The 71,093-nt window shown below is 48.3% G+C and overlaps 1 protein-coding gene and 2 pseudogenes across 1 annotated transcript; all 3 read right to left on the reverse strand.

The window, feature by feature from the left end:
* Positions 1 to 25,371: 25,371 nt before the first annotated feature.
* LOC149271505 (M-phase inducer phosphatase 1-like) lies at positions 25,372 to 30,831 on the reverse strand (annotated as a pseudogene).
* Positions 30,832 to 51,424: 20,593 nt separating this feature from the next.
* LOC149271506 (uncharacterized) lies at positions 51,425 to 52,462 on the reverse strand. Its single transcript, XM_089507387.1, has one exon. The coding sequence runs from the start codon at positions 52,460 to 52,462 to the stop codon at positions 51,425 to 51,427; it is 1,038 nt and encodes a 345-aa protein (XP_089363513.1).
* A 2,158-nt stretch (positions 52,463 to 54,620) lies between these two features.
* LOC149271507 (uncharacterized) lies at positions 54,621 to 58,650 on the reverse strand (annotated as a pseudogene).
* Positions 58,651 to 71,093: the final 12,443 nt, after the last annotated feature.

A 71,093-nucleotide genomic window follows, 5' to 3' on the forward strand; every position in this document is an offset into this window, starting at 1 on the left:
ATGGGGGTCTCCATGTATAACCCTGGAAAGGTGGGGTCTCGCAGGCGGGAACGCGGCGGCCACGGAGGTCTCACGGATTTACCGCAAACTGCAGGCCCCCATCATCAAACTCACAAAAAATGGGAGATGGAGAGAAGAAAAGAAAAAAGCCCCCCCGGGAGAGAGACGCGGAGCTGAAAGCGGGTAAAAGCGCACACATTCTATATCATCCGGTGGTCTGTGGCGGTACGGGGTGCTTACAGAGACGGGACGGGTCCGGCAAGCACCGGGGGCCACGGACAGCGAGGAAACCGTGCAGCCTTCAGCACAGGGGCCACAGCAGCTACGCTCGGCTTCTTCCATCCACTAAGTGGCACCGGGGTGGTGGAGGTGAAAGCGCCGGATTAGTACGGAAAGCAGACTGGTGGAGCGGCCGGCGCCGGTCCAAGCGAGAGGAGAAATATTCTAGTTTTCTAGAGGGAGAGAGGGAAGTGGCGAAGAAAGCGGGAAGGGAGAGGAAAGACAAGGAAGGAGAGAAGAAAAGGCAGAAAGCACGCGTGGTTAGTAAAAACATTAAGAAGCAACAAACACCAAGTTAGATTGGCCGGAAGCACCGTGTCCCCGTCTGTCCGTAATGTGCATGTTTAAACCCCCTCACTGTATTAGCCTGTAACACTTCTGCTGGGAGGCAGTTCCATTTATGCACTATTCTACATTTCCATCTAAAGCTTCTGACCCTTTAGTTTTATACTATGGGCTGTGGTGTGATGGGGGGCGCAGCGTGATGGGGGGCGCAGAGCGCCACACTTAAAAGTTAGTCTATAGGAAGTGGCGGCTGCCATTTTTAGCGTTAACCCTGCGGTTCCGCTCTTGTAATCGGTTCGGGGCCCTGAACAGCAACAGTAAACGGAAGCTCGAGGATTTATAACCCGATTTCCTAAGGGAAACGTTAACAGACGTTCTCCAAAAAGCCCAGCACGTTGTGTTTGCCGGCGGCGACCGCGGCCACGGCCCCCACACCTTCAACGTAACAAACAGCGGGGGCGGCTACATGAACCACAGCCGGACATGTGAGGCGGCAGGCAGTCATTTCACAGGACACACTACTCCTATCACTATGTGCACGGCTCATACACAGTGGCGGGAAGCCGATTATATACCCCGCCACACACCCTGCGGGCGACAGACTGAGCGGGGCTTTCAGACGCGTCGGAAGTCACCTCTAATGCTGTAGCGCCATCTGCAGGATGAAGCCATGCTTTACAGTCTGGAATATTCCTCAACAGAACCAAAGCGAGGGATTTTCCTTCTTAGCGATTGCCAAAAGCAGACATCAGGCCTCTGCACGTCCTAAAAATCCGCCGATTACCTTTAATTATTAATTAACTCACAGGAAGGTCGGCTTCCTCCTCTGATCTCTCTGCCTGCTGCCGACACGCAGTACAGACCCAGCGGGATCCCCCCAGTGCCGAGCACACTACAAGCGACTGCCCAGACATCAGTTTAACCCCTTTCACACTCCAGCCTCCATGTGCACATCACTGGCAGGCGTTGCATTTGGCGTGATGAGCGGGGAAGGCAGGCTGCCGGTAGACAGAGGGTTACTGGGACGAGGTGCATTCTGGCCCAGGCAGCTTCCCCTCCGGGTATAACCAGGGGCAGATGACACTACTGCAGGGTAACTATGTGAACGGAAGGGGTATCAGCACTGCACCCTCTGGGGTAAGCGGTTTGATGACCTCACAGCGGCTGCATATAACCGCTTTCCCCGCGGCGGGGAGCGGCTAATAAACCAATTTGGAGAAGTTTCCGTTTAGGGAAGGGCAAGCGAAATGCAACGGCAGAGAGAGGGGCATTCCCACGAACGAACCGGCCCCTCACAGCCACACGGACCGCGACTGTCAGCTTCTGAAAGACGGACGGCTGTAGCGAGGGGGTAACACAGGAGGTTTGGTGGGCTGCGTGCGCAGGAACGGGGGAGACAAACACACAAGCAACGACACCATGCTGACAGATGGGTGGAATTGGAAGCCGCGCATATAGTAGTAGCGACCGCACAGACCGGCACAGCCCGCGCACGCTTACCTCCATCTTGGCTCCCATCGGAAGGCTTGGTCTTTGGGTCGTTGGTTTCATCATCATCCAAGAGGGGAACGTAATCCGTCTTGTCACACGTCTCACCGATGACATCATCGAACGGCTCGGCCTCCAGCGAGCTGATAAAATCCTGCTTTATCTGCGGCTCGATCCGCAGCGGAGCGTCAGTCAGGGCGTCCTCCAGACTTAAATCGGGCTGAAGAGTCGCCATCCTGCGCCTCTGGAAACAGAACAGACCGGGTTACAGATAACACGGCGGCCTCGGGAGCGGAGCGGCGGATCGGTCGGTAATAGCCAGAATTTATACAAAGCAAGTTAAAGGAGAATTCAATCTCTTTGGAGAGGGAGGACGGATTTCTTTAGCTGCACAAAAAAACTAAAAATGACCCAAACCGAGCGCAAATCCAACGGAGCCGTAATTTAAAAACTAAACTAGAGGCTTCGAGGGAGAAGGAACTCTTACTTTACTCAGTAGTAGGCAAGTGTACAGGCGCTCAGCAGAAGAGGTAGAGGATAACAGAGTGAGTGAATGTAAACAAAAGGGACGGCCATTTGGCTCCCGAACAGAAGACCAAGGGCCACACAAGCCCCGCTATTATTGTCCGTGATGAGGAGCCGCGAGGGGCCTGGGCCATACGATGCCGCCCTGTCCTGGCTTCCGGACGCCAAATGAGTCACCAGCCGCGGCCACCGGAGCATTAAAGCCGGCACCGTCCCAAATCCCTTTTATTCCAGCCCAGCACGCGAGATCATTTTATCCCAATTATGCTGAATAAACAAGTTACTAGCAGTGACTTCAGCTGCATGGTTATTCCTCCCCATTACATCATCCGATTCCAGCAGCACAACCGCCCCCCCCCCCCCCATTACCAATCCACGAGCAGATTAACACCGCAGAATTTAAATGTCCGTATTCTGCATCACCGCCCCGGACTCCTGCCCATCGCCCCGCATCCCGGGGTAGGGAGGAATTATTAGCACAGCCATAGTCAGGGGTGGCAGAGGAGAGTAACTAGAGTGAAGCGGACGAGGCTTCCGCAGCACCCGGGCACACCGCCCATTAAACAGTGGGCTTTATTCACTAAACAGATACAGAGAGTGGCATTTCATCACGATACATTATGAAGGCTCAAGCCCAGTGCGATTCTGCCGGAGGAACAGCGGGTCGGCCCTGTATAATGTGTAGCTTAATCAGCAAGATTTAGTCAGTCTCTTCACCCATTGACTCATACATTATACGGGGCCAGCCCTGCCGGAGATGGCCGTCACGATGAATAGTGAAGTGCGGGAGGTAAAAATCACAGCTTTCCTGCCAATAAACCCCAAACCCATTCACTTCCACGCTTTCCTTCCCCACACGGCGCCGGGGCCCGGAGGAGGCGTTTATAGGGAATGAAACCCCGCTTGCACAGGGCAGATTATTAGATGCCGTGAAGCATTAGCGGGGCATTAACACAACATTAGGGACTCAAGAAGCCACTCTGTTTGACGCACACCCCGATAAAGCCTCCGGCTCGGCCACCGGATACAGACGGCCGGTAAACCGACCGGAATCTCATCCGTGTGCAGAGACGCGGCCAGAAAGGGGACTCTACAGAGCTATGGCGAGGGTTCACGTCTGTGCCCCAAAAACACACCGCAGCCACCTAACCCCCCCTTTATACCACAATTACACAAAACGTCCCCAAAATAACCCAGAGAAAAATAGCACAAAGAAACGCACCGGCTTTCTAACGAGGCCCTCGCTGGGACGCGCTTGGGGACATGAAAAGGCGCATCCGGTCACCGCGCCGAGACGCATTCGCCTCGTAGATCCCGAGGAATCCGCTCCGTAATCTGCAATTTACCAGCGTTATTACCAAGTCAGCTGTACTGGAGGCCGCCGAGGCTTCCTCTCGCTGGTGCGTCCACTCTCCCCCCTCCGGAATCTGACAAATTTTTTGGGTGTTACTGACGGCAGGTATGGGGAGGACTAACATCTACCGCCCAGTAAACCTCTCCTCGCTGCACCACCCGGAAAGTCACCGAGTGAACCCCGGAGACAGCGATGACCCCGTCGGCCATAAATACAGATATTGCCAGGACCAGCGGCCAGAGATCAAATCCTCCTTAATGACAACGTCTTCATCATCACGAGACGAGACCCGGTATACACGACACAAAATCTACGGCTTACTCCAGAAGTGTGCTGCCCCCCCGCGGGGTTACGAGGCACTCCCAGCACCTTTTACGTTTATTATAGACGTTTGCTTTCTGCTATTTAATTGCGGTAGAAGGCGATCTCCCCATACTTCCAGCTTTAAGTGCCAAGTTTGCAGGGGACACTACCACATCCCAAGGCATTAAGGGGTTAAACATAGTTTGGTGGGGTAGGTGTTTGGGGTGGTGGTTAGAGGCAGTTTCTCTGTGCCCCGCGAGGGAAGGGGCATTAACCTTTACAGCGCTGCACCCCAGACATGCTGCAAAACATTAAAAGGAAGAAACCTCGGTACATTAACCCCTTCATGTACAGGCTCACAATGCATTGTCATTAATGGGTTTAAGGACAATGCATTTATCCTTAGGATAAACCTGAAACCAAAGTATTCAGAGCTGGAACCGGTTCGGGTCTTTTATTCCGGAAAGTTCCGAGTGTAAGCGGCGCACACATCCATGGCGCTCTCCAGGAACGGTCGCCGGGAGAATCAGGAAGGGGAGGAAGGAAGCGCAACGGACCGGCGCGCCATTAACACCCCTTAGCCTGAGCGCTAAGGAGATCGATCTCACTCATACCGGCGTCTGACAGCCGATAACACGGATTTAGCCATTTTTATCTCATAACTCATTTAAAATTGCGCTGTGCGGCCCTGAACACCACACCAGTCCCGTGAAGGCCACAGTCTGAGGCGGCCATACTAACCCATCCGGCACGTTCACGGCGAGAAGCAACGCGAGGTAAGTTATAACACGCCTGGGGAACGGAGAACACAGAACTCAACACCTGGACTAGAGGTAAAGTGATAAAAAATACGCTACGTCAGCAAGAGTCAGACCGTAAAACACTTTATTATGCGGAAAATATACGAGGAGAGTCATTTTTTACTCATTTAAAAGTAACGAGGGGAAGGGCTGGGAATTCATACAGAATAGATCCGGGGGGGGGGTATTAGGGGGGCAGAACTTCCAGATTTGGAGATTTCACCTCCTGTCTGAACACAGTTTTTCTACAAAGCAAGAGTTTATTGCTACAAATTATTCTAACAATCCCTCAATGGCCGCAGAGCCCGGGATCTCGGCACGCCGGACACACGCCGGCGACACTTCTCTGCGGTGGGTGAAGCCCTGCAAGGGTTAATGTCCCTGGGCCTAGGAAAGAGCAACGGCATCATTTTAACAATGAAAACGCCAGAGATACAAATTAAACGACAAACCCATTTCCTGCATTATAGAAACAAAACCCTTTCCAGAAGGAAGGCCGGCTTCCTAAAATGGTTCGTCATGCGGGAGGTGGCAGCCGGCCAGAGAGTGACACGCGAGACTACTACTCCCAATCATTCCCAGCCGAGATTACCCAACACACCCGGCCCCAAGCCTGCACTCAGACACGGCGTCCAGCCCTCGCGTATCTGACGGAGAAAGAGCAAAGGATACAGAGCCGGGAAATCCCTGCAGGAGAGGAGTACCGAGGCGCGCTCACGTACCTGATCTCACGGCAACGTTCAGTCCGTGCTCCAGATCCGATACCTAGAAGAGAAAGGAGAGCGGGGCGGCTGCAGATTATTCATTCATCGCTGCAGAATTAACAGGTTTCCTTCCAGAAAAATGGCTGAACCATCATGGGGGGGGCACTGGGTATTACTCCGTACATGCACAGATTATACAGCGATCTAAACATACGCCAAAAAAGACACAGAGACAGACGACACACACAGACGACACACACAGACAGACGACACACAGAGACAGACACACAGAGACAGACGACACAGAGACAGACGACACACACAGACAGACGACACACACAGACAGACGACACACACAGACAGACGACACACACAGACAGACGACACACACAGACAGACGACACACACAGACAGACGACACACACAGACAGACGACACACACAGACGACACACAGAGACAGACAGGGGCTCATATTTCATCACAAAAGAAAACAATGGTTTGGGAGAAGTCACTTTTCCCCATATATACACCTGAGAGAAAACCCAAACCCTTCGACGATGAACAGCCGACACGGAAGCGATGATGCCGGGGAGATGGGGAGGGGTTGTCTGACACTAAGATTTATATATCCAGCAGGAGGGCGAGTGTTTGGTGCCCCGCTAGGCATTTGCCCCCCCACAAAAATATTTAAAGAAATGTCAAAAACATTAACGCTTCTTCACTTCATTTATAACGCGCAATTTGTACTCATTATGACACCTGTGCGTCTCACCGCGTGCGGGTAAAAGCGATCAATGATGCTAAACGAGGTGCTTGTAAACATGCGCAGAATACACAGATACACAAGTAGGAAAACCTGAAACTACAAGCGTTTAGTCTCTACCCCGCCTGCTATTTAAAGATAATAAATGCGTCCCACAGGAACTGCCCCTTTAGAGTCTGGCTTGGCACCTTTTATTCAGGTGGCAGCCGGGGACGCAGAATGCCAGGAATCAGCACCGAGCAAAGCCAAAGCACCTGAGTGTAAAGGCCTGGTACAAACTACAGACCCCCGGTCACCGGGAACCCGCTGCAAGACGTTACACCAGCATCGTTCCCTACAGCCAGACGTCCCGTGAAGCGATTCCAGCCCCAGTTTATGGGAAAGCCGTGTCCATGGCGCTGATGAAGTAGCATTCGAACACAAAAGGACATCTCTGTGCTCAGCATTCCCCGTCGCCGCGCACGCACACGGCTTTTGTCTGGAATATTTTCGGCATTGCGCAATGTGTGACTTCATCCCACTCCGGACCGGCTGCCAGCACAGAGAACACTGGAGGCTCCGGGGGAAACGGACAAGAGAAAGTTCTCTGTGCCGCTGGTGGGTGGGAAACGGAAGCGCGTTCGGCCCAAAGAATTTCATCGCAGCGCTGGATACAGAAACGTGCAATGAACAGATGGAGGGGGCTCCTCACCAATCCAGCCCGCGGCCCCCCAAACAGCCGAGTGCAGGAAGCTCGTGTCGTGTACGGGGTAAAGAATGACATATATTTATACGTTAATACGGGATGACAGCAGCGCCTGCACCGCAAGGCCCACCAGTAGAAGTTATACCGCAGAAAACTGTTCTCCAACAGCAGGCGGCACACGGCAGGTACCGGCAGCGACGGCACTGGAGCGGAACCTGGCGCAGCCGGCAGCTTTCTAGGAACGGGCACTGAACCAACTTAGTCTCGCTTTATTTAAACACAAGAGTGAGGCAGAGGGGCTATAATAATAATATAATAATTCACAATATAATGGCCCACTATTATAAGACAATACACAGAGCCAACAGCGGCTCAGCGCGTGAAGGGCGAGGAGACTTACGTGGGGAAGACACCGGCGGTTTGGTATCGGGGACCTCAGAGAGCCCCCCCACTCCAAACAGCAGGGGTCCGCCTCATTAATTACCCCCATCACAAAAGGGACTATACACCTCAGGGATGAGGCAACCAGTGTCAAAACCCGCGTGGACAATTACTGCTGTGCCTGGAATCGCACCCCCCCCCCCCCAGCTCACACTCGAGGGGTTAAAGTTGCGGGTAACTGTGCAAATCCTGGAGACATCATTTCAGTTAGGATGGCTCTCCCTAATATATATACACACACACACACACACACGTGTATATAAGATTGTAAGCTTGCGAGTCGAGCCTCTCCACCTAACGTATCGGTTTGTCTGTCAATTCTCGTCTTGTCAGATCCCTTGAATTTATGAATTGTATTAAGTGCTGCGTAAACTGTTGGCGCCAAATAAAAAATAGTAATAATAATAATAGTAATAATAGTAATAATAATAATATACATGCTCATTTTAACCCCTAAACACCATTAGGAATGTTCATTTGCTTCCGAGAACCGCAATGTAGTGCAACACACACGGAATATACGAGATCAGGCAGAGGCAATAAGGAATTCTTTACTCTTAGTCGTGGCCGGCGATTGAGATCTTTATTGCTGCGCCCTTCGTTACAAAGAGAAAAGTCCCTTTACCGCCTCTGCCTATTTCCAGGGCCGGCAGCGCCAGGGAAACACGCAACCCATTCCACCCCCCCCATACATCGCTGTCCCCAACAAGATGCGGGTTTATATGGCGGGGGTGTAAAATTAGCACCCCAATGCGCACACGCCAGGATCACGCTTCCCATCCCACCGAGCCACTGGCCGCTTGTCTGTAAACATTCATCTCCCGGCAACAGCGTATAACAGGAGGCTCTACTGAAGCTGCCGCGCATGAGCTTACAGCACGGACAGTGGAAATAGGGACACGCGCATTCCACACACAAAAGTCACGGCTAAGGGCAGAAGGCACGGATTGACATGTCTGTCATACATGTATATATTATACACACACACCAAGCAAATATTGCGGAGTGAGTTATAAAACATGCGCGCGGAGCCGCCGGGTTTCTCTGTGGTTTCAGCTTTTGCTCAGATCCAGACGGATCCTCCTCACAGGCAGAAGCGGCAGGCAGTCAAACGAGACGGAAGGTTCAACGTCCAACTTCAATACCTAAGGAAGGCGTTCGCCTGTTTACCAGCAGTAAGACGCGTTGGTTTCATTTTTAGTTCCGTTTTGTTAACGGGTAGAGTCAGAAATACGAAGTCCTCGCACGCGGCTGCAGAGGATTTAGTTAAAGGGACTTCCCGGCCATCGCGCGCACCGAAGCTTCACGGCCCCCCCTCGCAATCTGCGCAACGCACCGTATTACCGTATTTGCCCCTCAGACACGCGACTGACCACCGGCTCAGCTAATTCTCTGGGGGGTCCGAGACCCCGGTGTGCACGCGCAGAAAGTGCTCCCCATCATTTCAAAAGAAGTGCTTTCCCTAAGCAGATGGGGGGCTTCAGTTACATAAAATACCCCTTAAAAGCCTCTAATTCCCTCAGCCGCTGTCTGCGCAGCAAATAAAGCGATCAGAGCTGCCGGCAGATCGCAGGAGGGGCCCCCGGCAACCATCTCGGGTATAAAAGCCGCATGTAGTGACAAAGACAGCGGGAAAAAGACCCATTAAAGCTCCCGGTAATTACATGTATTTCAGCCCATTAGAGTAATCAGTAAGTTAATTGCGTGTCGTCCGTATAACGAGGGGTCAGAGCGACGCACAATAATCCCAACACCACCAAGCATTACAGAGACAGCCGGTGCAGACACTAAATCAGCACCCGAGTCTCTGCGAAACCACGAAGAGGACGCGGGCGCGGCAGCCGAGTGTGAGTTACCGCTAATACTATCCCATGCGCAGCCGGCCGACCCCCCTCAACCATGCCATGCGCAGCCGGCGTAGATTTCTCGTAGGCAGGCTCTTGCCTCAGATTTTCCTGGTAGATTTACCCAACATAATGTTCTGCATCAGCCCTGATGCCCCCCCCCCCCCTTCAGCATCAGGACTCCGGGGGGCAGCAGGTCGCAGAGAAAGATGGCTCCCCAGCATCAAGCTGGGGCCCTTACCGGTGCAAACGCAGCCATTTGAACAAGGCATGGGAATGGGGGGGCTGCAGTGAGCTGTAGACCTAAATAAATGCCTCGTTACCCTAATTCTGACAAGCGACACACATACAGAACTCGTATCAGACCTGATCATCCACAGCCGTCCTCTGCAACTCCCATCACACACAGCTGTCTACACCAGATTTCTGGCTAGATTTAAGCTTAACCCCCGCTGCGTTCAACCCCATCCTGGTGATAAACCGGGGGAGCTAAATCCCAACAATCTGAGCCAACACTGCGCTTATTCCGCCCTAACGCATCTCCGCACCCCTCCCCCTCCAGGCAGCCGACAGGATTAGCGTTGTATATATGTCGCATCTTCTGCGTTTCCTTTATTTATTCCAAGCCATCTCCCCACCGCACCGGCAGCGAGCGTCCCCCAGCCGGCCTCACACTAACCTACTTCCTACGGCGTGAATGAACCGCCGACATGGCAACGGGGACATTGGTTTATATAGCGCCATCATATTCCGTAGCGCTGTACAATGGGTAGACATTACTTGCCCCCTCACGCCAGACGGTTCCGAGTCACTAAAGACAGAAGCCAAAGCGAGTGACGGAAAAACAGGAGGAGAGCCAAGAGAGGAGAGACAAGAGAGGAGAGCCGATGCGAGACGTCTTTCCACCGGCAGGACCGGATCTTTACGGTATAAAATCCTCAAAAACCAACGTATGCCGGAGAAGCTTCAAGTGAGTCGGCCTAAACGGAGCATCCGCCGCAAACAACTCACAAGAAGAGGAGCAGAGAATTTGCGGGTGACGCGCACCGTGGCCGGTGTACACACGCTCCGTAACGGGGCGGCAGCGGCTTATACATGGTGCGTGTATCATGCAAAGGGCAGACATAACAAAAACATGGCATCTATTCCAATAACACTTTATACAAGCAAAACAATCACCAGACACGCGTGTAAACAACGTCACCGGGGGGGGGGTGCGCGTGACAGCTACCGGGGCAAATCCAAACATTTTAGCAACACAGTAAACACCCCGGGAGTACGGGCAATTCCTGCCGGCTCATGGGGCAAGCGCTCGTATGGACAGCAGGCGTGTGACAGCTGTCCTGCAATTAATCCAAATACACCCCCTCACACGGCGGCTTAGGCCTCCGATGGCCCCTGTCCCCAGCCCTGTATAACAGACACGGCCCAGAGCCGCACCGGGCATATCGGACAGTTTACATGCAATAGGCCAGCGCTAAAACGCACCCGCGCCCAGCACCGCCTCGCCCCGGGGCCTTCGGGCTGTCACTGCAGTACACAAGCAGAGGCTCATCGGCAGGGGTTCGTCTTACAGTACGGGGCATGAAGCCACTCTGACCCACCCGGGCTGGGGCCAGACTAAAAGAGATGGCAGAAGCCATCTGCTCACCTGGGTACCAGGCCTGTGTACTGACCCCACCCGCTGCATGTCACCCTACAGGGGCCGCCGAGCACCACATCACCTCCATTACCGCATTACATCACCCAGACGGAGGCACCGGCAGCATTAACCCATCACACCCCACCACAGCGAAGACATGTCGGATAACAACTCTCAGGGAGTCTGCAGCGGCCAATCACTGCCTGCAGATCGTTAACCCTTTGAAGTGCAGCATGCAGCGGCACATCCACTTTACTCAGAGCTGGACGGCGTAAGCATCAGCGCACTTAACCCTTTACACCTACACAGGCAGGGTCCATTGCTTTAACCCTTTGCTGTTGGTTTGTAAGCTGCTACCACCCCATTTCTGGCAGGCCGGTTTGATATGCGATGCGCTGCTTGCTAGGTGCTGTTGGCGCGTTGTACTGCGCTGTTGAATTTGCTGGCGCTATTCCAACGAAAATAATTGCCAAGTCAAAGTGGGCGAGCATTTAACCCCTTATCTAGAATGGTCCAGTGCTTAGAACAGCGGGTTAACCCCTTATGTGGAACAGCCTTGCGGGCCCCTGGATAGCCGTGTATTCCTTGTTAGGTGCCACCGAGCTGGCAGGACCCAGTAAACCACAGCATGTCAGGCTACTCCCCTCTCCATATTTCCAAGCCATGGGGCCGCAAGCTGTCAGGGTCCCCGCCGGGCAAACCGCTCCAAAGGTGCAGGATACTTGCAGACTACTTACCGGCGCTCAGTCCCCGGGAACACGCGGGTCAACACCCCAACCTTATCCCACAGCGCGATAGTCCGCACGTTCAATTCTTCGCCTCAGACTCTCCGCCCGACGGACAGCAAATCCCTCCGGACACCGGCCGCTCCCCCCCGAAATCACTGATAGATTACGCAGCAAGCCAATCCAAAGTGGTGATGAAAGATTGGGCAGGGTATACTAGCCAATCAGGATAGGAAATACAAAGAAAAAGGGAGGGGCAGCGCCGCGGCGGTTACTCAGCCAATAGGAGGGCGAGAACAGAACTCGCAGCTGGTCGCTGGGTGGGGCTACCAGACAGCAGCGTGAAGGGCAGAGTCATGAAGCCAATAAGGAGACGAAAGGAATGCACGTAAGCCAATAGTAATCAGGGGGAGCGGCTACTCATTGGCCGCGCTTGCGAGGAAACGTTGGCGGATTGCGCGGGTCCCACAGTGTCTGACGCTATAAATATCGCGTGATACCGTTAGGCTGCTAGTCAGCCAGCCCGCCCGCCCAGTCAGTCTCCGCGGTGTGATTGGTGGGGTTGTGGTTTATGGCGGGAATCGTCTGAAAGCGCAGCCTAACCCCTCATAACGGCTCGAGTGATGCCAGTCGCAGGCAGGGCGGGGCTTTGAGGGACAGGACGCCCAGTAGCCGGCTGTTGGTAGAAGAGATTGATTTGGGTGTGTGAGGAGCAGGAGAGCACTGGGTGGGCAGCCACCACAAGGCTGAGGGGGAAGAGAGCACTGGGTGGGCAGCCACCACAAGGCTGAGGGGCAGGAGTGCACTGCGGCGGGCAGCCACCACAAGGCTGAGGGGCAGGAGAGCACTGGGCGGGCAGCCACCACAAGGCTGAGGAGCAGGAGTGCACTGCGGCGGGTAGCCACCACAAGGCTGAGGGGCAGGAGGGTACTGTGGCGGGCAGACACCACAAGGCTGAGGGGTAGGAGGGCAATGTGGCGGGCAGCCACCCCGAAGCAAGGCCAGTGGGTTGACTTTGTGAATTGGTGGAAACGGGACATGCGCCGGCTGGGGGGACTACAGCGTTCCTGTTACTTTCTGTAACCATGTTATTCCTATCACTCCCAGCCAGCTTTCACAGCCTCCCCCCTGCTGCTCAGAAGCTGCATTGTGATGCTTTGGCCTCTGAACTGCCAAAAAACATAAATTACTTTCTTGTGTCAACAAACTAGAGCCTGATGTGACCTCTAAGCAAATACAATGAGCGGGTTTCCTGTTACCCTACCGACGCTTCATGCTTCTCCCGCTGTCGCAAACGTTTACCTTCCAGTCATCGTAATGCCGGTATCCTGGCCGCGGGGGCCGTTACCCTGCCATACCCGCAGCCCTTACAGTACTGTGTATCCTGACCGCGGGGGGCCGTTACCCTGCAGTACTGCGTGTCGGTATCCTGACCGTGGGTGCTGTTGCCCTGCAGTACTGTGCGGGTATCCGCGGGGGCCGTTACTGCCCTGTTACCCTGCGCGGTACTTCTTGTGGGATGTTTGGCTTCACAAACCATGTGATTCTTACTGCTTTGTGGCGGGATGTGGTTGAGCTTCTCCCCTGAGACCTGCTCCGATGGTGCTCCATGGGACTAAGACTCTACTAACAGCCTTAATCCCGTCGCGTTTACCCCGCAGCCCAGGGCAGATCCCGTAACCAGCAGGCAAAATATTTCACAGGACAGTCGCTGTTTTGGAATTTTGTTTGTTCCGGCTAGCGAGGAGCTGCCTATAACCCCGAGGCTGGATCCTTTATCGGTGCGTCCGCTCTGCCCGAGGCCCTCACTATAACTGCTTCCAGATCAGCAGATTATAAAGGACTGAGCATTGGGGTCACGCGATGGAAATTTTTATCCTGATCGAGGCCGTTCCGTTGTCCTTCACTTATTTAAGTCTCTGTGCGGCGGATGTTGTCCGGAATAATACTCTCATTCACAACGTGTCTTTATCTCTGTAGCAGAAACGACACAAACTTTACCGTAAGGTCAGATCTCGAGCGTCTTCGTATAATTTCGATACTGTGAAGGGGAGCAGATTGAACATTAACTCCCAAATTCCCGGAGTTTTTCTTTACTGAGAGGGTGGTAGCTAAGTGGAACAGTCTCCCAGCAGAAGTGGTAGAGAGTAATACAGTGAGGGTATTAAGCATGCATGGGATAGACATACATAAGACGAGGCTAATGACTAAGGTTTGAGTCTTTACAAACCATATTTGCCAAGCGGGTCGGTTCTGTGGCCCCTGGCCGTTTACATACGCGCCCCCCCCCCGTGTCCTGGAGCTGGTCTAGTCGTTTTGCTTATACAGCGTGCTGTGCCTGGCTGTCACTCGCTGGTGTTTTCTTGCTGTCTGTCCGCGAGATGAAGAATGAAAAGCCGGGAGTTGGCGCAGTGGAGGAATTACCCGCCGCCGGAAGCCAAGAGGACAGACGGTGACAATCCCAACCGTTCTGCTCACTCTGCTTGTGGGCTGCCGCCGGGCACACCACTGGCCACCCCAGGGCAAGTATCGGCAGCAACGTCAGAAGCATCCTTTATCTCGCTCGTTAGAGCAGTCTGCGTCATTGATGAGCCGGAACAAGGAGCGAAAACACCTTCCGGCTTCTGCTCCGGGTCCGGGATTTGCTCCTTTGCTGCCGGCCCTGACTTTAGACTCCGGCTCTGCGTTTTTTGCATAAATGTGAGAAACATTCCGGAAATTCAAGATATTTTTTTGTAATCGGCGATGACATCATTTTCTGTCCAAAGTTTTTGGCAGCAGAATCCTGTCCGGCCGTTGGGAGCTGAAAGCCGCCCCAAGGAGTAACGCGATTCTAAACACTCCGCGCTGCGCTTTATTTTCGGGGTCTCGTCCCCCTCTGAGCATTTTGTTTCTGTTATGATTTCCCCTGAAGATTCTGTCCTTTTCTGCAAACGATTTGACTTTCTTGTACTCGGTGACATAGAAACCCAGACTCTGCTGGCAGATCGGTCCCCATCCGGCCCCCGTCTAGTCACCCGTTTGTCCTCCTGTAAAGACTCAAACCTTAATCAGTCGTTGGTCTCATCTTAGATTTGTCTATCCTGTGCATGTTTAATACCCTCACTGTATTACCCTCTACCACTTCTGCTGGGAGGCTGTTCTACAAACATTTAGAGGACTCAAATACAAAATATGTGACAGGGTATTAAACCACGTGAACAATCCTACGCGTTAGTCATGTAGCACTCGATGTGCTGGGCTGCACCCGTCCGTCGCTTGGCGGTGATCTCATATCCCTGTAATAGAGAAGATTGTAATCCAGTTACTGGAACTGCCTGCGGTGTACTCGCTGCTGCTCATAATCAATGTCTTTATTACAGTCGGATGGGCGCGAGATCAGAGCCGTGGGCCCGGATGACGCGTGCGGCTGCGGCCCGGTTGGTGGCCGGCAGTATAATGTATACGATGTGTTGCCAGCGTTTGTCGTTTGAGGAGCGAGGAGTATAATCAGCATCTTAACAATTGTTCTTATTGTTACAGGGACTCGGTTCAGGCGATCTCCGGCGAAACAAACAAACGTGGATTCATTTAATTCCTGGACTGAAGAAAAAGTCCAAAGGAGAACAAAAGACCAGAATCTAACACTAGGGGCTGAGATGGGATGGAAGGAAGTTTTACTTTACTGAAAGGGTGGTGGATAAGTGGAACAGCCTCCCAGCAGAGGTGGTAGGTGGTAATACAGTGAGGGGATTAAACATGCATGGGATAGACATATGGCTCCTGAATCTAAGACAAGACCAACGACTGATTAAGGTTTGAGTCTTTACAACAGGAGACTAGACGGGAGCCAGATGGGGCCGACCTGGCGGCAGAGTCGATGTTCCTTTCCTCTGCCACGTCTCGTGTCTGTAGTAATTGTGTTTAAACCTCATCATCTGTGGCGCCGTCTGATCGATCTCCTGGGCGGTGAGAGACACTTCATAGTTTGTGACATCTCCTGACGCTGAGCTCGGCCACCCAAAGTGTGAATTCACAGGGAGCAGAAGAGAAAGTCAGCTGCGGGCGACCCTGGATCTTCAGCCCCGTTTGGAACGATTCACTTAGTATGCGAAAGAAAGCTTTGATCCAGATCCGCACCTTCGGGGCCACGTCACTGACCGGTCACGCCGGAGCAGGATCCCGTGCACGCGTGTATAGAAAATACCCCGTGCTGGGAATATGTGTTGTCTGAAGGCTGCATGTGACCCCACTGGCGGCATAATCCTTTGTCTCATACAGGCGTGTCTGTCCCTTTTGGGTGAAATCATCCGCTTATTTAGGGCTGTTTGGGGGTTAAGCGTGTTCATAGTGATGTAATACATGCTAAGGCATTAACAGCACACAGAGTAAACACGCTCTGTGCGAGCTGCGTGGCCCCAGAATGATTAGGAACAAGCAAGTGACGGCTTAATCCCCAGGGATGCAGAAACATTTTCTTGTCTCAATGAATTAATTTTCATAAGACAAGGGAGGCTTACGCTCCGCTATGGGGTCGGAGTCTGTGTGAATAAAACCCAAAGATACGGATTTCATGTGGGAGTCAGACAGGAAGTGGCCCCAGATGGCGTCAGCGGTTACTATGACAACTGCAGCAGCCGTGGCGGCGTTGTGGTGTTCGATCGTAGACGGTATGACCACATTATTTTAGCAAATGAACCGGTAAAGTGGTAACGCTGCTAGCAACCCAGGCAGAGAGTGCAGGTAGAGCTGTAACTGCCATGGGGTAAAAGGGTGCCACGGGTGAGGGGCGTACCTGAGACACCCGGGGGCAATTCTCCGGTGCTTCCCTCTGTTTGCTGGAATAAACCCTACAGGTCAGTTAACATCAAAACAGTTACTAAAAAAAATCTGCATCCCGAAGGAGTGTTTCCAGCTCTGTGTCCCACTCCGGCACCGGCAAATTTATGTTACAGGGTCTCCTCGACCCTTCCCGTTCAAGCAGTGGGAATTACAGAAACGTACCTACGGACTCGGCTGGGGAACCGGAGAGATATTTCAGCCGAGGGTTCCCTCTGCACTTTCTTCTGCTCCTGCCTGACAGGCATCAGGGACAGTATAACCAGAGAACATGCCTGAAGAAGAGACCTGGGTAGTCTGGAAAGCTTGCAATCTATTATACTTGTTAGCTAATGTACAGCTAGCATACCTATACCCAAATCGACACCATGACCCGCGCGTGGGGGGCACCGGCTCTTCTCGCTGCATTTTGGAAAATACCTTTTCTATGATTCCCGAGTTATTGGGATTCCCGCTCCTACCGGGTAATGTGACGGTGCCAGGCTTACCGGACCTTTTCACCTGTTCTGAAGCAGTGCTGTAATTTAAGCTTTTTTGCAAATAGAGAAAACGCACCCAAAAACTAGCTGGGTTAAGGGGGAATCTGCTGGGGGAGACCGGTTTATTGAGGAAAGCTGCAGATGTTTGCACCTCGCAGAACAATGTAATCTACAAAACAAACAAACATTCAAAGAGGGTTTCCACAACTGACCAATAAAAACAATGGATTCGGTTTATATTAACCAACAGCGTGTATGGGAAGGGCAGAACAAACATCACTTGTAACCAATAGGATGTTTGGAATGCACAACCAATCAGATAACCGCCTACTTTTCCTCATGTAACTTATGGGACGTCTCCTCACATGGACCTGGACATGGAGAAAAAGTGACCTCCTGGTGCGTCTGCTCCGGCCATCGCTGTTGTCCACAGATGGGACTCTCAACACATAAATGCTTGAAAACGGGAAAAATCGCAAAGTATTATTCCTGGTAAATACATCGCCGACCTTATTGAGATAAACGGTCATTACCGTAAGATGTCGGCTCATATTGAAGATCCTGTCTCCTCGACACCGAAATACGGGAGCTGCGGGAGGCAACATTTGTGCAGCTTGCACGGGGTGGATGTAGCGGTTACTGTTACACGGTCGCAGCGCGCCAGTTGGCACGTATACCACTTTTGGCAGGTTACATTCAAAATGTAGGCCTGATTGGTCGCTCTCACGGTTCCTCCCCCAACTATGTATCTATTGGTTGTTTTAGTTTAAGTGTCTCCGTCCCTCCCCAATGTGCCGCCGCATTCTGCGTCCTGATTGAGCCCCGACCTCAACCCCAGCGAACCCATTTAAGATGAACTGGGATGAAGATTGCGAGCTGGGCATTTCGTCCAACATCAGCGCCTGACCTCACAGACGGTCTGCTGGATGAACAAACAAAAACCCCACAGCAATGCCCCAAAATATTGTGGAAGCCGTTATATCTGCAAAGGGGGGGGGGGGCGACTTCATATTAATGTCTCTGTATTTAGAATGTGGTCATTAAAGCCCCCGTTGGTGTTATGGTCAGGCGTCCAAATACTTTTGTCCATATAGCGTATATGAAAACTGTGGCTCCCGGGGGGCCGCTGCTTCCTGCCTTCATTGCTGTTAATCTTTATGCGATGACCTGATGTCTGGACATTTTATACCGTATTTGCTCGATTATAAGACGAAGTTTTTTTCATAGCAAATGCTCTGAAAAATACCCGTCTTATAATCGGGGTCATCTTATAATCAGACCTCAAATAGGTCTGACTATGAGACGACTAAGATCCAGATCCCCCGCAGCTGCAGGGGACCTGGATCCTCCTGTCTCCCCCCCTCACTTACCGGTGCTTCTGAGTCCCCGCTGTGTAGCTGGGGCAGCGTGTAGATGTCTACGCGATTCGCGTAGACAACTTCCACTGCAGCAGGAAGGAGGCGTGGCTAGCAGCGGGGGTTGTCTGCGTCCATTGCGCAGACCTTCCCCGGCTGTCAGAGTGCTCGCACCGGTGCGGGGAACTCTGATCTCTGACAGTCGGGGAAGGTCTGCACGATAGACGCAGACAACCCCCGCTGCTAGCCACGCCTCCTTCCGCCTGCAGCGTAAGTGTGTGGGATCTACACGCTGCCCCGGCTACATGACAGGGGAGTCAGAAGCACCGGTAAGTTTTTTTGGGGGGGGGGGGGCGGGGGAGTGTTAAATGGGGGGCATAAGGCATTTCTGGAGGCAGAGTTCTCTGTGAAATGCCTTTTAACCCCCTTAATGCCACTCTGCCCCCAGAAATGCCTTTTTAACCCTCTATACGCCACTCTGCCTCCTGAATGCCTTAAACCTCCCTATATGCCACTCTTCCCCATAATATGCCTTTTAACCCTCTAAATGCCAGAGTGGCATATAGGGGTATAAGGCATTTCTGGAGGCAGAGTGGCACATAGGGGGTCAAAAGGCATATCATGGGGCACAGTGGCATATAGGGTTAAAAGGCATATAATGGGGCACAGTGGCATTTAGACGGTAAAAAGGCATATCATGGGGCAAAGAGGCATATAGGGGGTATAAGGCATTTCTGGGGCAGATGTGCATAACTGGGGGGCAGGTTGGAAAATAGAAGGAAATAAAACCAAAATATTTTTCTCAATCATAGCTTTTATTAAAAAAAAGAAAAAAAAAAGTTTAGATGATTTAACATTTACTGGTAAAACTTTTTTCCTATAGGGTCGTCTTATATTCAGGCTTTTTCTTTTTTTCCTAAATTAATATTCAGATTTGGGGGGGGTCGTCTTATAAATCGAGCAAATACGGTATGTTAGATTAAAAAAATTAAAGACGCGAATCACAAACACAACCCCAAGTTTGAGGAGAGACACATTAACACATTAACTTAGAGACAAACACCCCCCCCCCCCCCGCTGTGGTTTACGATTCTTTGCTGGATCAGCTTTGGCAAAATACTTTGACAGCATCATTAAGATCCTTTCCCTAAAGACAGATCAGCTCGGTGACGGACTGGAAACGTGGAATGTTCTCTAATTCCTATCAGGCAAGAACAACGACAAAGAGGAACCTCACTCCTGTCACATGGCTGCAGGAACTTTGGGGAAGCCCAACAGAGACCAGGGCCGTGAGTTCCCTCTCAGGTTCTTGTCCGGAGGAAGCATGAACTGCGAGGAACCTTTATACTTCCTGTGACACGGCATAAGAGACTGCGAGGAGCCTCTGTACTTCCTGTGACACGGCATAAGACTGCGAGGAACCTCTACGCTTCCTGTTATGCAGCAGAAGTCACTGCGAGGAACCTCTGTACTTCCTGTGACACGGCCGAAGGGACTGCGAGGAACCTCTGCGCTTCCTGTGACATGGCAGAAAGGACCAAGGAAACTCTTTCCATCTCAGGGCAAAAGAAAAGCCATGATAGAACCCCTTAACCGACCGTGTCACCTATAGGTGCTGCAGGTGTTCCTGTACTTCTCCTCTCTTTAAATGTTGAATAATATGGAGCAATCAGTGGCCTAATTCCCCCCCCCCCCCCCAAGCTATCTTGGAAGCATAGAGGTTCCTCACCATCCATTCTGCCGTGTCACAGGAAGTATAGATGTTCCTCAGTCCCTTCAGTGTCACACGCACAACCTTAAATTCCATAGCAATGATGGCAGCTGATGAATATTTAACCCATAGAGTGATGTCCACTTAGAAAGCGGGCGACTGTTGGAGGGAACAGGTGACGGACACCGACTTTTGTCAGAGATGAATATAACCCAACTTCCCGCTGGTATCGGCAGCTGTCTCTGTATGTCTCAGTTCCCAAAGGTCACTCTCTGAAAAATCAACAGCTCATGTGAGAGATTCCAGGCTTTGCCGTGAGCAGCACTCCCTTACACTCGGTTAGAGATCACAGACAGCACGAGACATCATGAAATGAAATGCACGAAGGATACGCCGACGGGCCGGCCTGCAGGCTGAGGGTTCCAGAAACACGGATAATAAAGGAGGAGCCAACCGAAAGGGGTTTGTTCTCCGAGTTACAGTTTCCAATCACTTCATTTATTAATTATTTCAGCAAGAAGGGCCGAGCCGGCACTCTATGAATTAATAGTTCAACAGGAGAAGACTGAAAAAATCCCACCAATTTAACCCTACGTTAGACGGGAGCTCTAATTTATCTATACATTATACAGGAGCCTGGCTCACTCATTTATCCATACATTATACAGGGGGCCCGGCTCGCCGATTCAACTATACATTACAGAGGGGGCTCGGCTCGCCGATTCAGGTATACATTATAGAGGGGGCCCGGCTGGCTTATTTATCTATACATTATACAGGGGGCCAGTTCGTGGATTTAGCCAAGTTATACGAACCTGAAATGAAAGGGTTGAAGGAAAACCATCCGAACGCTGAAGCAATGTTAAACACGTGGCTGAATTCTATATGCTGCGGTGTGCGTGTTTGGAGAGCGTGTGTCTGTAGGCAATGATGCGTGTCAGCAGATATGAAGGGGGTATCCACTGACAGCCAGTCCCAACACGTATGCACAGGACACGTAAATCAGACATAAAACCATCCTATTATTGTTATTCAGTGAATTATTATATTAGGGAAGGGGTTAAATCGGGGGAGTTAACATTTAACTTATTTCAGTTTCTATGTGATTTGCCCAAATTCACATCATAACTAGTGGCAGCATCTGCCACCCACGTAACGACACGAGAACCACGACTTACACTCCTGCCCCAACCCAGTACTGTTACTGCAGACTTTTCCTAATACGGCTAAAAGGTTCTGGCTGTCACATCACTCTCAGCCATGCAGCACCGACGCGGGGAGTAAAGACTTAGTTGGGGTACAACAGCTGCTAATGTTCCTACTCCTTTTATAACAGAAGCTGCCCCCCCCATACAGCTGCTGAAGAGGCAGCACCACCTAGTGGCCGAGATGGAGACATCAGTCCTGCTCAGGCCCCCCAAGGATTCCGTCTGATCGGGGCCAAAAACTCACTTTCACAATTTTTAAAAGTGAAAATCGAGGCCAGGGCAAAAACAAAGCGATATTCGACTGTTAACTAAATTACAAGTAGAGGGTAGAGCCCCCATAGGGGTCTGAAGCCCGGGGCTACTCTTCTACATAGAAAGACTTATGATGCTTGATAACATTCTATAAATATATGCGGGTCCGATATACATTATATAAATATATGCGGGGCCGATATACATTATATAAATATACGCGGGGGGCCGATATACATTATATAAATATAGGCGGGGCCGATATACATTATATAAATATAGGCGGGGCCGATATAAAGAGCTCTTCGGTTACCTGTTCATTAACAGAAATGTACAAAGAACAAGCGGTCATCCTCTGAGACTGGAAGGGTTCTTTACAGTGAGGGCAGTAAATGTACAGAATTCACTGCCAAGGAAGGGGGTTATCAAATACATTAGATGCCTTCAAAAGGGGTCTGGATATTTTCTTAGAAAGGCAGGAAATACAGGGATATAAATAGATTAAATATTTTAGAGTTTCTTGATCCAAGGAGAAATCAGATTGCCTTTTGGGATTTTTTTCCCCTGATGGTAGCTTAATTAGGTTTTTTTCGGATCAAGAATAGGAAGGTCGGGTAGAAGGGTTGAACTTGATGGACTTGTCTTTTTTTCAACCTTCTGTAACTATGTATGACTACACACACTTTAACCCCTTAATGACAAGACTGTTTCTTACTCATAGTACATTTTGGGACAATGGCTCTTTTTCAGTGTTGCTGTTTAGCTGTGATTTTCTTCTCTCTCATTTCAGGCTGCCACACATATATATATTTATATACCATAATTTTTATCATATCTAATTTACTATAAAATAAAAAAAGAAAAATATGGTGATTTTGTTAAAAAATGACAAAAAAACAAAAAAAAACTTACACGTGCAAAAAATAAAGGAAAAAAACCTACTAAATAGATTCTATTTGACCTGAGTTTAGAAATACCCAATGTTTTTATGTTGTATTTTTTTTTTTGCATGTTATGGGGCAATAAGTACCAGTAGCATTTTGCTATTTCAAACCCATTCCCCCCCCCCCCCCCCCCCCAAACCTGGTCATTATGCCCCATGTGCTATTTCGGGTATCTTTGAAGCCGGCCAATATAATTTACCCCCTCAAGCCATATATTTTTGAAAACTGCACACCCCCAGGATATTTCAAAAGCTGGTATTTTAACCCTTTCCAGTCCCTAATTTTACCACCAGCCTTTATGGTAGTATTTTTTTTTGCATTTTTTTCCACATACACATACGGTATAAATTTACCGCTCCCCATATATGTCCGTGTCAAACACACCAATATGACATCCCCTGAGCGCAGTGATACCCATGCATGGGTTTGTTGGGTTATTTGCGAGGTAAAAGGCCACCTGTGAAGTTTGTACTTTTGGTATTTAGACATCTGGTCAGTTTGTGCCCATGTACCATATTTGGGTATCTGAAGCCGAGCAATTCAATTTACCCCTCAAATCACTTTTTTTTTTTTTAACTAGACACCCTATGGGCATTTATAATGCACAATATTTTAACTCTCTCCATGTGGGAATTTTTGTGAAGCTATAGTGTGAATTGTAGAACTTGCTCATAAAAGAACTTGTTTGGTGACAGTGGGGAATTGTTACATATTACCACCTTTTAAAAAATTTAAACTTTTATATTTTCTTATCTCACCGATTAGGGAGCTGAGCTCCATTGACCTTGCATAGTTGGATGCAGTACCTGCATTCAACCTGCAGGAGGAGCTAGAGAGTTTAAGACCCTCTGAACTCAGTTTTCTATTGTTAACGGCATCTTGTGAATTTACCATGGCACTTGTGGTTGCTCTTCGGAGCAAATCACAAGGCTATCGGGTAGGGGTGTTGTGTTGCTACACGATTCGATATCAAGGCATGTCAGCAACACAGTTTATGCTTAGGAAGCGAATCCGATCGCTTCCTAAGCCGTTTCAGCCCACCATGATCTTTCCTCCCCGGTATCCACGGCCAGCGGCGACACATTTAACAGCAACACGTACAGGCTGTGTTGTTAAGGGGTTAATAATGAACATTTAGTCATAGCCCTCTATACAGAGACACTAACCACCCCCAGCACTGTATACAGCAATATCAGTTGGTGCCAAAAACCTGGTTCTCGTTTTGTTCCAATAAACTCCCTTTATCTGCAGACCCGGAGCCGCCGATGCTGTCAGTCACGTGATATTTTGGGTGACTTTCCCGGCTCAAGCACCAGAATGAGCTGAGGCTTTATGGCAATGCTAATGAAGTCCATCCCTCCATAGGTTGTTAGTCAGAGAGTCAGAGAGTCCGACTGGGTGATTAAGACTGAGCCATTCTATCATTTACCTATTAAAAACACCCCAAGGAAGACTAGCTTTATCTGCCAGTAAGGATTTGTTTCAAATGGAGCAGAAAGCACCCCTCGTGTCTATGACCAGTATTCCATCGCAAGCAAGAGACAGCACTAGGCCATTTAAGGTTTTTAGGTAGTTTATTTTCCTGCAACAGATTGGGGGGGGGGGGGGGGGGGGGAAGCAGCCTTATAAATCGGCGCATTCCCTGCAGGACGTTGTAAACCTCAATCAAGTCACATGACCTCAACATAATCTGAAGGCAGCAACACGCGGTTCAGTAATAAAATCACCTGTACAGAAAATTGATCAAATACATGACAACCAAGAAGGTCACTTGTGATCACAACCTGCATCTCCGAAGCGCACAATCACGCTCAGACAACCACACACGCGCACATTCACACCCACAGCACCGGCCCACCGGAGACCCAAACCGCAAAATAAGCCATTCCGAGGCCGTGCTGAATCGTGGAGCAAGTCAGAGGGAATATTCCGTAGCAATTGCTCCAAATGTAGCATTTTGTCCCAGAACTTCTCGGCAGATAGTGAATTATGGCTCATACACAACAGCATCGTCGTAGCAACAACACTAGTCATAAACACACGCCTGACATTTAAACACCGAAAGACTGCTGACGATGCTTGCCCGCGACACACTGAATGCGCGTTTCATTTGATCCATACAATACGGACATCTCCTGGTCTTGAGAAGGTGGACTGGGTCTTCACGGACACGCGTTATGATGTCAAACCGCAGTAGATGTGATCTACAATCTGTCAGGTAGAAGCCAGTGCAAGCACCCGGGAAGAGACCACACTTTCCATCTATGCATCCGGTTTGTTCACAATCATAGCAGCAGTGAACACATTTACACGACACTCAGCGCAGATTAAAACTTCATGAAAATAAAAGCCAGTAATCCCAGTTTAACCCACTAAACGTCTCTTGTACACAATACGCCCGGAATAAAAGTGAATCACTGATTCAATAAGAACTCTCTACAGCGAGAGAAAGGAGCGGGGAAGGGGAGAAATAAAATGCCAACAAAATAAAGTGTAACACACGTAGTGTTCACAACGTGGTTCCCACGGCAACGGACTTCACCGCAGCAACGCAAAGTGATCCGGGGAGGCCTGGAATACAGAGATAGCGAGACCAGAATAAAAGTTTGTCAAGACCCAGCGCTCCTGGTGAATCCCGCTCTCCATGCCTTTTCTACGGCCTTCCGGACAAGTGCAAAAAAAAAAAAAAAAAAAAAAAAGGCAAAGATTAGTCGGCGCCCATCAGACGCCAGCACGGGGGGGGGGGGGGCCTGGTTTGGCACACCTCAGATCTTTTTTAATCTGCTATACATTTCACGTTTGCTCTTCTCCCCGGCCCAGGTCCGGCTCTTCAGACGAAACTTCTTTAAGTCTTCCCTGTAGTCCTCGTGGTGCATCGGCCGGTAGCTCCGCGGCTCACAGAAGGTCTGTTAAAAGAAAAATTCACATCAATGTTTAATAAAAAACAAAAAAAAGCTTAAGAAGCACTTGCAGAGTGTATATAGACTAGAAACCCAGAACCCGCAGGCAGATCGGCCCCATCCGGCCCCCGTTTCTCCTGCTGTAAAGACTCAAACCTTAATCAGTCATTGGTCTCGTCTGAGATTCAGAGCCATATGTCTATCCCATGCATTATTATCCTCTGCTGGGAAGCTGCTCCACTTACCTACTGCCCTCAGTTAAGTAAAACCTCCTCACATTGTAGTCTGCAGTACAACCAACATTTACCTTGGATTTGTGGAAGAATTCCTTGTATCCACCTTGTAGGATGTAGAGCTCCGGGTAATGCAGATTTGGGTATTCATTCAAGCCTCTATCTTTCTCCCGCAAAAACTTTGTACCTATAGATATACAAATACTTAATTATAAATTATGAGCCTCAGATGGCAGCCCATAGACCCCTCAACCAACACCCCCCTGCCTAAGACACCGTGTACAAATATCAGAGCGAGCCGCAGCTGCCTGGAGCTCGCAGCGCGAAGGAAACACGCAGGCGATGCATGGTAAGAAGGGCCGAGTAGCCGCTAGTAACAGGGCACTTACATCCTGGGCCCTCGCTCAGACGAGAATTCGCAGTGAAAGATGAGAACGACGCGTTTGGAACCCGTCGGCTTGATTGGATTCTTTAACAAGTAATCTTCGACTTCTTGCTCCATGTGCAGGTTAACGGCTCCCTGAACGGGTAAAACGTGCAGAGTAAACATAAAGTACCAATCCTGCTGCAGCGAGATACAATTTGTAGAATCAGGCAGGGGATTTACTAACACAAACCGAGCACAAAGTATTTCAGCGAATCCATAATAAGCCAGCAGCAGGCGATGCGTGCCGTTTACCGCCAAGCGCCCCGGCGCCTCCCGTTAACACATTTTTCAGGCGACATCCACCTTCACAGGGTTAATGTTTTAACTCACCTTTATGTGTCCGCCGTCGTACTCGTATGGGTACCGGCAGTCAACAATCACATAGCGCTCAATGAAAGCCTCAAATGTGCCGTTTAAGATCATAACCATCTGAAGAGTATGAGGAAGCAGTTAGTATTCATTGCGCAGCGCTGCAGAATATGAAGGCATTTGGTAAAATAATAGAGTAGGGCCCTTACCATCTCCGGGGTAATATACTTCAACTCCTGGTGCTTTCCGCTTACAGTAGGAAAGAGAAAGGCCTGCAGAGACAAGACGCCAGCCGTTTAGTACTAAAGCCCAAACTCCTGCAATGAAACACTAGAGGGGGTGTAGAAGACTCTACATTATTGGGGGGGCGCGCACACACACCTTTGAGAAGTCTCCTATAAGATCCCTCTGATCGCTATCAAATATATCTTCCATCGTCTCCTTTGAAATGGATTTTGACCGCATCAGCGCCGGACTCTAAAACCGAACCAGAGCTCGTCAGTGTTGGCGGGGAGAGTATTTGTCTTAACGCTGAAGAGGCCCGCCAGATAGAAATAAACTCACCATATCACGGCCGGACTCCTCCGCGCAGGGTACGTCGAGCATGCTCCTCCTCCGCTTGCTTTTCTCAGGCGCCTCTTCACCTTGCGTCCTCTCCATGCGCTTGTGAGCCACCCGGTAAGGGTGACGTACGGAAGGAGACAGCACCTCGGAGAGCTGGGAAGGTAAAGGGTTACGGGCAGAATTAACGCTACCAGTTTAGCCATTTGTGGAGCTTGGACCCCAATTCTAAACACTACAAACCCCCCCATACAGCTAGTGTGACGCTCTCGAAGCACAACGTTACGAAACACGCCATTTAACGGCAGGGTAACAAATAGCTATTTAAATATTTTCATCCCATTCACACGTCCATCTTCTCGTCTTTCACAGGATAAGAGTTTCCGGAACTTACATTTTCGGTGCTTTTCATCACCAGAGGCGCAGTCCAGAGACTCGCCATAGCGCAGGGAAACTCTGTATCATTCTGCAGAGAGAAACAGATATCAGCAGAAGCCACAAAACCCAGAGCCTACTCAATTACCGTTCCAAGGAATCTTAACCCTTAGATGGTCAAAGCCCCCCATGTGTTTATCACAGGATTTAAGCATTGCCGCCATGAGATGCTACAACACGAGTGGGGACCGTACCTCCTCTTCCTCCCCGTCCAGCATTTCCAGGAAGCCGTCATCGCTGCCGTCAGTTGCAGTGGAAGCGCAAGACGACTTTCTCCTCAAGAAAGAACCTGACGAGACTTCAGCGTCTCCTGAAGGTGATGCAAACTGAAGAAAATTTCCAACATCAAACAAAATCAGCAGGTTTGAGGACAGATTTTGCACAGCAGATGGATTCCACCCGCGTGTTTTGGATATATATATATATATATATATATATATATATATATATATATATATATATATATATATATTTTTTTTTTTATTTTTTTTAAACATACCATACAGCCAGGGGCAGATTTCTGCCTTTGCACGAGGCTCTCCTTCCCGTCACCGTGAAACAGAGAACGTAGGCTGCCACGAGCCGGTCTTGCTGGCATTTTAAACTGGAAAGATTCCTAGAAAGGAATAAATAGCTTAGAAGTCCACACCAGTCAGAGCCATGCGGCTGGAACCCGGGCCGTCTGGTTCTAGAAGGTAAGAACGGCGGCTGGGAGTCCAACTGTTAACCCAAAAGTCGCAGGACAGCATTTTCTGTACTAGTCATTAAATCTGAATAGAATGGCGCTTAATCCGTGTACTTACATTCTCCTTGTTTTCAGAGTCGTTTAAATGCAAGACTTCGCAGCCTAGAGAGTCTGAAAGGTTCCTTTTGAATGCTGGGCTGGAACCCAGGAATGTTTGCTGAGGAGGGGAACAAAAACAAGGAATGTTTACAGGAAGCCCATGGGGCAAGAGATAGTCGGAAGCAGGGCAGGGTTCTCATTTGGTTTTAGTTACAAGCAGATCCAAATGGCCCTTATCTCCCACCTCGAGTATATCTACATCTAGTTATAGCAGAGCCAATCAGAACAAACAATATACAGCTTCACGCATGCACAGACGGATTTGTTCAGGTCTGCCGCTTAAAGAATGCCTTAAACTTTACACAATTCTTACTGGAATCCCAGCGTCACATAAAGGGTTAAATTAAGGCATCTTAAACAGAAATATATTAAGAGCAACACGAAAAACTGCAGAATGATTTTAACTCACCGGCAGGGAGCGTCTTCTGCCAACCGGTAACCTCGAGCTGAAGTAAGAAACGAAGCATTAGAATGCAGCTCAAAGCGTATAAACCAGCATTTTGAGGGTTAACCGGTCATTGTGGGAAATTTGAGATCCAGACGCTAGATCTTTTTGGAAGACCTCTCCTTAAATTGTTAGCAGCTTCCTCTTAATATTTGTGCTACACTTCCTCCTAAAGAGTGCTTTAATATGCATTACACATTGTTAGGGCTGTATGGGAAAATACTTACTTTATAGGTCTTCCAGCATCAAGAACGGCTTTTTCAAACCTAAAATGACACAGGAAGTTGTTACCACCACGTGAACCCACAAAATGTGTTGCTTTTTGCTTAGTAAGGCAATAGCCCATGGTTTTTAATGGTCATAAAGGGGCTGCAATGACCAAGTCCCAATACCAAGCGGCTTCTGCTTGAGACAATCCCGTTAGACGGCTTCGGGGCTCCAGCTCTCCATAGCAAATCATTTCTGCTGCTTAGGAATGTAAACAATGCGCAACGCACTGGAATATCTGCAGCGGGAAGACGCAGCATTGTGTCCACAGGTCAGAGAGATATATATATATATAGATATATATATATAGATATATATAGATATATATATATATATAGATATATATATATATATAGATATATATATAATATCTATTCATATACCAGAGCATGAGCTCCCCCGCAGCACACGGTGCTAACAGGAAGCACCTAAACGGCGCTCCCTACGGGAAATGCATGCAAGTGTTACAGCGCCCAGCGAGGTACTCACGTTTCATCAATGTCTTTGAAATCCAGAGCACGAGGGCGATTCCAGAAAGAGACCTGGAGTGGGGGTGGGAAAGTAGCAATCAATGGAAGCAGCAGTAAACATATCTTTCTACCCCCAAAACACTTACAGAAGAGGCCATGTGGCAACGCTCTATCCACTAGAAACTCAAGTAAAGGGGGTTACATCGGACCTCAGTATGATAGCTGGCATCGATCCGCAGACCAGAAACCACATGGTGCATGCACAAGGCCTGCGTGGAATACTAAATTACGCAATGCTGCCCTGTCCAGAGCACTCCGTGAAGACGGACTCCACATTCTCGGCATATCTTCCCCACGGCTGTAAAGATACAGGACTTTCCAAATAGGCCGACACCAGAGCCTAGCAATGCTGCCCATGTCTGCTTTGTTGTGTGTTAAACGTATGTTTTTTTTTTGCGGGGGCTATTTGCTTCTCACGAACCCTAATCACATTTTGATTTAGCGATAGAGCTTTAATAACCCCAAAAACCAAAGTCTGCACGCAGTCACGTCGTAACACGGCCAGCTAACATTTGTTTAGGGCCCAGAGGAAGGAATATTTACAGCAGAGTCAGTCAGTCAAGTGAAGTCAGCAGGTGAAATATTCGTCATATCACATTAACACCGGAAACAGACCTGCATCCATGGAGTCCGACGAGTCGTTTCTCGGCATACACCACCGGTCAGACAACTTCCGTTTAGGGGTCTCACATTTACTGAGGGGATAGAGAAAGTGTGACAATGTATATAAAAACAGAGGATCGGCACAGAGTACATGTCAGAGGGCACACTAGACAAGCATTTAACCCCCCTTAAGGACAATGGGCAGTCCCTAAACCCATCTAACCATGCATTTTCAGCCAGTACATGTATGGGCTTTGTCATTAAGGGGTCAGAGCACTAAATCACTTCTAGGACCCCAGGGGCAGCAGTTCACATAGGAAGGACCGCAGTAACCAGCTGTAGACACTGAGGGTAGGATTTTCTTTACGGTTTTATATAGCACCAAATTCCATAGCGCTGTACAATAAAAATAAAGAATTTTTATGCATTTTTTTTTTAGTTTTCTGAATGCCAGGACCCACCATCACAGGCCCCAGCAGGCAGTCAGGGAATTTGCCCACATCCCCTTACCTGCCCAGGCAATGCCAGCTGATCCATGTTGAAGGCCAGGTTACTGACAGGGGACATGGCAGTATCAGCCTCGCAGGAGAACAGAGCCTTAACCACAGGGGAGCCCAGAGCGGCGGCCAGAGCCGAGCACATGGGCAAGGAGCTGAGGTGGTCATCTCCATCTTGAAGGAAGGCAGGCAGAGAAAACAGCTGTGGGCAAAAGAAAGGTTACCATGAGGCATGGAGGGGGTACATACTGCACACAACCAGGTGTGGGGGCAGAGAAAATGCACCAACTAGGGGCAAACTGCATACAGTGAGGGGCACGGGGGGTGTGCACTGGTAACATGGGGGGTGGGCACTGAACTGGTTACACTGGGCAGGATGCCTACAGCGAGGGGCACAAAGGGGGACGGGTCAGAAATGACTACAGCTGCATCCAGCGAAGGACACGAAACGAGGACCAGGCCCGGCCAGGAGAGGAGCAATCCTGCGGGATCCATAGAAAATCCAAGTACCCCCTATGCTGAGGGGCAATAAATACAACCATGCGCCCCATTAGTGAAGCCCAACAGAACCGGAGACTGAGGGCCACATGCCAGGCTCTTACGACCACTTACTAACAGCAGGACGGAGCGGATGCCCGGGTAAGGGCAATAAAGGTGATAGCGGACTGCAACCGCCTGCTCGGACTCTCAAACTAGCATCAACCTGGACTCCAAATTGGCCCTCACACTGCCAGCAGTCAAGAGGCCCCACTCAGCTCACAGCTTCCGTCTCTAACCCTGACTATCCTCTCAGCGGGCTTAGAATTGGCGCCGGATTCAAGCAGCCAATGAGCTACGAGAGGAAGAAGAGCCTCAGCCAATCGGAGATTAGACAATTCCAGCCTCTTGACACCGCCCCCTGCTGTGGAAGAACGAGTCTAGAAAAGCATTGGCTCTAAACTGGACTGGGCGTGAGTGATGGGTCACTCAGCGAATGACAACTCGAATGCCGCTAACCTTGGAATGGGCGGGGCTGTGTAAGACAGCTGGTCAGAGAGCGCGGGAAAGCGCGGGAAGTGCTGAATCGATCTTGCTCTGGAGATGGAGACCCGGATGTGTTATGTTTATATAGTAAAAGAACGGGCTGTACGCGAGGAGTAGCAAGTGATCAGTACGGTGTCCGTTATACCCGGTGTCTGAGTGTTAATCGGTAACTTGGTCAATTAGATTGGAATAAAACCCAAATCCCTCAGATCATCCCTACGCGAATCGCCATCCCGCTTGTTCATTAATTAAAAAAAAACAAACCTCATTTCGAATTGTGCCCAAAAAGGGGTTAAAATTCCATCCCGACTCCAAAGTGGCGTCTGATTTCTCACCACAAACTGTACCTAATCCTGTCCTTATAACCCGTTATATCCCTGTATATTCCTCATATTATATATTATATACTCTCCGGCTGTATAACTAATCCCGTCCTTATAACCCGTTATATCCTGTATATTCCTCATATTATATATTATATACTCTCCGGCCGTATAACTAATCCCGTCCTTATAACCTGTTATATCCTGTATATTCCTCATATTATATATTATATACTCTCCGGCCCATATAACTAATCCCGTCCTTATAACCCGTTATATCCCTGTATATTCCTCATATTATATACCAGGGTGTCCAAGTTTTTTCTGCAGTGGGCCACTTCATCAGAATTGTATATGTGCGCGGGCCGCACTCATTTTTCACTGTGAAAAAATTATGGCCTTTAATAAGATATGCAGATTAAAATAAAGTAAATGACACAAAACCTTTACTTTTCCTCTCACTGATTTCTGGGCCTACAAAGTTTTGTGACTAAAAATTCAGGATTCTGGATAAATAAAAATGAAAATAGTTCTATTTATTTTATGGATGCACTAAAATGAAAATTCTGGACCAAAACTGAAAATTCAGGGTTCACTTAAACGAAAATGACCCCCCCCCCCCTCACCTTTAAAAATAATACAAAAAAATCCCACACTTTTAATAAAAGTAAGTTACACACCAAAATTGTACAAAAAAAGTTATATATTATGATTGTTAACAGCAATACCCAGATTCCAGCATCTACTGGTTGGCTAGGCATGATAGGAGTGCTGTCAACAATCATATATAAATTAATAGTATTGTATTTTTTGTCCAATTTTAGTGCGTTAACACACCACAAATTGGACAAAAAAAAATCAACAATATGACTTGGCATGATAGGAGTGTGATTGTTAACAGCAAACACACTCTTTTTATACCCAGGCAACCAGTAAATGCTGGAACCTAGGCATGATGGGATTGTGACTGCTGTTAGCAATCACACTCCTATCACCCCAAGTCAGCCAGTACATGCTGGTAAAGGGTGGCTGTAAATGCAGACCCCATACTGCTGGCAGCATCAATACACAAGGGGGGCAGCTATCCAGGTTTCAGCATGTACTGGCTGACTTGGCATGATAGGAGTGCGATTGCTAACAGCAAACACACTCTTTTTATACCCAGACAACCAGTAAATGCTGGAACCTAGGCATGATGGGACTGTGATTGCTGTTAGCAATCACACTCCTATCATCCCAAGTCAGCCAGTACATGCTGGTACAGGGTGGCTGTAAGTGCAGACCCCATACTGCTGGCAGCATCAATACACAAGGGGGCAGCTAGCCAGGTTTCAGCATGTACTGGCTGACTTGGCATGATAGGAGTGTGATTGCTAACAGCAATCACAGTCCCATCATGCCTAGGTTCCAGCACTTACACATCCATGCTATCACACACACAAATTCAATCATTCCCAGATTCATTCCCTCAATCACGCATTCTCATTCAAACACCCACCCCCTTGCCTGCACTACAGCTCTCGATGCCGCTCACAGACTTCAGCAGGGGGCGTGGCCTCCCGCTTCCTCTGTACAGGACAATAGACCCTCCCACAAGTAAGCAGCTCTTGTGATCCTGGACTGCAGATCTCACGCGGGCCGCACCTCGAGGTCCCGCGGGCCGCATGTTGGATGCCCCTGTTATATACTCTCCGGCCGTATAACTAATCCCGTCCTTAGTAACCCGTTATATCCCTGTATATTCCTCATATTATATATTATATACTCTCCGGTCGTATAACTAATCCTGTCCTTATAACCTGTTATATCCCTGTATATTCCTCATATTATATATTATATACTCTCCGGCCGTATAACTAATCCCGTCCTTATAACCCGTTATATCCTGTATATTCCTCATATTATATATTATATACTCTCCGGCCGTATAACTAATCCCGTCCTTATAACCCGTTATATACCTGTATATTCCTCATATTATATATTATATACTCTCCGGCCGTATAACTAATCGCGTCCTTATAACCCGTTATATATCCCTGTATATTCCTCATATTATATATTATATACTCTCCGGCCGTATAACTAACCCCGTCCTTATAACCCGTTATATCCTGTATATTCCTCATATTATATATTATTTACTCTCCGGCCGTATAACTAATCCCGTCCTTATAACCCGTTATATCCCTGTATATTCCTCATATTATATATTATATACTTTCCGGCCGTATAACTAATCCCGTCCTTATAACCCGTTATATCCTGTATATTCCTCATATTATATATTATATACGCTCCGGCGTATAACTAATCCCGTCCTTATAACCCGTTATATCCTGTATATTCCTCATATTATATATTATATACTCTCCGGCCGTATAACTAATCCCGTCCTTATAAACCCGTTATATCCTGTATATTCCTCATATTGTATATTATATACTCTCCGGCCGTATAACTAATCCCGTCCTTATAACCCGTTATATCCTGTATATTCCTCATATTATATATTATTTACTCTCCGGCCGTATAACTAATCCCGTCCTTATAACCCGTTATATCCCTGTATATTCCTCATATTATATATTATATACTTTCCGGCCGTATAACTAATCCCGTCCTTATAACCCGTTATATCCTGTATATTCCTCATATTATATATTATATACGCTCCGGCGTATAACTAATCCCGTCCTTAATAACCCGTTATATCCTGTATATTCCTCATATTATATATTATATACTCTCCGGCCGTATAACTAATCCCGTCCTTATAACCCGTTATATCCTGTATATTCCTCATATTGTATATTATATACTCTCCGGCCGTATAACTAATCCCGTCCTTATAACCCGTTATATCCTGTATATTCCTCATATTATATATTATATACTCTCCGGCCGTATAACTAATCCCGTCCTTATAACCCGTTATATCCCTGTATATTCCTCATATTATATACTCTCCGACCATATAACTAATCCCGTCCTTATCACCCGTTATATCCCTGTATATTCCTCATATTATATATTATATACTCTCCGTACTGTATAACTAATCCCGTCCTTATAACCCGTTATATCCTGTATATTCCTCATATTATATATTATATACTCTCCGGCTGTATAACTAATCCCGTCCTTATAACCCGTTATATCCCTGTATATTCCTCATATTATATACTCTCCGACCATATAACTAATCCCGTCCTTATCACCCGTTATATCCCTGTATATTCCTCATATTATATATTTATATACTCTCCGTACTGTATAACTAATCCCGTCCTTATAACCCGTTATATCCTGTATATTGCTCATACTATATTAGGCTTCCAGCACAGTCTCTTTGGGGAGCAGATTCCACATCTGGAGATGTTGATCACATTTTGGCAGCTGGGTGGGGTTGTGGTGGCTCACTGGATGAGGTGGGCAGGTGGTCACTCACTGTCCAAAACAGCTGTCCCAATTTGAACATGTGATATGTTGGGGGGGGGTTATGTAATCTGAGACAGGGAAATATTCTTTATATGGACTTCAGTGTCCGTGGCCAGCTTGTGGAGGTTGCTGGTGCTTGTCAGGACTTTATTATAAGATATATATAAGACGTCCTGTAACTTCCCTGCTTGTCATCACCAGTCAGATAGTTGTATGGGGGAAATGTTTGTTTACCAGCAATGTCCTTCTCTCTGCCACTAGACGGCACTTGTCACTCCTACCGTATGTTAAGGGGAACCTCCAGCCATCATTTGCGCTTTAATGCAGAATCCCCCATGTGGATTTACCCTTTTCCCTGCCGCCCATCAGAGACCTGCAAGGCGGCTCCCGGACCGTCACAAGGTAGATACTTGGATTCTAAGTCGACTAAATTGTGCGTCGAGCCGTGTAACTCTCTGCCAGCAGTAAATTGTTCATGAAAGCAGCCTCCGAGGTAATATCCTCCCGACGGAACGAGGCTACTTCTTATTTTCTTTGTATGTAAGAGCGACGATAAAGTATCCTGAATATTGACTTCCACGAGGCTTCCCCGCACTCGCCAAGAACACCCGAAGCTGACGCTCTTTATACCTTTATCTGCACAACGAGTCGCTTCTTTATACCTTTTATCTCACAACGACGTCACTTCTTTATACCTTTATCTCCACAACGAGTCGCTTCTTTATACCTTTATCCTCACAACGAGTCGCTTCTTTATACCTTTATCCACCCAATGAGTCGCTTCTTTATACCTTTATCCTCACAACGAGTCGCTTCTTTATACCTTTATCCTCACAACGAGTCGCTTCTTTATACCTTTATCCACCCAATGAGTCGCTTCTTTATACCTTTATCCTCACAACGAGTCGCTTCTTTATACCTTTATCCTCACAACGAGTCGCTTCTTTATACCTTTATCCACCCAACGAGTCGCTTCTTTATACCTTTATCCACCCGAGTCGCTTCTTTATACCTTTATCCTCACGAGTCGCTTCTTTATACCTTTATCCACCCAACGAGTCGCTTCTTTATCCGCACAATGCGGTCGCTGTGCGTTTGATTAGCTGTAGCCGGTATTACTAACGAGCCAGACAGAGGCTTGCTGGCACAAGAAGGGTTAATAAATCCGATCCCCCGGCTGGCTGCGAAGGCCGGGTACGGGAGAGACTCGGAGAGACGGACGCCGATGCCTCCGATCCGTTGCTTGGTTATCGGTTCTGTCTGCACAGGAGTGATTCTGATCGCTGCTCCGGCTCGAACTACACCTGCGAGCGATCACTGCAGGGAATGAGGCGGCTCTCAGCGATAACGAGCCCCGCGCTGAACAAACCTGGCGGCTGTCGTGCTTATAAAGAGCGCTCGATGCGATGCCCTGAGGTGGACTGCGGCTAAAGATGGCCAGGGCGCTACCTGTGCAGGTAACTTAGATTATACTGTGGGGTCTTGCTGGAGCGTCTGTCCGGCAGTAAAAGGATCCAGATCTGTTATATACAAAAAATAGAACTCAGAACCTGCTGGCAGATCGGCCCCATCAGGCCCCCGTCAACCCCCTGCTGTAAAGACTCAAACCTTAATCAGTCGTTGGTCTTGTCTTAGATTCGCGAGCCGTATGTCTATCCCATGCATGTTTATTACCCTCCCTGTATTACCCTCTACCGCTTCTGCTGGGAAACTGTCCCACTTATCCACTACCCTCTCAGTAAAACTCCCTTCCATTGCTTCTAACATATGACATCTATGTATAAGTGTGCAGTGGTTAATCGCACCTTATTGTTTTCCCCCCCTGAAGGCATGTAAGCGCGTATTGCTGTTAATTAACGCTCTCTGCGACTGGTTGGCTGATCTTAAAAAGAAATCAAATCTGTGTTTTTTTTTCACGTGTTTTACGCGTTACAGGCAGAGAGCGAGCCGGGGAATGAAATGGGAAAAGACCACGAGGTTTATCCACCGCCAGTTAACTCCTTTATTATTAAAGTGATAAAGGCGGCTTTTAAACGTTCCACGCTTTGTGTTTTTCCCTGCAGCTAACCTGGGATTACTAATCCCCCCCCCCCACTCGGAGGATTTATAACGCTGTCCCCGCCGGCCCTCTTATCTGTAAAATGTTCAGCCAGACGCAGACTTTACATTTGTGTAATCGGACTGTTTTTCCCCTTTCAGGGGTAGCAATGGGGGGGGGGGGGGGATTTGGGGCATTAAGGGCTGCTGCTTTAGGAAAATAAATGCTTTTTTTGGGGGGGGACCCTGCTTGTCCTCAGCTTTGCAGGCTGGGGTTCTTTAAGACGGACTATTTTATAGAATGAAATGTTCCGTTTTATTAGGAATTTTATAATTGATTTCAAGGAGCGTCTCGCAGCGCGGGAAGAGCCAAATCGCCCCGCTTATGACCGTTGCATGGTACGGGGTGGCACTGACCCTGTACCCGGGGCTTCTATCCGCGTCGCGCTGATTCTTTATATTTTTATTCACCAATAAATACTTTTTATGGCGTGATTTGCACCACTTTTGTGGATCTGCCCCATTCCTGCCTGCTGTCTGTATTAGGTTTGCATGCCCCCTGTCTGTGCCACACCATTCAGTCACCCCGTGGGCTTCCTCGAGGTCGTCACACCTTGTTAAACCCCCTCGGCCGGATCAAGCGTCAACTCGTGGCCTCAGAGCCGCTGATGCGCAGCCATGTCGCTCCGCGCAGCCGAGTCGCTCCGTTTAGTGGATGATCCGCGCAGCCGAGTCGCTCCGTTTAGTGGATGATCCGCGCAGCCGAGTCGCTCCGTTTAGTGGATGATCCGCGCAGCCGAGTCGCTCCGTTTAGTGGATGATCCGCGCAGCCGAGTCGCTCCGTTTAGTGGATGATGCGCGATCTGATCTGATCAATCCTTCCTGAACTCCTCTACCAGACTATAGTTTTCTATCCCATCTGCGGCCGCCGTGCCAGTCCCTCTACTAGCCCCCCACACCCTCCAGAATCCAAAACCTACGGACCCCTGCGCCCCCCCTCTATCTCTGCTCTTATTTCCTGATATCGCCCACTTCCCACAAACTGCTTCTTCCCTCCGCGGTTATCGCTTCTTCCCGCTCTCGTCTTTAGCGCTTCACCTGGACCGTACCTGGAAATCACCTATTCTACCTAAAAACTCTGTAAATACACCCCCACGGGAGGCGCTCACAATCTACCCTCCCGGTACAGCTCCCCCCACGCTTGTCGCCTTCTTTCTCACCCAACCCCCTAATAGATTGTAAGCTCTTCTCCCATATATTCGTGTTGTCAGGGTTAACATTGGTAATTTTGTATTCTTCTTCGCCGGTTACATATACAGACGAGAGGCTTTTCTATTCAGATTCCTGTTTTAGGCTCAAACCGCAAACGGCTACTCGGATTCGTTTCATTTTATCTGCTGAATGTTTCTAACGTTTCATGAATACGGCTTCTGAAGAAAAAAACGATCTATAATTTGTGAGGGTCCATTACTTGCGTAAAAGAGACATTACGAGGGAACAGAGACATTTGGCGGCTGACCGCGCATGAATCCCGGCTGAGCACGGGGGCTACGGCCGCCTGCTGCCCTATCCCAACGCCCTTCAGGGGATATGTTGGGGTTCCGGAGCAGGAGCTCATTCGGGGACCCTGTTTTTCCTTCGTCATCTGAAGACCGGGGTTTTGTAGCCAAGGAACTCTGGTCCGGCTACATCTCGGACGGCCTCGGGTAACTTTCCATCGCTGAGGCTCGGACACCCCGGGACTCCGCGTTATCCATCTGTACCCCCAGGATTCCCGCCGCTCCCCGGGGACACCCCAGAGATCCATTCGTTTACCCTTCGTATGCTGCAGCTTCTGACGGGGTTTCCGTCGCTGACAGACAGTGGATGAGGGGAAGACGTCTCTCTGGAGAAGCTGACGGAGGAGGAACCATTAGACAGAAATGAGGAGATCACGAAGCCGAGATCCCGACATGCGACGAAGCCGGCGACCGCTTGCTTTGGCAGAGAGGAAGTCGTCGGGTACTTTTTATACTTTTGTTACTCATTTCCATGGAGACGCTCTGTAGACGGAGAGGAAGTTGGGCGATCCGTTCCAACGACTTGGAGGCGAGAGGGGGAAGGGAGGGAGGTTTTTTAGAATGGGTGTGATTAGAGAGAACAGCTTGTGAAAGAACGCTGCCTTCTCTGGACAGGAAAGGGTTAAGAGGTTCCTGTGAGAGCGGAGGAAGGGTATTGGGGGCCGTGGTGCTTCATCGGTAAGGGGTAGAAAGGTTAGAAGGTCGGAGAGGAGAGAGAGAAGCATGATCTGGAGGGAAGCGGATGAGGCGAGTGTGTGCCGGAGAATCCGTTCCCTGGGAAAGAGACCCGGAGCGGAGTCCGGAGCCGGGCGAGATGTCAGAAGAGAGAAGGAAGGGGACCCCAGCGGAGGTAGGACCTGGCGGGGGGGTGATCACAGCAGTGTGGAGAGACGAGACGGATTGTAAGCTCCCAGGATTTTTTTTTCTACCCGTTTGTTATTGTTTGTGATTTCCAATCATTGTTCGGGTTGCAGCAGCGCTACGGAATGTGATGGCGCCATGTAAATAAAAGTAACGGAGCCGCCACAGAACAGAGAGCCCCGGAACGAACGGTAGATTCGGTTAGGGGAGAGAAGGATGCCTCCACCCCCCCCCCACTTTCTGCCCCCCTGCCGAGGAGGGAGTCCCGGAGGAGGAGGCCCGTGGGGAGAGAGACGGGAGTTCAGATATTGGAGTTGATGGAGAGGAGACGGTTAGGGCTGCGTTTCGGGGGTTGAGGTATTCGGCCGACGAGGCTCGGTACAGACAGATACGCCGGAGAATAGTCCGAATGAACATGGTGGGGAGTAAAGGGTTACAAGGAAGTCAAGTTATGTTGGTGGCCGCTACAGGTTGATGGCTTGACACGGCTTTAAATTCCCTCACTGGGAGGCTGTTCCATTTATCTACCACCCTCTCGCTAAAGTAAATGTGCAGCGCTGTGGAATATGATGGCGCTATATAATACATAGTAACGAAACGCGAATGTCTGTCGGCAGGGATCGGCCCGCCATCGGCCCTTTGCTTACTTCTGATGCTGGCGATGTGGTGAAAGTGCCGGCATGCGGCCAGCCGGTCTGATGTCCGAGGCTATTTAGAGCCGTTACAGAATTTAATCCCTTTGTGTATTTGGATCTCTTTATCACTGCCACGTAGTACGGATACATTTGGTAACACGTCGCGGGTCGTTATCTCGCTGCTTTTAAAGACGGGTCTCAAAGTTTATTTTTTTCCTTTATTGACGTTAGAACGTGGAGAGTTTTAAAGGGTTAAAACACAGACATTTCTCAGAAGCTGTTATTTGATTAAAGAAGTGTTTCTAGGAAGGGTTTGGGCGTTAATAATAATAATAATAATAATAATATTTTGTGTGTCTGATTCTACATTTGGTTAGAAAAGGGTTAAATTGGTGAAACGACCTTTTCTGGAATTTCCTGGATCCCCCTGGGGTGGGAGACGACCCCCCTGATTAGGGTCTGTGATTTTTGGTATTAATAGGGCTGTTTTTGGGGTTGGGTGATTTGTGTGTCAGTGAGAGTAGCCTTTACTTACCGCTCATCCTCTTCATCTTCGTCATGGGAAGCCATTCTTCTTCCTTTCCTCTGTTAAAAGGATTGCCGTCCCCCTCGTAGCTTCTAGAAGCCGCTCGGGGTCATAGATCAGGGATGGAAATAAAACTTTCCGGAAACAGAAACCCAAAATGTTCCACTTTTGATGTCAGAATCCCGACGGTTCCCGTCCCAAAGAGCATTCAAGGCCCAAATCCCGTAAAGGGTTAATACCTGGTGGCCGCTTGTTTCTCTCTCCCTCTCTCCCTACCTCTCTCTCTCTCTCTCTCTCCCTACCCCTCTCTCTCTCTCCCTACCCCTCTCTCTCTCTCCCTACCCCTCTCTCTCTCTCTCCCTACCCCTCTCTCTCTCTCTCCCTACCTCTCTCTCTCTCCCTACCCCTCTCTCCCTACCCCTCTCTCCCTACCGCTCTCTCTTCTCTCTCCCAAGCCAGGAATATGAGATCTGTGTTTTCTAATCACTTTTATCCCGTAAGCTCCCCCCCCCCCTGAACTCTCTCCTGACTGTCTGTATCCCCCCAGCGCGGGGTCTTCTACCCCCCTCCCATCACTCCACCGTCCATTCAGCTAGTTCAACATCCTAACCGAAACACTACAATTTACTCAATCCAGCCAATATCTACTGCCCCTCACTGGGGTATTATTTTTGTTACCCAGACAAAAAAATAAATTCAGTTTGATGCAATCTCCCTGCTTGGCAGTCTGCGGTTACCGGCGCAGGGCTAACTTACCGGATACTCCGAACTGGAAGTAATATTGGACTGCGGGTCCTCTGGGTTAAGTGATTAGCAGATCAATAACCACGCTAGACTGTAAGCTCTTTGAGCAATGCCTTTTGTTATCTCCGGTTTACCCGTTGTACAGCTCTGCGGAATATGATGGCGATATATATGTATGTGTATGGATGTATGTGTGTGTGTATATATATAATATATACACATACATACATACATACACACATTATATATATGTATGTATGTGTATATATGTATATATGTATGTATGTATATATATATATATATATATATATATATATATATATATATATATATATGCTTGTCAGCGTGTGGGCCGAGGACGCTTGTTCTTTGTCTCCGTGTCGGAATGGCTGGAGTTAAACAGCTCTGATTAAGGGGCTCTTTAATTTCCTTGGTCAGCCATGGAATCAATGATGGCAACATTACCGTCTCCATTATATTGTGTTCCTGGCTGGCATTTGCTGTAGGAAATTACTTTCTGTATCCAGCGAGCCCACCTCAACCTCTGGTGACCAAGGATGTAATAGTACGCCCTAAGGTTCTTGCACCGGTGGGGACAGTTGAACACCGACAGATGGGGGATCAGGGTGCTATTGGACGGCATCACTAGATTCTTACATAGTGATGTGATGTAACGGCACTGTCTGCTTGCGCTGATTACTTTAGAATAACAGGGAATGCCTCAATGGAAGTAGGAACTGCCCCCCCCCGCAGGCTGATCACAGTTACTGCAAACCGCAATGCAATGGAGCCCTGCTTACTGATCTCTCTGTGATCAGCATCAGTGGTAATGAAGGTGGAAAGAGTGTCTCCTGCCTCATCAAAACGTATGAAATATCTTAAAAATAGTTAAAAACTTGTTTAAAATGTAAAAAAAAAAAAAGACTCAAGTGATGACATCATAAGGGGTATCTTTTTCCTTTTGTGTCCATCTGTATATAGATTGTGTGACTCCGTCCACTTCTTTGCCCCAAATACCTTAAATCTGCAAGTTTAATGTGGCCCCTGATAGATAAACATCCCATTCCATTCATGACACTGAGCCGAGTCCCCGTCGTGTTTCAGATGCACCTGACGTTCTACGACGTGACTGTCAGCTTCTCGGACGAGGAGTGGAGAGGTTTGGACGGATGGCAGAAGGAGCTTTACCGAGAAGTGATGACGGAGAACCGCAGGAACCTCCTGTCGCTGGGTCAGTAAATACTCTGGATCCGTACCCAAAATGTTCAATGAAAATGTCCTCTTTCTGGCCTGTGGTGGAATCCACCAACCTGGAACCACATCTACCCTCCAGGGTCAGTCAGTGAGGAGAAAACTGCCCCTGACGTCTATTACCACGGATCTAGTGTACCCCATTTTCCCCGTTATCGGCTGCCCCGCAGTGTGGGTCCCCCGAGGGCCACGCGTGTCACCGGCGGCCCGTTCTCCTGTGATCCTGATCATTCGTGGAGTCTTCTCATGGTGGCGCTCCGTGGCAGTAACTGGGCTCCGGCGACGCGGTTTCCTTTCCGGATAACCGAGGGACTCTTGTCGGATATTTTAGGCTGGAAAGCAAGTATTTTATATTTCTGTATTTTACATGAACGTAAAATGTCAGTCAGAATCGTATATCGCTGCTTCAGCAAATCTTTCCTAATTAGCGTTTTCTTCCATGAGAAAGTTAAGGAGTAGAAGCTGCGTATCTCTAGCAATGTAAATTGGAATGGGGGATACGTCGTAAGACCCCCAAAACTGATTTACTACCTAGAAGGTAACGTCTAGAGATGCAGGTCTTAAAGTTATTTCTTACACCAGAGCGTCTCTTAGAGGTAAATGAAGGAAATACAACGGTGCAAATACGCTAAGAAGTCCTAATTATAATGAGTAAAACCCACCGTTATGATTGGAGAATTCCAGTCAGTAGGTGGGGAATATGATAATAAGCCCGGTCTTTAAAAGCTTACGTTTTAGAAAATTTGAAAAACCCGAACAATTAGAATTTGGAACATCACAAGATCCTGGCACCATATTATACTCTCCTAATTACTTTGAGTATCTAACATATATATAACTTTAAGAAAGTTATTTCTCTTTCCCACTTAATTTTTCCACTGAACCTGGATTAATTTCTACGAGGACCGGTCGGAACCACAGCAACAAGTGGTGGTAATTATAATGGTTTTATTATTCTGAATAGAGGTGAATTTTGTCTGCTTCAATATAGAATTACCTTCTTCTGGGAAATAGTATATGACGTTATTGTATATGGCATTATAGTATATGACGTTATAGTATATGACGTTATAGTATATGACGTTATAGTATATGACGTTATAGTATATGACGTTATAGTATATGACGTTATAGTATATGACGTTTTTGTATATGACGTTTTTGTATATGACGTTATTGTATATGACATTATTGTATATGACGGTTTGTGAGACTGCAGCTTATAACCCGTGATAATGACAATGATGTAAAAGGTATTTTACCTGTAGATGAAGTTTGGCATTATTTGCATCTATTTGGAACGTCACTAATACTCTTTAGACATTAAATTATTTTTAATTGTCATATTAGTGATCTTTTTGTTACCACACTGATTTATTTTATTTTGTTTGCTGAGCGGATTGGAAATTAATTGGTTTGATAATAAATGCTGTTTATATGAAGTGATGATGTAACTTGATGACTCATAAGATAATGATTCATATTTGATAATCGATAATACTGTATTTTGGACTTGATTATTCTGACATGTTTAAAGGATAGTTATTGTGTTATCTTCTGCACGGGTCATATAGATATTTTATAAATTGTTTTTTTTACAATAAATATTTTTGACTATCGGTGGTGATATCTCATTCTGAATTATAATTTTTGGTGCGATCTGAAAAGGATTTAGGATCAGAGATAAAATATAGGGTCTCTCTTTATATTAATATTGTGGATGTGATGATAATTAATAATTAATAGCGTCATTATTTTGGGTATGTGATAGAATATTGCTTTTGTATATTTTATCTGACACGAAATTTATTTCCCAGGAATTCAGATTCCGGACTCGAGTCGTTTCCAGGAGGTTGAAGAAGACGAGGGACCCGGCGGCGTTCTGCCCGGTAAGTGGCGGCTGCTCGGCGTGTTATCCGTCTGGCTGGAGGGCAAAGCCGGATCCCGCTGCAGCTTCCAAACCTAACCGGGAGTTATAGAAACGCGCGGTGGGTGAGGGGCAGGTGGCCCCACTGGCCCCTTGACTGACACACACCTGGGGCACATATTTACACGCACTCTCAAATTCACACTGTCAAGTTAAGAAACTTTGAATGGGGGGGGGGAATTTTTTTTTTTTTTTTTTTTTCCAGGACAATTTTAATTTTCAGAAAAATTGAAGAGAAATGGAGCAGTCTTACAAACTTTAGCTGATTTTTCCTCCGCTGCATTTCACGTAAAAGTGCAGCTTATTCTGTAAATACCGTATTGGCCCGATTATAGGCTGCACTTTTAACCATAATTTAAATCTTTATCAGAAGACTGCGGAGCGTTTTCGGATTCCCAGCGTTGATGTAGATGAGGCAGACATGCGCAGGAGGCGGAGATCACGTCTGCCGCATCGACGTCAACGGGGGGAGCCTCATACCATACATTACATGGCAAAAAATAAAAAAAAAATCTTTTAAATAGCACCAAACTATAAGGGTGCGGCTTATATTCGAGACACTACGGTAATTAACTACATTTGCTTTTTTTAAAAACATTTTTTGTTGCAAACGGAGCATCAGGGTCTGTACGATCCGAACATTTCAGCTTCTTGCCTCAAACGCAACAACATAAACGAAGAAACCCAGAGGATCTCATCTAATCCTCCTGCATGGATTGGACGGGGAGAGCGATCGCGATCATCCAATCAGATTTACTCCCCCGCACCAACTGCAAACGAGGAGCGAAGTAACTGCCGTTCTTTGTGCCGGCGGGATCAGGACGATGAGGACTCTTCGGCTCCTTCGTAAAGGTCTTTGTGCCGTAACGTCCGGATGCCGCGTCGTAAACGTGTTATTTATCGGAGAAGAAGATGTTCCGCACTCCGTATTGGTTCAATTTTTCTGGAAAAAAAAAATGGCTTTTGGGAAACTTTTTTTTGTTTTTTCCTGACCTTCCCATCTCTGGCCTCGACTCCACGAGTTATCTGTCAGTTCTGGGCCGGCCGCCCCTCAAACATGGATTTGCTTTAAAGGGACGGTGAAGTCCAACAAACAGTTAGAAACCCAGACCCCGGCAGCAGATTGGCCCCTGGCGGCCCCCGTCTAGTCGCCCGTTTCTCCTGCTGTAAAGACTCAAACCTTAATCAGTCGTTGGTCTCGTCTTAGATTCAGGAGCCGTATGTCTATCCCATGCATGTTTAATCCCCTCACTGTATTACCCTCTACCACTTCGGCTGGGAGGCTGTTCCATATGTCTATCCCATGCATGTTTATGCCCCTCGCTGTAATTCCCCGGATAGTGAGACTCGTAAGGCACGTGGTGGACGGTGAGGAGTCTGTCCACGAGGTGAATCCCCCCCGGGAGGAGCGTAGGATGCAGCCGCGTGTTATCCAGGCGTGTGGCCGCTTGCTGGGGTTTATTGGCCGCTGGAGATAAAGTGCTCGGGACTTTTAATCCATAGTCCGTTACGGTGACTTTACCGATTTGAACGTTTTGGGACAGTTGGCTTGTGTTGCTGACTGGTTTTAGGTGAAGCGCGGCGTCGGCATTCGGCTCGCTTTAGTTGCCGGTTTTTAGGGCCGATTATAAAATGTTAAGTTTTTTGTCTTTTATCCCAGAAATTCCGTTTGAAAACCTGAGCGGAGAGACGGCCGCGCCGCGCGTTCCACATCCCGAGGAGCAGATCGCGCCCGGTGAGTGATTTATTCGCCAGGTCGGGGGGATTTACGAGATTCCACGTAATAAAATATATTCATGGATCGGGGCGACTTTTGGCTTCATCATTTTGCCAAATTAACACTTTAACTTCCAGTATTATTTCTGTGATTAGCGGAAACAAATTTAACCTTAAAAACCTTCAGTCTCGTCTGTAACGACTCAAACCTTAATCAGTCGTCGGACTCGTCTTAGATTCAGGAGCCGTATGTCTATCCCATGCATGTTTAATACCCTCGCTGTATTACCCTCTACCACCTCTGCTGGGAGGCTGTTCCACTCATCTGCCACCCTCTCAGTAAAGTAAAACTTCCCTCCATTCCACCTCAGTCTCTGACCCTCTAGTGTTAGATTCTGCTCTCTTGTTCTACGCTTGTCTCCTTCAGCCAATAATTTGGAGAATGAGTAGAAATGAAAGCCGCCCAGCAGCCGCTGTCTGGTTTTGCCACAAAGTAACCCGTTTCGCCAGACATCTGATGGAGAATAAAAATGTTTCTTTTAAGTACCAGAAACTTCCCAAAATGTTCAGTGTAGAAACATGAAACCGTCATTTAGGGCACCGCGTGTGTCAGTCTGTATCGTTTTATTTCTCATATTTATTTTTTTATTATTTTTATGATTTTTTGTGTATTTAATTATAGCTCGCGGCCCCGTTAATGAAAGTCAAGCTCGGCAAGAATCCCCGACAGCTGCTAATCGAGACGGCAGCCGGATTCTCGGTTCCAAGGAAAGCTCGACTCTCCAAGCACTTTTGTCACATTGCGCCAACTGCAGCAGCGAACTCCCCTGTCGCTGCAACAAAAAAGTACCGGGGAGGAAAAAGCCCTTTAGCTGCATCGACTGCGGCAAAGCCTACAACAAAGAGTCTTTCCTCATCTTACACCAAAGGTTTCACCTGCAAGGAGGCGCCTACAAGTGTCCATCGTGCCCAAAGAGCTTCGGGAAGCCCCGCCACCTGCACAGGCACCTGAGAACGCACGAGGAGCCCAAGGAGTTCAAGTGTGAGAAGTGCGGGGAGACCTTCTCCAGGAGGAAGGATTTCACGGCGCACAGGAAGCTGCACCGGGCCCTGCAATGTAACGCGTGCGGGGAGACATTCGCCGGGAGGAAGGATTTCACGGCGCACAGGAAGCTGCACCAGGCCCTGCACTGCAAGGAGTGCGGGGAGGTCTTCGAGACTCCAGCCCAACTAAAACTACACAAGAAGCTCCGCGCCTGCTCCCGCTGCGACGTTTCATTCAGCAGTAGATCCGATCTGAAGGTCCACGAGCGGGGCCACGCAGAGGAGACGGCGTATAAGTGTTGCGCGTGCACGAATGTCTACGCAAGCAGATCCAGTTACAACAAGCACAGGAAAACCTGTCCAGGCCGAGCAGCGCCCAGCCACGTTTCGGACTGTGATCCAGGACAGGAGGAAGTCGGGGGCTCCACTGCAGCCCCCAAAATTACAGAGAAAAGGCCGGATCTTCTAAGTGAGAATCTCGGTGTGTCGGAGCCCGGCGTCCCACGGACAGAGCAGGCAGCGAAACCTGCAAAAGACTCTTTAAATGCCCCTAAAACCTGCAATAAAGAATTTGCATCCAAGCCCCCCGAAAACATGGGGGCGAGACCCTCATCCGACCTTCACAATTCTCCTAAAACTGCCGGTTCCTTCCCCGAAAATAACCGTATAGAAGGAAATAAGCCGGAGCCGAGAAGCCAAGAGCAGAGGCTGCTGCTGCAGCGATCAAGTGCCGCTTCGCGTCCCGTGACCCCGCCGCCTGGTAAGATCTATAGATGCAAAATGTGCCGGAAAGGCTTCAGACACCGCCGAACGTTGATCAGGCACCAGAGAGCCCACAACACGCGCTACGTGTGTCACGCGTGTGGGAGGAGCTTCGTGAAACTCCTGTACGTCTACATTCATAGAATCGTGCATCAAGGGGCCCCGAAGCTCTACAGCTGCAGCTTCTGCCGCAAAGGCTTCAGTTTTAAATCCCTGCTGCTCCTCCACCAAGATACTCACGATACAGAGTCTCTGGGCCCCGGGGACCCCGACCACCAAACGCTCGCCGACCGCGGCCCACCTACGTCCCCCGCGGAAGATGACGGCCCTTATTACCAGTGTTCGTACTGCGACGTGTGTTTCACAGACGTGACGCGGCTCCTCCTGCATCAGAACATCCATGAAGGCGAAGCCCGGAAGACGCACGTCGCGGAGTCTGTCCAGGGGGAATCCCACAAAGAAAGGTCGCTCAGGCTTTTCAGCGGCCCCGCGGACGGCGAGAAACCATATCGCCAGACGCTGAGATACACGGATTATATGACAGGCGGGTGGTGCGCGTTTTACCAGCCGGGGGGCACCGATTAACTCTTACATTCCCAGAACGATTTTGGTCGCCCCGTTGTATGGGTTTTTCTGCTTCTGGTCGTCACCGGAAGTCTCCGTCCAATCAGCTGTTTGTATTTTAAGTGTTGTCATACAATATAATTTGTGACCATCATTAAACGTTTCCAGGCAACCAACCTACCTCATCTCGTTAAGTCATTAGAAGCATCGCTCAGCGTTATGCCTTCGTCTGATGTTTGCCACAGACTGCTGCCGATCTCATCTTCCATAAGATTAACATTTAAATCTTTTTAAACCAATCACGTCAATGAACAAAGTCTGGCTATTTGCCCTCCTGCCCCCATGGCCGTACCCTGAAGCATGAGTTACGCCAGCCGGGGGCTCCGTGCAATGTTAGAACCGTCCTATGGTCTTAATGATGCGGGTTTTAACTGTCTGCGGCGAACATGGGGGACAGCAGGACACGGCTTCTGGCAGGAATACACTGGGGGCAACATACAGGGGCATTCCAGTGCAAAGCCGTGTGCGAGAAACAGTCCTCGTTCTACTGGTTCCCATGGTGACTGCACCACAATTATCTGTTACACTTTGTTATTATTTGTTACAAAGTTCCTGGTGTTTGTTCTGCATCATGGAGCCGACTCTTTATAAAATTATATTTATATTTAATGGAATAAAACCCTCCTGACCCCAAACCGACTAATGGCGGGTTAACGATCCTCTCTATCGGGTTCTCAGCCCCGTTCTGTTCCACGTACGGTGGGGACGTCGTAAACCAGGACTGGTTATATTCACACCCTGCGATTGCCCGGCAAATCCCTTTCCCCACCTTGTTTCATCCTCCCGGTAATACCGAAGAGACAAGTCAAACGGATGCTACGGACGGCTGGGATCCAGGGATAAGGAGATGGAATAATTGCCTTACTGTGTGGGGAGCGGGACCCGGGGAAAGCACGGTAGGGAGGAGCGGGACCCGGGGAAAGCATGGTAGGGAGGAGCGGGACCCGGGGAAAGCACGGTAGGGAGGAGCGGGACCCGGGGAAAGCACGGTAGGGAGGAGCGGGACCCGGGGAAAGCACGGTAGGGAGTTATGGGATCTGGGGAAAGCACGATAGGGAGGAGCGGGGAGAAACGTTCACACTATGTTCCGCGAGTACAAAGTATCAGGAGGCTTCGTATAACGTCCCGATCCGGGGACCGAGAACTTCCTTGGACATGACTTTTTTTGTCAGTGTCTATGAATTGCTGGTGGTCGCTGGACCACGGAGGGCTTTCCTGCAGATCTGGTGGGATTGTCTACTTATACGGTCCTTTTCGGCAAGCGTTTGGGCATTGATTTCATTGATGGATCATCTCACCCCTCGGCTTCAACCTACAAAACCTTCCTAGAAGAAACCGTTGTTGCCTTTTGATGGATACGGTTGGGGAAAGGGCGTCGGGGGCCGTATCGGATAGGGTTTGCGGTTCATGTGGCTGATTTGATTTTTTTTGGGGGGGTGGGGTGGATTTTCAGGTTTTGAGGCTTCCAATTTTTTTTTCTTTTGGGAAAATCACCTAAATTAACAAAATGCCAGTTTGTTACAGTATAGTTATTAGTGAGGTTTTATTCAACATGCAGCCCAAATGTAACATCTAGAACGCCGCCGCTCATTGTTTCCCCAATTACTTTCTTTTCTTATGCATGTAACGCTGACGTGACCCTCATCCGCTTCTTGCTTTACTGCCCCATCCCACCCCATTCTTGCTTTATTACCCCCATCATTTTCCAATCATCCTCTTCTTAGAGCTAGAATTCCAATAAAAGATTCAGTTCTAAAAAAAAAAATGAACCAAAACAAACCTTTATTCTCAGTTCAGGTGGCAGGAATCGTAAGGCTCCCCGAGCCGAGCGGCTTCTTCACGCACGGAACCGATAATTAACGCTGTGTGAGGCCATGGCCTCGGGACCCGGAAAGTCAGGATTTAGGAGGCGGCACGGAAAGGGTTTCGGTTTCGTGTCCCGTGAGTAACGGCTTCTGCCCCCTGCTGGACAGACCCTGAAATACGTCCAGGAAACGGGTGAAGAAAAACGCGGAACAAACGCTTTCATCCCTCGCCGGAGATTCAAAGATCCAATAAACCAGATCTCCGGTGAAATAAATATATTTTGGGGCCAAATAAAGGGGAATGAGGGGCCACATTTCCTGTCACCTCCAAGGTAACTCATCGCACCCAGCATGCCTCACATGGAGACCCTCAACACAAGTGTACGGCGGGTTTCACGCTGACGGACCCCAGTACTCAGCGCTGTACCTGCCGAAAGGGTGCAAGTTACCAGACGCGGTGAATCTGCACACCCGAGCAGCCCGCGCTTGTCACTTGGCGTTGTGGACGTGCATGTGGATGAGCAGCGTCTCCTCCTTGTTGAAGCTCTTGTCGCACCGGCTGCACGGGAAGGGCTTCTTGGGGGCATGTATGACCTGGTGGGAGAGGAGCTGTTTCTTCAGGTAGAAGCCCTCGCTGCACTCCGTGCACTGGAAGGGCTTGGAGTCCGTGTGCACGCCTTCATGTATGATCAGCAGAGACTGGCTGTTGAAGCGTTTCACGCAGTGCCTGCACTTGTACGGCTTGGGCTGCAGCTGGCAGTCTCCGTGGGCATCCAGGCTCCTCTGGTCGGGAAACCACTTGTCGCAGCGCTCGCACTTTTGCGGCACTTCTTCGTCGTGCGTGCGCTGGTGCACAACAAGCAGCGAGTGGTCGTTGAATTTCTTGCTGCACTGGTTACAGTGGAAAGGCTTGTCGCCATGCGCGATGATGTGCTCGACGAGCACCGACGGCTTGGAGAAGCTCTCCTCGCACATGGTGCATGGGAACGCCAGCTTTCCCGTGTGCACGCGCTCGTGGATCTCCAGGATTGACTTGTCTCGGAAGCACTTGTCGCAGTATTTGCACTGATGCGGCTTATCGTCCGGACACAGACTGTCTGCGACGCGATCCGTGGGGGGGGTCTCCGGCGCTGAGGGCTCGCTTGAGTGATTACTCAGCTTGGTGATTACGCAGTCTCTGCGGATGTCTCGCTCGTGAGACCTCTCCCCGCTGTGGACTCGGCGGTGGCTTTCTAGTTCCCAGCTGCCCGTAAAGCACTCCTCACACTCCGAGCAGAAATACTGCCTGCGCTTCCTCAGGTTGCGGCCCCGGGCCGGCCCCTCGCTGCCGCTCTCCTCTCCTCGGGTAATTCCATCGCTCAGTCTTTCATAGTCTTGCCGGCTGCCGAACGTCTCGTTTTGTTTCTCCATCTCCTGCCGCCGACTGGGGAGAGAAAAACGCGGTGAGCTCCCGGTAACCGCAATGGCGCAAGCGGGGGCCACATCCCATGGACACAGATACCCCCCCCCCAAACTATCCGAGAACATAACGTGCAGGGACACGGAACAAAACATATAAAAAGACACAACGCTAATACACGTATACACACACACACACATGTACAGTACATACACATATATAGACACGCTAATACACACACACACACATATACATTATATATATATATATATATATATATATATATATATATATATATATATATAAACACACACCGCTAGCACTAATACACACATGTACAGCACATAGACACACTAATACATATAAACACACAACTAGCACATATACACAGAAACATATATACAAAGACACAACACTAGCACCAATACACATATACAATACATACACACCACTAGCACCCACATATAAAGACACACTAATACACACAACATATATACAAACACACCATGCACGCGCGCACACGTTCACACAGACATATCAGTTCCCGTCTCTCACATACCCTTTCCCGGGCAACGATCCTGTCAGCCCGGACCCCAATATCGCGATATGGCTCGCTTTTTCTCCCCACAATGAAGCGCCTCGATATCGCGGTCACGTGATCCGCTCTCACTTTCCGGGATCAGCGCTCGCTAGCGGACGTTACGTCAACGAAACTTCCGGCTGCGGTTCAACGTGATCGGCGGGAGACGGAAAGGAACAACGTGGGGGGTCACACGGGGGCCGTTACTGCAGAGAATGGGGGGGGTCACACGGGGGCCGTTACTGCAGAGACGGGGGGGTGTCACACGGGGGCCGTTACTGCAGAGAATGGGGGGGGGGTCACACGGGGGCCGTTACTGCAGAGAATGGGGGGGGGTCACACGGGGGCCGTTACTGCAGAGACGGGGGGGGGTCACACGGGGGCCGTTACTGCAGAGAATGGGGGGGTCACACGGGGGCCGTTACTGCAGAGAATGGGGGGGTCACACGGGGGCCGTTACTGCAGAGAATGGGGGGGTCACACAAGGGCCGTTACTGCAGAGACGGGGGGGTCACACGGGGGCCGTTACTGCAGAGAATGGGGGGGTCACACGGGGGGCCGTTACTGCAGAGACGGGGGGGTCACACGGGGGCCGTTACTGCAGAGACGGGGGGGGTGTCACACGGGGGCACTCCGCAGCACCACACACATGGCGCCGAGCTCCGCAGAAGATGCGGGGAACCACAGGGCGTATAAAATGACCTCAGAAGGGGGTCAGAGGATGAGGCAGGACAGAGACCCCAGCAGCCCCCAAACCATCCACACAGAGAGGAACAAAAGCAAACGTTCTGCAAAATATTTATTCCGTTTCACCGTAAATACAGAAACCCCATCCACAGGATGGACAAAGCGCGTCACAGAGCGTGCGCGGCGGCACCAAACGGCCCTCGGGGGGAGTAAACAGGAAATAAATGCCCTGGTCTGGCGATCGGTTGACCGCGCGGCAGGGACCGCAATCCTTGGCGCACCCGACGTGTAACTTTCCGGCCTCGCACGCAGGCAGCCAGCAGAATGTTTATTATCCGATGACAGGACTGCGTCCCCCCCCCCCCCCACCCATGGTTCCAGTTTTGCTGCCCGAGCGCCATAAAAGTTTAATTAGTTTAGTTTCTACACAAAATAAACATCGCTGCCCACGATGGGTTAATATCGGGGCTTTGTTGGATTCTACATTTAATTAAAAAAAAAAAAAAAAAAGCTAAAATATCCCCAGACGGCCCCCAGAACCCCCAACCACCACTGAAACCCAACAGAGATGTTAAATTCACTAAACGGGGACCCACGGGAGAGCCGGACCTCAGCCGCTTCAGTGTTACATAGTTACATACATATCCCGCGGAGGGGGTCTGTGGCCCCGGCGGAGGTCCCTGGAGGGAGGGCGCTTCCAGGCCCTGAGGGGCTTGTAAAATAAAAATGTTTTTACCTAAATGGAAACATTTAAGACACCAGGGGGGTGTTCCTGCGGCAAACGTGGCTCCCGGAAGCGTAGTCACATGGGGAGAGAGAACGTCTCGGCACCAAATCCAAGAACAATGAAGCCTTTGGACGTTTTATTAACTCAGACAGGGGGGTAACGGAACACGGACAGGGGGCAAAAAAAATGTAAAAAAAAAAAAAAAATGCATGCTGAGGTGGAGCTGGAAAGCGCGGCCCCGGGGCCCTGTGATATTTAACCCCGTGAAGGCACTGTTCGCATGGACACGGTGTCACTGCCGCCGCGGCTTCGCCGTCTGTTGTGTGGTCTGCAGGTTGTGGACGCGGATGTGGGCCAGCAGCGTCTCCTTCTTGTTGAAGCGCCGGTCGCACTGGCTGCACGGGAAGGGCTTCTCGCTCTCGTGGATGAGCTGGTGAGCGATGAGCTGCGTCCGCAGGAAGAAGCTCTCGCTGCACTGCGTGCACTTCAGGGGTTTGGTGTCCGTGTGCACGCCTTCGTGGGTGACGAGCAGGGACTTGTCGTTGAAGCTTTTGTCGCAGTGCCTGCACTTGTACGGTTTGACCTTCACGTGACATTCCTCGTGGGACACCAGGGCGGCGCGGTTGAGGAACCACTTCTTGCAGTGGCTGCAGCGGTGCGGCTTGTCGCCCGTGTGCGTCCGTTTGTGGGCGACGAGCAGCGTCTGGTCGTTGAAGTTTTTGTCGCACTGGTCGCACTGGAACGGCTTGCCTTCCTTGTGCGTGTTGTTGTGAGCCGCGAGCAGCGAGGGCTTGGAGAAGCTGGCCTCGCACATGGTGCAGGGGTACGCCAGCTTGCCGGTGTGTATGCGGTGGTGGGCTTCCAGGATCGCCGGGTCGTTGAAGCGCTTGTCGCAGTACAGGCATTTCAGAGGCTTCTCCCCTATCGATGGGATGCCGTGAGAGTTCGTGGTTTCGCTCGGCGTTACGGCGGGCACGTCCCGAACGGTTAAGGTGATGGCTGGAACGCCGCCGCCGACCGTCAGTAAAGGTTTGGCGACGAACGCAGTCATAGCCGGAGTCACAATCTGCGCGTTTTGCGGCGGTTCCGGTACCGGGTGCTGCCTGCGGTGCACGATGAGGGCGGACCGGTACGAGAAGGTTTCTTTTGCAGACGTCACACTGGTGGGGTTTGTCCCCGTTGTGGATGCGGCGGTGGGCTTCCAGCGCAGAGCTGTGTTTGAAGCAGCTCTCACACTCCGAGCAGAAGTACTGCCTGCGCTTCCTGAGGTTGCGGTTATGCGGCGGAGGGGAGAGGTCGCCGTGGTTCTCGTCGTGGCTGCTGTCCCCCCCGTTATGCAGGCTGTCGGCGGCGGTTTCCTGGGGTTCGGCAGCGATGCTTTCCGAGTGACTCTTCCCATTAGAGTGCAGGCTGGCGGCAGAGACTGAAAAACACACAAAAAAACGGGTTAATGAGCTGCAAGCACAGGAAGCGCGGGAATTAACCCTTTAACCCTATATTTAACAGCAGTCCCACTGATCTGAACGCCCAGCTTCTAAAAAAAGAAATCCTAATAAATCCCCAGATTCTCCTTTTCTGTGTTTGTTGAACCTGCACAAAATTATACATTTTTTTTCCTTTAAACCACAGAAACATGCAAAAAAGTAACCGCTAGTGCGTAGAAAGCTTTTGTGCAATTTTTCTACACTTTAGGTGCCCCTGTTTAATGACCAAACATGTTCGGCAACTTCCCCGGATTACAGACACCCCCGGCTCGTGTTGGTTATAGTTGTTATAGTTCGCAGGCTTTGGGGTGCAGCGGAGGCAGGAGTCAAACTTTTACATGTAGAGACGGGGAAACGGGATGAAGGGGTTGTTTTTTTTTTTATATATATCTCTTTTTTTTTTAGATTTTTTACAGTGTTATCGGAGTTATATGGACAGACTTGGCTCACATTACTGAATATTTTAATTGATTTTTTTTCTCCCACCAATTATTTCTCCCTCTCGTCTCTCACAGATACGCACCGCGCGTGATCAGCCAGTAGCGGGAGCGATCTGATATCCAGCAGGGTCTAGACAGACCATGCAGGGGAAATCCTGCCCTCCGATGACCTTCCGGGTGACATCTCCCGTAAAGTAATGCTGATCCCGCCAATGCCAGATATAACGGCTAACCGCTGCTCACATTACAGACGACCGGCCAGGAACGCCGGAGAGTCCAGGCAGACAAACGGCAGCCTGATCTCCTGTGTAGCGTCAGAGACGCTAGAAAGTGGACTGAAGGGGTTAACAACCACGAGAGGTTAAAGTGCAACAATGGTGCAAATTAGGGGCGGATGCCACCAAGAAGGTGACAGATACCACAGATGGGGGATTTAAGCCGGACCCTCGCAGGTTAGGGGCTCTCTTACCTCGGCCAGCTAAAGGAATGAGAGCAGAGGAGCGGGAACCTGATCCAATCAACTGCCTGCTGGAGTCCTGCAGCAACGACAAGATGACGGGCACCTCGTAACCTGCGCGTGGGAAGCAGAACGAGGGGTTAAAGACGAATCTCTGTTACACGGATGCCCCCTGCGCGTTATGGCACAGAACCCCTGCCGCTGAGGAACAGAACAACGTTCAGGGCATATAATAGAAATGAGAAACTGCATCACTTCGAGAGAGCGAAACACAGTGTGGGAAACCCGGTAAAAAGTAGCAATTATAATAACGAGCGAACGAAACAACGTATCCACCGACCCCTAACACTAAACGCCCCCCCCATCTGTTATAGGGTATACAGCGTATATAATGTACTCCTTTCATTGGTGGAACTTCCCTGCGTACGGCCACCGGTTACACAATATGTATCGGGACGGCTGACCGTTACCCCCACAGGGGCTTTGATGACATCACATTCTAAATACACAGACATTAAACGCCCCCCCCCCCTGCAGATATAACGGCTTCTGCTCTTTCCATGATTTCCATGAGATTTTGGGGCGTTTCTGTGGGATCATCTGCGCTGATGATGGACGAGACGCCCGGCTCTCAATCTCCATTCCATGTCATCCCGTTGGGGTTCGCTGGGGTTGCGGCTCTGTGGGGCCGGCCAAGTTCTTCCTCCCCAAACTCCTCCAGCCGCGCGTTTATGGAGCTGGCTGTGTGCGCCGGGCGCCGTCACGCTGGGGCGGAAAAGGGTTTCCCCCAAACTGCCCCCACAAAGCCGAGCATCGTCCAAAATGTCTTGGGAGGTCCCCTTCAGCTCACCGTACAGAACCCGACCCCAGCGACCCCCAACGGGATGACCCGGAACGGAGGAGAGCGCGAAATTCTACACAGAAGACGTGTACACAGGAGCGCGGGGTGCTGGCGGGCAGGTTCCGAGCGGATAACATGTTACACGCGTGTATTAGACGGAGAAAGGACTTGCCCAGGAAGATGAAGTGCTCGTAGTTCTCCTTCATCACTTCCATGTAGAGCGCCCTCTGTTGGTCACTTAATATACTCCACTCCTCCTCTGTGAACAGCACGGCGACATCATTAAACTTCATCGGCCCCTGAAACATAAAAGAGAAGCGTCATCATCCACGGACCAGCAGCGCCGGGAAGCCGCTCATGTAACACACCGGACGGAGCCCACAGAGCCACACGATTTACCCCCTCGATCGGCTTATAGCACAGAACCCCAGAATAACAGACGGGATAACTATATGTACACAAGACACCCCCCCGCGGATCGGCCCCATCCGGCCCGTCTACTCGCCCACTTATCCCACTGTAGATACTCTCTTTTACGGGGAGGCTGTTCCACTTACCCACCACCCTCTCAGTAAATCTAAGACAACGTTTGTTGGGGCATACATCCCCCCCCCCATTGCCCGACACGTTTGGGGTTACGCTCCCTCAGTGCGCAGACCCCACTCACACTACACACATCCAGCCGAGGCCCCGTGAATAAGAAACTCGAATGTTTATGTTTGATGTGACGCACAGCACCAGGTACACAGACAGAGACCCCCGGGGCGCACAGCACCGTGCGCACAGACAGAGCCCTGTCATACGGTCAGCAGTACCTCTTAGCACAGCACTGGGAACAAAGACAGAAGCAGCGTGCAGACCCCTCTGCTACGGGAACAGCCCAGACCGTCAGCTCTGCGGCCCAGACCATATACTCTGTACATACAGAGCCTCATGCTTCGGGGACAGGCCAGACTGTGAGCTCTGCGGCCCCGGCCTTGCGTGTACATGCAGGGCCTCGTGCTCACCGGCTCTATATAACCCAGCGCTGATCCCCCGGAGGGGAGGCTGCAAGCTCTGCAGCTCAGCTTCACACCCGGACGGACCTCCGGCACACGCATGTCGCTGTACCCAGGTGCCCGGCACAGAATAGATGGAAAGCTCCGCGGGCCACGCACACACCTTGGCGAGAGCCATGCTGAACCCCGGTATCCCACTGCGGGCCTGGAGGCCCCTCCTCCCGCAGGCGCCGGTAACCTCGATCCCGACACAGGCTAAGCGAAGTCACAAAATGGCGACCAGACCGGAAGCTACGAAAGGGGCGGGGTCAGTGTACCGCCAAACACACCGCGCGGGAGAGGGCGGGGCTTGCGAATGCCGATCAGCATGCAGAGCGGCGCGTGGCCGCAAGGGGCGGTGCCGGACGCCAGCCGGGAGAATGGCTAGGTGACGTCACTGCGCACGGGGTTATTAGCCCTGACCCCTGCCCCATGACCCTCACGGAGCAGGTGAAGCGCCGCTTGCCCCGGGTTGCGAGGTTTTCAGCGGCCCTGACACTTCCTGGGGGTCCCAAACGCCCGGACAGGGGTGCCTCAGGGGCTTTAGCCGGGCTGTTTGCGACTCCATGTTTATTAACTCTTGTAATTGTCTTTATTCTCACTGGCCCTTCTTGTACGGACTCTGCTGGCGCTATATAAATGGAATCTATCCATACAGTTAATAGATGAGAGGAAGGATTTACCTCACACCGGACCATATGTAATATGAGGAATATACAGGATATAATGGGTTATAAGGATGGGATTAGTTATATGGCTGGAGAGTATATATAATATATAATATGAGGACTATACAGGATATAACGGGTTATAAGGACGGGATTAGTTATATGGGCCGGAGAGTATATAATATATAATATGAGGAATATACAGGGATATAACGGGTTATAAGGACGGGATTAGTTATACGGGTCGGAGAGTATATAATATACAATATGAGGAATATACAGTATATAACGGGTTATAAGGACGGGATGTTATACGGCCGGAGAGTATATAATATATAATATGAGGAATATACAGGGATATAACGAGTTATAAGGACGGGATTAGTTATACGGCCGGAGAGTATATAATATATAATATGAGGAATATACAGGGATATAACGGGTTATAAGGACGGGATTAGTTATACGGCCGGAGAGTATATAGTATATAATATGAGGACTATACAGGGATATAACGGATTATAAGGACGGGATTAGTTATACGGCCGGAGAGTATATAATATATAATACGAGGAATATACAGGGATATAACGGGTTATAAGGACGGGATTAGTTATACGGCCGGAGAGTATATAATATATAATACGAGGAATATACAGGGATATAACGGGTTATAAGGACGGGATTAGTTATATGGCCGGAGAGTATATAATATATAATATGAGGACTATACAGGATATAACGGGTTATAAGGACGGGATTAGTTATACGGCCAGAGAGTATATAATATGAGGAATATACAGGATATAACGGGTTAGAAGGACGGGATTAGTTATACAGCCGGAGAGTATATAATATATAATATGAGGAATATACAGGGATATAACGGATTATAAGGACGGGATTAGTTATACGGCCGGAGAGTATATAATATATAATATGAGGAATATACAGGATATAACAGGTTATAAAGACGGGATTAGTTATACGGCCGGAGAGTATATAATATATGAGTAATATACAGGATATAACGGGTTATAAGGACGGGATTAGTTATATGGCCGGAGAGTATATGATATGAGGAATATACAGGATATAACGGGTTATAAGGACGGGATTAGTAATATGGGCCAGAGAGTATATAATATGAGGAATATACAGGGATATAACGGGTTATAAGGACTGGATCAGTTATACGGCCGGAGAGTATATAATATATAATATGAGGAATATACAGGATATAATGGGTTATAAGGACGGGATTAATTATACGGCTGGAGAGTATATAATATGATGAATATACAGGGATATAACGGGTTATAAGGACGGGATTAGTTATACGGACCGGAGAGTATATAATATATAATATGAGGAATATACAGGGATATAACGGGTTATATTGATGGGATTAGTTATACGGCCGGAGAGTATATAATATATAATATGAGGAATATACAGGGATATAATGGGTTATATGGATGGGATTAGTTATATGGCCGGAGAGTATATAATATGAGGAATATACAGGGATATAATGGGTTATATGGATGTATATTCCTCATATATGAGGAATATACAGGGATATAATGGGTTATATGGATGGGATTAGTTATACGGACCGGAGAGTATATAATATATAATATGAGGAATATACAGGGATATAACGGGTTATAAGGACGGGATTAGTTATACGGCCGCAGAGTATATAATATATAATGTGAGGAATATACAGGATATAACGGGTTATAAGGACGGGATTAGTTATATGGCCGGAGAGTATATGATATATATAATATAAGGAATATACAGGATATAACGGGTTATAAAGATGGGATTAGTTATACGGCCGGAGAGTATATAATATGAGGAATATACAGGGATATAATGGGTTATATGGATGTATATTCCTCATATTATATATGAGGAATATACAGGGATATAATGGGTTATATGGATGGGATTAGTTATATGGGCCGGAGAGTATATAATATGAGGAATATACAGGATATAACGGGTTATAAGGATGGGATTAGTTATACGGCCGGAGAGTATATAATATATAATATGAGGAATATACAAGATATGATGGGTTATAAGGACGGGATTAGTTATACGGCCGGAGAGTATATAATATATAATATGAGGAATATACAGGGATATAACGGGTTATAAGGACGGGATTAGTTATATGACCGGAGAGTGTATAATATATAATACGAGGAATATACAGGGATATAACGGGTTATAAGGACGGGATTAGTTATACGGCCGGAGAGTATATAAGGAATATACAGGGGTATAACGGTTATAAGGACGGATTAGTTATATGGCCGGAGAGTATATATATAATATGAGGAATATATAGGATATAACGGGTTATAAGGACGGGATTAGTTATACGGCCGGAGAGTATATAATATATAATATGTGGAATATACAGGGATATAACAGGTTATAAGGACAGGGTTAGTTATACGGACGGAGAGTATATAATATAAGGAATATAAAGGGATATAACGGGTTATAAAGACGGGATAGTTATATGGCCGGAGAGTATATAATATATGAGGAAAATACAGGGATATAGCCGGTCGTGTCTGTATATTTTAATGTATATTTGTTATAAATTTGTTATCCACCCCATTTAAATTGTACAGCACTGCGTAATTTCTTGGTGCTTAACCTCTTCGTAACAATAGCTAATTTTATTTTTTTGTACCCTTCGTGGCACCGCCTGTTTTGTGGTATCATAATTTACTATAAAAACAACTATAAAATATGGAGACAATTGAGAGAGAAAAAGGTCCCTTTCTGACTTTTACTTGAGAAATCTTTTACTCATCTATAAAAGCTAATTAAAAAGCCTGCTCAATAGATTCTACTATTTGTCCCGAGTTTAGAAATACCCAATGTTTTTTTTTGTTTTTTAATGCAGGTTATAGGGCAATAATTACAATAAGAAAGTTATTTTCCCCCAACCTGGTCATTCTGCCCCCATGTGCTATTTCAGGTATCTTTGAAAGCCAGCCAATGCAATTTACCCCATCAATCCATATATTTTTGAAATAAGACACCCCAGGGTATTTCTATGCACTCATTCTACCTTTAGTCTTTGTCAAACTTTATGGTAATAATTTATTTATTTTCCCGTCACACAGCACCCCAATATGTGTTCAGAAATATCTCCTGAGTACAGCGATACCCCACATGCATGGGTTTGTTGGGAATTAAAGGCCATCTTTGTGAGGTGTGCATTTTTGGGGCATTTGGACATCTGGTCAGTTTGTGAGCATGTCCTTTTTTGGGACATCTTTGAAGCCGACCAATTCAATTTACCCCTCAAATCATACATTTTAGACACCCATTAGTATTCAGCATGCCAGTTTTTTAATGGTTATTAAACATTTTGTGAAGATATAACGCTAATTTCAGGACTTACTCAAAAAATAGCCTTTTTTTAACATTTTGTCGGAACTGGAAGGTTCCCCTGATGGTGACATCAGTGAAGAATTATTTGTACATGTTACTATTTTTTTAATATATATATATATATAAATTTATTTTGCTAATCACATTGTGATTAGAAAGCTGGGCTCCATTGACTTGCATGATTGAATCCAGTACCTATATTCAACCTGCAGGGGGAGCCCACATTTCTAAGAAGCGCCTGGAAAGAGCCTCTTGGAAACTTTTTTTTATTGGAAGCCGCCATCTTGCGAGAGGCAAAATGTCTTTCAGTGGCGCTTGTGACTGCTCTCCGGGGTACACAGAGATACCGGACCCTACAACCTACAGAACCAAATTCTCCTGTTTTGTTCCCATTTTTCTGCTCCCATCAGTATTTCAGTTTCTTTGCTCCTGGATCTTCTCTCAGCGAACGTTGAAGTATCAAAATTATCGACGTAAATCTTCCCTCAAGCTCTCGGCTTTTAACACACAGGAGACCTGCAGCGATAACAATAGAAACCCAGGACCTGCCAACAGATCAGACCCTAATCGCTCAACCCCCGAGCGCGGCCGTACACAGAGCGGAGCATCTCCAAGAGCTTTACAAATGAATCGTTTATTTACTAAAGTAAGAAAGTTTGTGCACACGGTTTTAAAAAGAAGCACCTTAAATATATATCCGCCGCCCGAGGTTGTGTGGAAGGACCTTTCCAGGGAGCAGAGATTTATTGGAATGTTATCTTCGAAGAAAAATGAGCTCATCGGAAGAAACCGTCACCCTATATACATACGCTAATCTTTAGGGGAAAGGTTATATGCTATAACGGGTATCATACACAATCTCCTGCGATTTCCTACCTGTCATCAGACAAGCGGTAACGAACAGCGCGTGTAACAATGTATTTCTTTTTATTGTTCCTTGAACATTCTACACCGATATCACTTGTGTGCCGAACGCTCAAGAAACAGGCAGCAGAATACTAAAAAAAAAAAAAAAAAGACATTTCCAGCCGTGGGTCACATTAATACTTTGCAGTCTCAATACTCTTCCCATTCATTGAAAGCCGGTCTATACGGTAACCACGTACACCGTGCTTCCATCGTCTCCCTGGGTGGTATACAGGATAGTTGGAGAGTCCCCGTTGGGTCTTCCTAAGGCATCATTCTCAGAAGTCTCTTTGGAAGGTCCTTCACCAACTGTTGGGTGATTTGGCTGTTTGTGGATTTTCTGGTGGGAGTTTAAGCGTTCGACGGTGCTAAATGTCACTTCACACTGATTACATTTAAAAGGTCTACCCGTGACGGCGCGAGGCGGTTCCGTGTCGGTCACCGTCCGTTGGACATTAGGTGGAGCGCTTGGCTCATCAACTTTTCTTAGGACCATACCACCAGCTTGACCAGCTGTTGTGTTAACAGAACCCGTATTCCCAGCGGTTCCTGCCCTCCCGACACTCACCCCCCCATTTAAGGTGAGGATCTGATGGTTATTGATACTTAGAGTTCCATTGTTATTGACAGTGGTGGGATTGCTTGTAAGTGTGACAGGAACACCATTTCTGATACCCAACGCATTGTTCACAGTGAAAATGGGTGTAACTGGAGTAAGTTTGCCAAAAGCCAACTTCCCACCAAGAGTGACGTTTCCCGTGACGACGTTCCCATTAACCCTGACAACTGTAGGGTTCCCAGAAGAATCCTTGTTCGCAACAGTTGGTCCAGTAAGAATAATGCCTGAATTTGGACCCATAAAGACAGGGATGGCCTGCCCCACACCTTGGTTTGCATTCATCTTGACGGGGACAGCTTTTAGGGTCGTGTTGTTGACTTTCTGGACGCTTGCGTGGCTCAAGTTCGGATTTCTGACAAGATTAGTAGTCTTCTGATTAACACCTATGGTAACGGGTTTGGCTTGGCCAGAAGGCAACGACATATTTGTTTGACCAATCAGAGTCACAGGCGCAGCTTTGGCTTGGCCGGGAGCCATAGACACGTTTGTTTGACCAATTAGTGTCACAGGAGCAAAGCTGGAGCTCCTGGTACCTGCTGCGGTGGTCCTGGGGGCCGTATTGGTTTGTACAGGTCGAGGGTTCTTGCCAATGGTCACCCTGTTAACAGGCTTCATTCCGGCAACTTGGTTTTCAGAAATTTTCATGGGTGTAGCCAGCATGATGCCGGAGCTGCTTACAGTGACGGGAAAAGTCAACATAATGCTCTGATTTCCATTCACCGAGACCGGGACGGCCGAATTCCCCAGGCCTGGATTCCCGGTCACAATGATGTTGGAAGGTTGCTGCATTTGTATGTTATTGACCAAGACAGGATTAGCTTGGGGCGCGTTCTGCGCCTGGATTTTAGTAACGGGAGTCTGGGTTGGAGGATCTACACTGGTTTTGACGTTTGCAGCAGGGGAAGCCTCGGCCGAAGAACTCTTTGACTCGTTACTAGGAGCGCTGGCTACAGATCTCGGAGGGCTGCTTTCCTTATTTTCTCCGTCATCAATGATAATTATTGGGGACGTGGAACCTCCGGTTTCCCTGGTTCTAGACTTGAATGAAGGGGGACCGAACACCCCAGCGCTCCTAATACTGCTAATGGTGATCCAAGGCCGTTTGGTTGCATTCCCATCTTTGTTTTCAGGCAGTGCGGTGTTTCTAACATCTTGGCTCCCGCTACTCAGACCCGGAGCAGGATTTGCAGGCTTCGCAGCAGGTGGGGTAAAGCGGTGGCTATTACCTGCATTAACCGGGGGCGATGTGCCATTTTCTTCTTGCCCGTCGATGATAATTATAGGGGGGCTGGCCCTTTTGGTAGGAGGACCACAGTCAGAAGCCAGCGGCGGGCCAGCACGTTTCCCTCGGCCACCATCGCTTTGGCTGGCTGTTGCTCCCGCTCGCCCGGATTCCTGGCCGGTGTTGGGGGAAGGCGACTGTTTTGCACTCTTGGTAACACTACTATTATTTTGATAAAGTGTTGTGGACGGGCTGGTGGCTCCACCTGACCTCGGCGGTAGCGGTTTGCTATTGTTGGCTGAGGACTGCCCTGCACACTGTCTTAAGAAACGCCAGATAGTTTGTTTTCCTGCAGGGTTCTGGTTCATCCCTCCCTTGTCTCGGTTCCCAATGCTGCTGCTCACCGCTGGAGGTGGCTGCCGTGCCCTCTGCTCGTTGGCTGCCCCGGGACCGGCGTTGCCGTTGAATACAGATATGGTCTCGGTGGCTGATAACGAGGCCTGGGACCTTCGCTGATTCCCGCTGTTGGGGTACACGCCGCACCTATTCCCTTGGCTCTGCACCCAGGTGTACGCGACCCCGGCATGACCTCCCGTGGAGCACGGAGAAACCGAGGCGTTCTCGGTCCGTGGCGGCAGAACGTTGGGAGACGTTGGATTGTTGGGCCTCCGGTAGCCGGCGTAGTGCGAGGACAGCTGTATCATCGCCATGTTTCCCTGGGCGTTCCCTGGAGGCGTTCCGTGTCTCACCCCAGGCCTCCCGTTAGGAAAGTGAGAGGAAGCTGCAGCGAGAGAAGGGTTCGGAGGAGACCTGTATCTGTTTCCATCCGCGCCGTAAGGAGCCGCGTTAACCGGCCTCTTCTGTTCCCACTGAAAGCTCAGCCCACACTGGTTGTTGCAAAACGCTCCGCAGCTGGGGCACGGGGGTCCCGAGTTCCTGCGATCCTGGGGGTGCATGGCCTGCGAGCTCTCGCGCATGTACTGCTCCATCATGGTACGGTTTTCTTGTTCTGGACCTGAAAGATAAAAAGGAAATATGTGAGGATATGAAGGAGTGAACTCGGCATCTGAGTAAACACTCATTGCCGAGCAGGGTCTGGCCGCTCGAGGCACCTCAATGAGTCTGCAAAACGTAAACGCTAAAGAGGGAGGTTGCAGGAGAGTGGCAGTTTCTTCTCGCTTTGCATTATGAAGGCTCAGCCCCATTGAGTTGAACGACCCTGTATGAAGTATATTTAAATATACGCTGTACGCAGGGCCAGCTCAGCCCTTCTTAGCCAGAGACGATTCTCTGTAATGACTTCAGGGAGCTGAAACTGCAGCTATCCTGCCAATTCCCACTTTAGTGAACAAACCCAATCAAACAGATCAATTAACCCCTTCAGGACCGGGAAAAGGACCGCCAAAGGACCGGAGCCGTTTTTGTGTTTTTGCCATGTCTTTCTTCAACTGTAATTTCTCTCTTATCAATTGGTGCACCCACACAAATCATATATTGTTTTTTTCAGCACAAGTAGGGCTTTCATTTGAAACCATATTAAGCTGGGTAGTACATTGTTTTGTTAGAAATAAACTGGAAAAAGTGGGGAAAAAATGAAAAAAAAACGAATTTTTTTACAGTTTTGTATACATACAAATTGTACACACATTAAACCAATGGGAAAAAATTATCCCAAATATATTCATTAAGTTGTCCTGATTTGGAAACCACCCAACATGGCCAGGATTTTTATCTATTTTGACCAGTATAGGGCAAATATTGCAAGGCATGCATCACGTTTTTGAAATGTAATTTTTTTCAAATTTGGCATTGTCAGATATTTTATGATAGAAAACATGTATTCTATATATTCTGTATTTTACATGAGCATAAAATGGAGTCAGAGCCATTTTATTTTACTTAATCATATAATGATTATTTCTTTCTATCTTTGTTCCCTCTATAATTGAGAACAAAGGAGTATTCATGTATATAGATGCTTCAGTATATATGATCCAATTAACGTTATCTCCCATGAGAAAGTTAAGGAGTAGACACTACATATCCTTAGGAATGTAAATTGGAATGGGGGATACGTCGTAAGACCCCCAAAACCTAATAGACTACAGAGACCTCATTTACTATCTAGGAGGTAACATCTAACGATAAGGTGACCAAGGATAAATTCCTAACACATATGTAACGGTCTTAAGTTATTTCTTAGACCAGAGCGTCTCTCGCAGGTAAATTAAGAAATTACAACGGTGTAAATATGAGTAGAAGTCCTAATTATAATGGGTAAAACCACCGTTATGATTGGAGAATTCCAATCAAGAGGTGGAGGCTATGATAATGAGCCCGGTCTTTAAAAGCTTAGGTTTTTAATAATTAAGGGTCTGACCTTAAAAAAAGAAACGGACCTGAAACAGACAGACCCTGACGGACTCATTTAAATTTACCCCAGAGAATTGGAATCTCAAGATCCTGGCACCATAATCTTACTCTTAGAATTACTTTGAGTCCCAACCTATATAACTTTTAGTAAGTTATATTTCTTTCCACTTAATTTCTTGCCACTGAACCTGGATTAACTTCTACAAGGACCAGTAGGACAACAGCAACAAGTGGTGGTAAATATAATTGTTTTATTATGCTGAATAGAGATACATTTGGTCTTCTTCATATAGAATTCCCTGTTTCTGGGAAATAAATAATATATTGCATTATTGTATATGACGGCTTGTGAGACTGCAGCTTATAACCCGTGATAGTGACAATAATGAAAAAGGTATTTTTACCTGTAGATGAAGTTTGGCATTATTTGCATCTATTAGGAATTTCACTAAATACTCTTAGACATTATTAAATTATTTTAATCTGTCATATTTAGTAGAACTAATATATAATAGAGTTAGTGATCTTTTTATTACCGCCCTGATTATCATTGTTGGTTTGCTGAGTGGAATGGAAATTAATTGTGTGTTAGACTCATAAAGTAGTAATTCATATTGATAATATCGATAATATATTGTAATTGGAACTGATTCAATTTGACATGTTTTAAGAATTTTGTGTTTTATATCATGCACTGTGTGACTCCTATAGATATTTTATAAATTGTGTTTACAATAAATAATATTTTTGATTGATTATTATTGTGATATATATATCTAATTTGAATTTATAATTTTCGGCGATCTGAAAGGATTTAGGATCGGAGATAAAATATAGGGTATCTCCTTAATTAACATTGTGGATGTGGTTCTACAATGTTTGGTAGCGTCGTTATTTTGCGTGTGCGATAAAATATTGGTTTTACCTATTTTGTCTCATTAATATCCCTAACAGCATGGTAGTCTAATAACTGCAATCGTTGTCACAGATACTGATTATCCCCCCAAAATTATATGTTTATGAACAGTAGATAAGTCAAGGTGTACAACTAGGGTCATTTTGACACTTTTCAAACAGGGATTTTATCGCCAATTGCTGCCAAATTTTGAGGTATTTTTATATTTTTGGGTTTTTTTTTGCATATGTTGCAATGTTGCTTTAGATTTTAATATTATATTTTGTATAGAATATGTGCAACTGCAGAAGAAAACACCAAATTGTGTTCACCAACATCCCCCGGTTCCAACAAGGCTTCACATGCATGGTTCATGCATTTTTTGAGGAAGCTATGAGGGCAAAACTGGAACATGCGCATTTTACTTTTCAAATTTTGAATTTTCAGAAATTGTTTTCCTGGGCCATATCCCATTTGGGACATTTTGGAAGCCCCCCCACTGTAAATTACCCCAATAAAAGTATATATTTATGAACAGTAGACGAGTCAAGGTGTTCAACTAGGGTAGTTTTGACAGTTTTCAGCCAGCCATTTCTTCACTGATGTCTGCCAAACTTCACAGGGAAATTATTTTACTGCGTTTTTAACGCATAAATTTCAATGTTGCAATTTATTTCTTGCACACCATAAGTGTAACACTGGAAGAAAGCACCACATTTTGTTCACCAACATCCCATGATTCCAACAAGACCTCACATGCATGGTTCATGCATTTTTTGAGGAAGCTATGAGGGCAAAACTGGAACATGTGCATTTACATTTTTTTTTAAATATTTTTTTTTTTTTATCAGATTACTTGTGACAGGTTTAGGCCGCTGACATCAATCAGGAGACCGATCAATAATCAGCGACTTAAAATGTCACCGACAAGTGATCAGGTAATAATTATGATTTTTTCATTTATTAATAATTTGTGTTTTTTCCATAATTACCCTAGGATGACCCCTCTCTCTTTGTAGAGCAGGGTCAGCCGTGTGCTGCCATAATGATCCCGATCACTCCTATTGGCCAGGAGCGATCTGATCAGCCCAGCCCAGCCCAGCATTTGACCTGGAAGCACCATGGACTTTCAGGTCAGTGCTGTTTTTTTTATTTTTTTTTTATTATTTTATTATTTTTTATTATTATTTTTTACATTTTTTTTTTACTCTTTCAATGCTGATGCTCCATTGAAGCACAGCATTGACTGATATTTAGTCCCACAAGCGTGTGGGGACTAATATTAACCCCTGCAATGCTGCGACGGGGGTCATACACAATCGCAGCATTGAAGGGGTTAATTGAGGAAGAGGGGTTAACTGAGGAAGGGTGGGGGGGTGGGGGGGGGGGCTGGTCTCCACACTCACGTGGAGACCAAAGAACCCTGTCTCCCTGTCCCTGAAGCTGCCTCTGGCAGCTGGGACACAATCTCCAATAGACTGGAGATTGTAGGGGAGGAGTGTCTCTACAGGACTGATCAAAGGACTTCTGGGGGCTCGTTTTTTGCTGTTGCTGGTCTGCCTGGGCTTCCAGGCAGACCACCAGCAGCAGAGCCCCCTACAAAACGTGAATTAACCCCTTCAATGCCGTGATCGCGGCATTGAAGGGGTTAACGCTGCACTGACGCTCTCATGGAGCGATCAGGCAGCAGGGGGTGTTGGGTCATTCAACACCCCCCCTTCCCTGAAGCTGCCTGCGGCAGCTGAAACCCGATTGCAGATTTTTCTGCAATCGCGGTTTCTGCCTAGAGAATCACTCCGTGGGAGGGATCTCAGACTCGGGGGCGGGCTCTGAGCGGCTCTGCTGGTCGTCCCAGACTCCTGGGCAGGACAGCAGCAGGCGATGTGGGGGCGGTTTTTGGAGGAGACGTACCTGGTATGTCCCGGTCTAACCGGTGACTGTTAACCAGGAAGTACCAGGTACGTCCCCGGTCCTGAAGGGGTTAATCACCCGACCATTTTTATTCTGCAAGATGAACACCAAACATAAGACGTCTGCGCAGGAAGAACCAATTAATGAATATATATTTATATATATATATATATATATATATATATATATCTTTATACTTATAACAGAAGGACAACAGAGAATTTATATTTCAAAGGAGGAGAAGAGGCTGAAATCTAACACTAGACGGTCAGAGGTGGTAGATAAGTGGAACAGCCTCCTCAGCAGAAGTGGTAGAGGGGTAATACAGTGAGGGGATTAAACATGCATGGGATAGACATACGGCTCCTGAATCTAAGACGAGGCCAACGACTGATTAAGGTTTGCGTCTTTACAGGCGGAGAGGCAGGCGACCAGACGGGGCTGATCTGCTAAGTCCTTTTTTATACAAAGCAGTAAAAGCCG

The sequence above is a fragment of the Sceloporus occidentalis genome, unplaced genomic scaffold, assembly GCF_023333645.1.
Source record: "Sceloporus occidentalis isolate IW3139 unplaced genomic scaffold, rSceOcc1.0.p SCAF_501, whole genome shotgun sequence".
Taxonomy (NCBI): domain Eukaryota; kingdom Metazoa; phylum Chordata; class Lepidosauria; order Squamata; family Phrynosomatidae; genus Sceloporus; species Sceloporus occidentalis.

Excerpts from the sequence above, each read along its gene's own strand:
- LOC149271506 (XM_089507387.1), bottom strand. The coding sequence starts at position 52,462 with ATGTTCTCGGATAGTTTGGGGGGGGGGTATCTGTGTCCATGGGATGTG.